The sequence below is a fragment of the Ovis aries genome, chromosome 3 (assembly GCF_016772045.2).
Source record: "Ovis aries strain OAR_USU_Benz2616 breed Rambouillet chromosome 3, ARS-UI_Ramb_v3.0, whole genome shotgun sequence".
Lineage (NCBI taxonomy): Eukaryota > Metazoa > Chordata > Mammalia > Artiodactyla > Bovidae > Ovis > Ovis aries.
The window spans coordinates 134,106,424-134,175,434 of record NC_056056.1 but is presented as its reverse complement, the minus strand read 5'-3'; the positions used below and the strand labels follow the sequence as shown (position 1 = coordinate 134,175,434).

At 48.4% G+C, this 69,011-nt stretch overlaps 4 protein-coding genes and 1 long non-coding RNA gene across 8 annotated transcripts; 3 read left to right on the top strand and 2 right to left on the bottom strand.

The window, feature by feature from the left end:
* The first annotated feature begins 17,681 nt into the window (after positions 1–17,681).
* On the top strand, positions 17,682–21,342 carry LOC132659518 (uncharacterized). Its single transcript, XR_009600056.1, has 3 exons — positions 17,682–17,972; positions 19,860–20,194; positions 20,444–21,342. It is a non-coding gene; the product is annotated as an uncharacterized LOC132659518 (long non-coding RNA).
* A 1,933-nt stretch (positions 21,343–23,275) lies between these two features.
* LOC101112716 (keratin, type II cytoskeletal 7) lies at positions 23,276–36,884 on the top strand. 4 transcript variants are annotated; one of them, XR_006059304.2, is made up of 10 exons: positions 23,276–23,656; positions 25,006–25,217; positions 27,560–27,620; positions 28,811–28,906; positions 30,274–30,438; positions 31,541–31,666; positions 34,535–34,755; positions 35,128–35,195; positions 36,155–36,189; positions 36,559–36,576. XR_006059304.2 is itself a non-coding variant. In XM_004006333.5 (9 exons), exons 1-9 carry the CDS (start codon positions 23,330–23,332, stop codon positions 36,714–36,716), a joined length of 1,401 nt encoding a protein of 466 aa, XP_004006382.2. In that variant the 5' UTR covers positions 23,276–23,329; the 3' UTR covers positions 36,717–36,884. The 4 variants fall into 4 exon arrangements, 3 of the variants coding, with proteins under 3 accessions (XP_004006382.2, XP_027823087.1, XP_060270038.1); XM_004006333.5 differs by lacking the exon at positions 35,128–35,195 and having other exon boundaries at positions 36,559–36,884; XM_027967286.2 differs by lacking the exons at positions 35,128–35,195; positions 36,155–36,189 and having other exon boundaries at positions 36,559–36,884.
* Positions 36,885–38,609: 1,725 nt separating this feature from the next.
* Positions 38,610–43,753, bottom strand: LOC101113055 (keratin, type II cuticular Hb3-like). The gene is made up of 10 exons (XM_042247319.1): positions 43,748–43,753; positions 43,288–43,495; positions 43,020–43,044; positions 42,629–42,686; positions 41,759–41,854; positions 41,084–41,248; positions 40,720–40,873; positions 39,522–39,840; positions 39,322–39,353; positions 38,610–38,785 (listed from the first exon to the last, which is right to left on the bottom strand). The coding sequence occupies exons 1-10, from the start codon at positions 43,751–43,753 to the stop codon at positions 38,610–38,612; spliced, it is 1,239 nt and encodes a 412-aa protein (XP_042103253.1).
* A 3,614-nt stretch (positions 43,754–47,367) lies between these two features.
* LOC121819174 (keratin, type II cuticular Hb3-like) lies at positions 47,368–47,814 on the bottom strand. Its single transcript, XM_042247318.1, has one exon. The coding sequence runs from the start codon at positions 47,812–47,814 to the stop codon at positions 47,368–47,370; it is 447 nt and encodes a 148-aa protein (XP_042103252.1).
* LOC101112469 (keratin, type II cuticular Hb1) lies at positions 47,698–59,565 on the top strand. The gene is made up of 9 exons (XM_027967285.3): positions 47,698–54,349; positions 55,097–55,305; positions 55,910–55,970; positions 56,350–56,445; positions 56,673–56,837; positions 57,106–57,231; positions 57,484–57,704; positions 58,517–58,548; positions 59,075–59,565. The coding sequence occupies exons 1-9, from the start codon at positions 53,930–53,932 to the stop codon at positions 59,185–59,187; spliced, it is 1,443 nt and encodes a 480-aa protein (XP_027823086.2). The 5' UTR covers positions 47,698–53,929; the 3' UTR covers positions 59,188–59,565.
* Positions 59,566–69,011: the final 9,446 nt, after the last annotated feature.

The window sequence follows — 69,011 nt, the reverse complement described above, 5'->3', positions numbered from 1 at the left end:
CTGGAAGGCCTTGCTTTCATAGCTGTTGCTGCTGCTGGGGGTGGGGCCTCTGTCTCTGTGGCTGAGGACTGCCTCATTTCTATCAGAGCTCCTGAATCCAGCTTGCAACACCCAGAGACCTATCTTGATTCCTCAAGAACCTCTCTTCTTCATCTAGATTTTAGCAGTCTCCAATGAAGACCCAGATGAACTTTCTCTAGGCTTTGGTGAACATTGGAGATGTGAAAATGCCTACTTTGAACTCTCTCCTACACCTGTGACTGGGCAGGAGGTTCTGTCTTTTCCTGTCTCTGCAAACTGTGACCATTCAGCACAATGTACAGCGCCCATGTATTGGGTGGGCTTAGGTGGGGATGAGTGTCTCTTGCAACATTTAGTATTTTCACTACACTATGTAGATCCCCTGGGCTTCCCAGGTGGCGCTAGTGGTAAAGAATCCACCAACTAGTGCAGGAGATCTAAGAGACCCAGATTCGATCCCTGGGACGAGAAGATCCCCTGGAGCAGAAAATAGCAACCCACTCCAGTATTCTTGCCTGGAGAATCCCATGGACAGAGGAGCCTAGTGGGCTACAGTCCACGGGGTCACAAAGAGTCGGACACGACTGAGCGACTGCACTTTCAGTTTCTTTCAAGGACAGCAAATTATGGCTTACCCATTCTCAGTAGCTAAACACACCACTCCAGACATCCACATACAACATGTGATTTGCATTGAGATGGCTCAGAGAGCCTTTGCACATGGAAAAATAGGGGGAAGTTGTGGTGATGGGACTTATCTCTGCCGCTCAGACATGAAAAAAAAAGTCCATTGAATCACATACATGCACACACACACACACATGCACACAGAAACAGAGCATTCACTGAGCACTGCCTGTGGCCCAGCCCTTATTAGAGACTGGGAAAGAGTGGATAAAGCAATGCCACTTGAGGCTGACTTTGCACAGCTTTCACCTACAGCAGCTCATAGTCACTTGGAGGAGATGTTCAATCGCTAAGTCGTGTCTGGTCTGATTCTTTGTGACTCCATGGATTGTCACACACCAGAATCCTCTGTCCTCCACTATCTCCCAGAGTTTGCTCAAATTCATGTCCATTGAGTCGGTGATACTATCTAACCATCTCATCATCTGTCGCCCACTTTTGCCTTAAATCTTCCCCAGCATCCGGGGCTTTACCAATGAGTCAGCTCTTTGCATCAGGTGGCCAAAGTATTGGAGCTTCAGCTTCAAAATCAGTCCTACCAATGAACACCCAAGACCAATCTCCTTTACGATGGACTGGTTGGATCTCCTTGCAGTCCAAGGGACTCTCAAGAGTCTTCTCCAACATCACAGTTCAAAAGCATCAATTCTTTGGTGCTCAGCTTTCTTTATAGTCCAACTCTCACATCCATACATGACCACTGGAAAAACCATAGCTTTGACTAAATGGACCTTTGTTGGCATAGCAATGTCTCTGCTTTTTAAAATGCTGTCTAGGTTGGTCATAACTTTTCTTCCAAGGAGCAAGCGTCTTTTAATTTCATGGCTGCAATCACCATCTGCAGTGATTTTGGAGCCCAGACAAATAAAGTCAGCCACTGTTTCCACTGTTTCCCCATCTATTTGCCATGAAGTGATAGGACTGGATACCATGAAATGGCACGTTTTCTGCTCCAGGGGATCTTCTCGTCCCAGGGATCGAATCTGGGTCTCTTAGATCTCCTGCACTAGTCGGTGGATTCTTTACCACTAGCGCCACCTGGGAAGCCCAGGGGATCTACATAGTGTAGTGAAAATACTAAATGTTGCAAGAGACACTCATCCCCACCTAAGCCCACCCAATACATGGGCGCTGTACATTGTGCTGAATGGTCACAGTTTGCAGAGACAGGAATATTCAGGGTTGGTTTCCTTTAGGATTGACTGGTTTGATCTCTTTGTAGTCCAAGGGACTCTCAAGAGCCTTCTCCAGCACCACAATTTGAAAGCATCAATTCTTTGGTGTTCAGCCTTCTTTGTGGTCCAACTCACATCTGTACATGACTATTGGAAAAACCATAACTTTGATTATATGGACCTTTGTGAGCAAAGCACTGTCTCTACTTTTTCATACGTTGTCTAGGTTTGTCATAGCTTTTCTTCCAAGAAGCAAGCATTTTTTAATTTCATGGGTGCAGTCCCTGTCCTCAGTGATTTTGGAGCCCAACAAAATAAAACCTGTCACTGATTCCACTTTTCCCCGTTCTATTTGCCATGAAGTGATGGGATGCAATTTGTTTTTCGAATGTTGAGTTTTAAGCCATCTCTTCCCTCTTCTCTTTCACCCTCATTAAGAAACTCTTTTAGTTCTCTTCACTTTCTGCCATTAGAGTGATATCATCTGCATATCTGAGGTTGTTGATATTTCTCCCAGCAATCTTGATTCCAGCTTGTGATTCATCCAGTCTGGCATTTCGCTTGATGTACTCTGCATAGAAGTTTAATAAGCAAGGTGACAAGATACAGCCTTGATGAACTCTTTTTCCCAATTTTGAACCAATCCATTGTTCCATGTCTGGTTCTAACTGTTGTTTCTTGATTCACATACAAGTTTCTCAGGAGATAGGTAAAATGGTCTGGTACTCCCATTTCTTTAAGAATTTTCCACAGTTTGTTGTGATCCATACAGTCAAAGGATTTAGTGTAGTCAATGAAGCAGAAGTAGATGTTTTTCTGAAATTCCTGTTCTTTCTCTATGATCCAGTGAATGTTAGTAATTTGATCTCTGATTCCTCTTCCTTTTTCTAAACCTCTGCCTTTCGTATATCTGGAAGCTCTCAGTTCATGTACTGCTGAAGCCTAACTTGAAGGATTTTGAGCATAACCTTCCTTGTTAGCATGTGGAATGAGTGTAATTGTATGGTAGTTTGAATATTCTTTGGTATTGCCCTTCTTTGGGATTGGAAAGAAAACTGACCTTTTCCAGTCCTGTGGCCACTGCTGAGATATGTATTGACAAACGTGTATTTCTTTTCCATTCTTGAAATTTGCAGAATTAGTTCAGGGAAAACATTGAACCTACTAAAATAGGCAAAAAATGAAGCAGCAACTTTGCTGAGTAGCCGAAAACCCCCAAACCTCACAATCCCTCAGTGACTAACTACTGGGACGCCTGCTCCCAAAACAGCCCTGACCCAGGCTAGGCTACTGCGTCAGCAGGGTCCTGCCCACTGGTGCTGGGGACACAAGGCTGGGGAAAAGGCATAGAGGTCCAAGGACAACAGAGTTTGGTGACTTTATGGACTAAATACATATTTATTGTATCAACAATGTGACAGTACCAGAAATTCAAGGTCATTCTCTTCTCTCTCCTTCTCCCTCTCCTCTTCTTTTCTCCAAGCTCTGCCTTCTCTCGTCCTTTAGGGACTGATGGGAGGGGGCTTGGTGCTAGCTAGGTGTGGAAAGTATCCTGGTTTGCTCCTCCTCTTATGCTGAGTCCCAGAGATCATAAGCTTCTGAGCTCTTCCTAAGTGCCCCACGCTGAGGTTCCTCACATAAGGCATGGCTGAAGCTGCCGCCCCAGCCCTCCCAGCCTCTGGTCTGATCCCTTGAGCTGTTTGCCCAATCCATGCCTGGCAGTCTGTCCCCAACCATCAAGACAAACAGGTTTGGCTGACCGAACTGGCTGCAGCCTTTGCTTTTAGTAAGATAAAGAGGCAGGGCTTTTGGCCACAGCTGAAATAAACTTTTTGAACTTAATTTTCCTCTGAATCATCTCTAACTTAGGGAAAAGTGGCAAGGATAGTACAAAGAACTTTTTTTTCTGAACCATATGAGAGTGAGTTGCTGACCTGATGCTCCTTTACCACTCAAATATTTAATGTGTATTTCTTACAAAGACGTTCTCTCTCACTCAACCACAATAGAGCCATCACAACCAGGAGATTAGTATTGATACATTCCTGCCACCTAATCATCAGACCCCAATCTGAGGGGATTCCAGACTTTACCAGTTGTCTCAGTAATATCCTCTGTAGGGAAAGCATCCAGCGTTAACTACATTTGGTCATCACATCTTCTTAATCCCTTTTAATCTGGAACAGTTTCTCAGTCTTGATTTTCATGACCTTGACACTTTTGAGGATTATAATAAACCAGTTATCTTGTAGAATGACCCATAAGTTGGGTTTGTCTGGTGTTTCCTCGTGAGTATGCGTTATGGGCAGGAGTACCACAGAAGGGATGTTGTGTGTATCCTGTAAGGCAGTGTACAATTTCAACTTGTCCCATTATTGATGATGCTAACTTTGATAATAGTTGGCCAGGTTTCTCCACTCTAAAGTACCTTTTTTTCTCTTTGTAAATATAATGTACCTTGTGGAGAGATACTTTGGGACGATTTAAGTATCCTGATCCTTACCAAATTTCCTCCCACTAGGACTGCTGCTGTTTCTTGGCTTCTTACTATACTGATTGCCAAATTCAGGATTACTTCTACATTTATTAGTTGGCATCATCTGTATGGGAAATAAACCTTCTCTTCTTCATATTTATTCATCCAACCATTCATTTATTTATGTTAGAGTAGACTCAGCGATTCCTATTTTATTAATTCTTTATTTTGAGGCTCAGATTATCTCAGCATTGGCTGGTGGGAACCCCTTCAAGGTGGCTTCTGTGTCCTTTTGATATAGTCTCTCCATTCTTTAAGCACTTCCCAAATTTCTGGTACCAGGTAGTCCTGACTCATCTTGTGATTTATCTGTCTCAGCCCTGGAACTTGTCATTTCTCCAAGGAACTTAGCTTCCTTTGGTGGAGAGTGGTGTAGAAACCAAGATCTTGGCGCTGGGTATGCTCATAGCTTTTGAAATGTTTCCAGTGATTTTCCAGCTCTTTAGCCAGGAACAGAATGTTACCTTCAAGCTTTAATCTTCTGGACTGGGTGACTATGAAACCTGTTCAGGTGGTGAACAGCATGGACATAATGAAACTTTTCATGGAAATATATGGGATTTCCCTGGTGGTCGAGGGGTTCAGACTTCGCTTTCCAGTGCATGTGGCAGGGATTCAATCCCTGGTCAGGGAGCTAAGGTCACATAAGCCTCATGGTCAAAAAACCAAAGCATAAAACAGAAGCAATATTGCAACTAATTCAATTAAGACTCCCACTACACACAATTAAAATTTAAAAACAAACATATATTTATTGAATAAACAACAGTTTATTGAATCTAAGGCATCTGTGTGTGTGTGTGTGTGTACGCTTCAATACTTTGGCCATTGGCCATCTGATGCGAAAAGCTGACTCATTGGAAAAGACCCTGATGCTGGGAAACACTGAAGGCAGAAAGAGAAGAGGGTGACAGAGGATGAGATGGTTGGATGGCATCACCAATTCAATGAACATGAACTTGGGCAAACTCCGGGAGATGGTGAGGGTCACGGAGCTGCAGTCCATGGGGTCGCAAAGAGTTGGACATGACTGGGCGACTGAGCAACAGCAACATTCATTTGAATGCAACTTAAATCTATGTTTTTTAATTTATCTGACTAATTTGAAGGCCATGAGTCCATCTTTATACCTTGAATATCAATCCCAACACACCACACGGGTCATTTTAGTTTTCACACTTCCATCATCTCTTATAGCCACTGCCCCCAGCAAGGATGCTCTCTTCTGTGTAGAGACAAGCACCCACCACCCCCCGTCCCCTGCCCATCCCTACTGCTCTCTGGCTTGTATGCCTTCTTCCTTTGGGCCCATCTTACAGCACTGGGATTGAATTATACAGGCAAGTAAGCAACATTTTGGACTTTTCACTGACCAATGAATCATTACATTTCCCGATCTTTGGGAGATTTTTCTCAAAACTTGCCCTTCAAAATGATTCTTGTTTTGCCATTGTAAATGTTCCAGACTGCATGGTTAATATTTGGAAAAAAGTCATCCATAATTTTACCACTCAAATACAGCCATTGTGTGGTATGTTAGTGCATTTCCTTTCAGTTTCTCCCCTGCATGCACCTGTTTTCCCTTAAATATAATTACAGCTTTAATGTTGCTACACCTTTCAGCCTGCATGTTTACCTTAGGCAATAATAAAAACACTTACTACTTATGAAATATGTAGTGTGTGCCAGGCTCTGTATGTGTTGTTTCCTCTTTAATCCTTACTGTATCTGCAAAGTAGATATTTTCCTGATGTTAGAGATAAACTGAGGCTCAGGGAGACTGTTAAAAGTTACACTTCTAGTAAGTGATTGAGCTAGGACTGGAAACCAGATAGCTCTGACTTCAGTCTTGTTTGCTACCAACCTCCCTGAAGATAAATAAATATATATATATATATATATATTTTACATAGTACAACACTAGTTCCATAACTCTGATGTTAAATGCAGGCATGTACTAATGAGAAATTCTTTCATAACTTACACAACTGCTCCCATCTTGTAGGATATGTGAGCTGCTGGCTGGCTCTCCCCATCTCCTCCCTTCTCGTCCATAATGAACATCTTCATGGATATTTTTTTCACTAATTATTTTCTAAAGGTTTGACCTAATTTGAATGCCACACTGAAATGACAATGACATATTATCTAAAAAGAGAGCCTATAATTTAATAGACAAAAAAAACCCTTACTTGATTTAATTAGTGTATATTTGAATACAAGTTTGTTTTTATTCAAGGAGCATTTAAGGTGTATCTGCTGTTTACCAGGACTGATGGCAGGAATGGAAACAACAAAGATATTTTTATTGCACAACTCAGTGAGAAAGCCAACAGGAAGGCACCTCAATTCATTCAACCCATGGCTAAGTTGATTGTTTTAGGGACTTGGTCATTGTGCCTAAGACCGAGGGGGTGATTTGTGGGCAAATGCCAAAATGATGAGTTGGTTTAGTCAGCTCAGAAAAATGTGGTGTGGGCTAAATGGGATTCCCAGTTGATGGGTATAATCTGTTCAGTTCAGTTGTTCAGTTGTGTCTGACTCTGCGACCCTATGGACTGCAGCATGCCAGGCTTCCCTGTCCATCACCAACTCGCAGAGCCTACTCAAACTCATGTTGATCGAATCAGTGATGCCATCCAACCATCTCATCCTCTGTTGTCCCCTTCTCCTCCTGCCTTTAATCTTTCCCAGCATCAGGGTCTTTTCCAATGAGTCGGTTCTTTGCATCAGGTGGCCAAAGTATTGGAGTTTCAGCTTCAACATCAGTCCTTCCAATGAATATCAGGACTGATTTCCTTTAGGACTGACTGGTTGGAACTCCCTTCAGTACAGGGGACTCTCAAGAGTGTTCTCCAACACCACAGTTCAAAAGCATCAATTCTTCGGTGCTCAGCTTTCTTTGTGGTCCAACTCTCACATCCATACATGACTACTGGAAAAACCATAGCTTTGACTAGATGGATCTTTGTTGGCAAAGTAATGTCTCTGTTTTTTAATATGCTGTCTAGGTTGGTCATAGCTTTTCTTCCAAGGAGTAAGCATCTTTTAGTTTCATAGCTGCAGTCACCATCTGCAGTGATTTTGAAGCCCAAGAAAATAAAGTCTGTCACTATTTCCATTGTTTCCCCATTTATTTGCCATGAAGTGATGGGATCGGATGCCATGATCTTAGTTTTCTGAATGTTGAGTTTTAAGTCAACTTTTTCACTCTCTTTTTTACTATCATCAAGAGGCTCTTTAGTTCCTCTTCACTTTCTGCCATAAGGGTGGTGTCATCTGCATATCTGAAGTTGTTGATATTTCCCCGGCAATCTTGATTCCAGCCTGTGTTTCTTCCAGCCCAGCATTTCTCATGATGTACTCTGCATATAAGTTAAATAAGCAGGGTGACAATATACAGCCTTGACGTACTCCATTTCCTATTTGGAACCAGTCTGTTGTTCTGTGTCCAGTTCTAATTGTTGCTTCCTGACCTACATACAGATTTTTTCAAGAGGCAGGTCAGGTGGTCTGATATTCCTATGTTTTTCAGAATTTTTCACATTTTATTGTGATTCACACAGTCAAAGGCTTTGTCATAGTCAACAAAGCAAAAGTAGATGTTTTTCTGGAACTCTCTTGCTTTTTCAATGATCCAATGGATGTTGGCAATTTGATCTCTGGTTCCTCTGCCTTTTCTAAATCCAGCTTGAACATCTGGAAGTTCACGGTTCATGTACTGTTGAAGCCTGGCTTAGAGAATTTTGAACATTACTTTACTAGTGTGTGAGATGAAGGCAGTTGTGTGGTAGTTTGAGCATTCTTTGGCATTGCCTTTCTTTGGGATTGGGATGAAAACTGACCTTTTCCAGTCCTGTGGTCACTGCTGAGTTTTCCAGATTTGCTGGCATAGTGAGTGCAGCACTTTCACAGCATCATCTTTTAGGATTTGAAATAGCTCAACTGGAATTCCATCACCTCCACTAGCTTTGTTCGTAGTGATGCTTTCTAAGGCCCACTTGACTTCACATTCCAGGATGTTTGGGTGAGTGATCACATCATTGTGGTTATCCGGGTCGTGAAGATCTTTTTTGCATAGTTCTTCTGTGTATTCTTGCCACCTCTTCTTAACATCTTCTGCTTCTGTTAGGTCCATACCATTTCTATCCTTTATTGAGCCTATCTCTAATTTTCTTGAAGAGATCTCTAGTCTTTCCCATTCTATTGTTTTCCTCTATTTCTTTGCATCCATCGCTGAGGAAGGCTTTCTTATCTCTCCTTAATATTCTTTGGAACTCCGCATTCAAATGGGTATATCTTTCCTTTTCGCCTTTGCCTTTAGCTTCTCTTTTCTCATCTATTTGTGCCTTAGCTCCAATGTGCCATTAAGACCTGGGTTTTCAAGCTCGCTCTGTTAGGAGCTGCCAGTAGGGGGCGCCAGAGGGAGCCTGCACGGTGCATTCTGTGGGTTTCCGGTCCGCACGCAATGCCCCAGTAATGTGCCTTCACGCTGACAGCAGCTCTGTCCTCTGTAGTCGTAGCTGAATCTAGTTGGCAGTTTTCCCAACACTTGAAGAATCAATAAGCTTCACTGTGCCTCCTACTAGAGGCAGCAGTGCCAGCCAAGCGGCGCCTCCTCCCCAGAGTTCTTTGTTCCAGGGGCCCCTCTTCTAGGGTTCTGAGTATTAACACCGCTAACCTCATTCCCTTGTTCCTTCAACCCTAGTTACACCTTCTACGTCTGTCAGTGCCAGTTCCGCGATATCTTAGGGCACGCTTTCAATCTCCCAGTTAACAACTCTACATTTAGTTAACAGTTCTTTACATTAAATTCTTTCTGTATAGGTTTTCAGATTTCTTTCAGAATTCTTTCTATTCAAAAAACTAGTGTGACCCTTTTCTCCCTATTGGAACCTGACTGACAAACGGCAGGTCTTGAGCTCCTGAAGTTCAGAGGCCCTTGTTGTGCCTACGTGATTTCTTTTAAAGTCTGTGTACACAGAGGTATGAGGAAGAGAGAGTTCTCTGGCCAGTGGGACTGTGGGAGCTATAGTGTTGGCTGAAAGAAAGTGGCCCCTTCTGGAACATTCTTGCTTTCTCTTGACAAGTTTCAAATAAGAAGTGTCTAGCTGCATTGAGGAATTGGTGGCTGGAGAAATTCCAGTTAGAATGTTTGGCTGCTGTATGTTCCATGGAGTTAAGGCATTTCTTGGAGATGAGAATCTATTTTAAATTGTCTTCATAAATTCACACAAATATTTCATCTGTTTGATGTATTAAATGGCCAAAGAACAACTTTCATTTGAACTCTATTCAACTAACATTAGTGAGCACCTATTGAGGGTTGGGGGCCTTCGCTGGTGGCTCAGTGGTAAAGAATCCACCTGCCTGTGGAGGAGGTACAAGAGACACAGGCTTGATCCCTGGGTTTGGAAGATCCCTTGGAGAAGGAAGTGGCAACCCACTCCAGTACTTTTGCCTGGGAAGTCCCATGGAGAGAGGAGCATGGCTGGCTACAGTCCATGGGGTCGCAAAACACTGAGCAACTCAAGCACAGCAGTGAGAGTCAGATCCTGGGCTAGAGATTGGGAAAATGGATACAGAGTTACTAGTCCTTACCCTGGCAGGTCCGCTGTCCACCTGGGAAGTCATCATGTAAAGAAACAAATATGGCAGATTGAACACATGTCTTTACCTCTGTTTCCCTCTGAAACCCACAAAAACTGCAGTGAAATTTGTTTCTTTGAATACAAACACAGTTGGTTGTTTTGAAAATGTATGTATATATATAGGTCTCTGCCCTTAACCTCCCATTCCCAGCACAGAGCTCCTAAAACCCTTGTAATTCCCTAAGTGATAGGAGCCTAGGGAGCATCTTTTGTTGTAAAGTCTGGTCTTTGGCTCTGTCTCTGACCCAGGGCTCCTAAAGCCCTTGTAAATTCCCAAGTGATAAGAGCAGCAGAAGCATCTTTTGTTCTTTTGAGGAGACTCTGGGTGAGCTCCTGAATGTCAAGCCATGATTAGAAGCTTGCCATTTTTGTTTCCACCCCTCATTTTCCAGAAAGGGAAGAAGGGCTGGAAATGGAGTTAATAATTGATCCTGCCTGTGTGAAGTCCAATACTTTGGCCACCTGATGCAAAGAACCGACTCATTAGAAAAGACCGTGATGCTGGGAAAGATTGAGGCAGGAGGAGAAGGGGACGACAGAAGATGAGATGGTTGGATGGCATCACCAACTTGATGGACATGAGTTTGAGCAAGCTCTGGGAGTTGGTGATGGACGAGGGAGGCCTGGTGTGCTGCGGTCCATAGGGTCACAAAGAGTTGGACATGCCTGAGTGACTGAACTGGACTGAATTGATGTGAAGAAGTCTGCATAAGATCCCAAGAGAAGGGTGTTTGGGAAGCTTCCAAACTGCAGAAAACATCCATGAATGGGGCTGGGGAAGGTGACGCAATCTAACTTCATGGGGACAGAAGTTTCTGCTCTTGGGACCTACCCACACCTCACCCCAAGTGTTTCTTCATCTGGCTGTCTACTTTTTTGAAAAAAAAAAAAAAAAAATCACATCCTTTACTAAACAGGTTAGTATAAATAAGTGTTTCCCTGGTTCTGTGTGTCACTCTAGTAAACTGATGGAACCTGAGGATAGAGTTGTGGGAACCTCAGATTTATAGCCAATCGATCAGAAGCATACCTGACAACCTGGACTGAAAGGAGGGGGCAATTTTTTAAGACCTGATCCTGTCTCTAGGTAGATTAAGTTTCAGAGCTGAGTTAGACTGAAGGACCTGGACGGTGTTGCAGAACTACTTGGCGTGGGGAAAACTTCCCACACATTTGGCCACCAGGATGATCAATAATGAAGTGTCTGTGTGAGTAGTAAAGGAGACACACAGCAGGGGAACTCTAGGTTTTTCAAATACACTATCTTAGACCCAAGAAAGTTGACTGTTGAGGCAGCTGGGAGAAAGCAGAAGGGATCTACAGAGAGAGAGCCTCAGAAATCTGTGGGAATTCTCCTTGAGTACATGGTTGAGTAACCAGTCTTGTATGTGTAGAGTGATGATCATGAGATTAGGCAAAGAATGACTGGGGAGTTGTAAGCTGAACAATTTTCAGAACCCATTCAAGTTAGAACCAGTCAGAGAGGAGAATCCTTAATAAGCACCCTGGGTACTCAGTGGAGACCCCAGGAGCATCACACACTACTGGAAAGCATAAGCTAGTCGGTCTACAGTAAAGACTACCCTAAACTTACCCTGAATACTGAGCTTAATACTGGGGGACTTGTGCTACCAAATTCCAAGACTTAATATAAAGCCGCGGTAATTATGACAGTATGATATTGACAAAAGGATAGACACACAGACCAATGAAATGGAACAGAATCTAAAAACAGGCCCATACATGTATGGTCGATTGATATTTGACAAAGACAAGAAGGCGTTTCATTGGAGAAAGGATAGTCTTTTCAACAAATGGTCCTAAAAGAACTGGGTATCTGTTAGAGAAAAAGGAGCTCAATGCATTACACAAGAATGAAGTATAAATGGATCATAAACATTATCATAAAAGCTAAACTATGTACTTCTAAAGAAAACATAAGAGAAAATCTTTACAGTCTTGGAGTAGAGCGAGAGAATTCTTTGATAATACACAAGAAGCGTGAATCATAAAGGAAAACATTTGATAAATTAGACTTCCTAAAAATAAAACTTTCTGTTTTTCAAAAGATGCATTAAGAAAATTAAAAGTCAGGTCATCCTTGCAAATATAAACTATTCATAATCCACGTATTTGACAGTGGGCTTGAATGTAAAATACAGAAAGAAGAGTTATTAGTACAATTCAATAAGACGACACACGTGTGTGTGTGCTTAGTTGCTCAGTCGTGTCCTACTCTTTGCGACCCCATGGACTGTAGCCCTCTAGGCACCTCTGTCCATGGGATTTCCCAGGCAAGACTATTGGAGTGGGTTGCCATTTCCTCCTCCAGGGAGTCTTCTCAACCCAGGGATTGAAACTGTGTCTCCAGTGTTTCTCGCATTGCAAGCAGATTCTTTACCTGCTGAAAACAAGTAGCTCAACTTAAGAATGGGTAAAATATTTGATCATACACATCACAGAATAAGCTGCATGAATGGCCAATAAGCATATGAAAATATGTTTTGTGTTATCAATTATTAGGGAAATCAAGTTAAAACCACCGTTAGACCCACCAAACTGCAGTATCACTAGAATTAGTGATACTATCAAGTATTAGCAAATATGTGGAGCAACTAGAATGTTCATGTGTTCCTGGTAGAAAAGTAAAATTGCTTTGGAAAACCACATTGCAGTTTCTTATAAAGTTAAACATCAATTTACTTATGATCCAGTAATTCGACTTCTAGGTATTTATTCTGGAGAAGGCAATGGCACCCCACTCCAGTACTCTTGCCTGGAAAATCCCATGGACAGAGAAGCCTGGTGGGCTGCAGTCCATGGGGTCGCCAAGAGTCGGACACGACTGAGTGACTTCACTTTGACTTTTCACTTTCATGCCTTGGAGAAGGAAATGGCATCCCACTCCAGTGTTCTTGCCTGGAGAATCCCAGGGATGGCGGAGCCTGGTGGGCTGCTGTCTCTCAGGTCGCATAGAGTAGGACATGACTGAAGTGACTCAGCAGCAGCAGCAGCAGCAGCAGCAGCAGGTGTTTATTCACCCGACAGAAATGAAAATGTATGTCCATAAAAATGTATATACAAGTGTTCATATCAGGTATTCAAAATAGCCCCAAATTGGGAAGAACTCATATGTCCATGAAAATTATAGAGTGTGCTATATTCATATGATATAATGCTGTATGTGCGCATGCTTAGTCGTGTCAGACTCTGCGACCCTATGGACTGTAGCCCACCGGGCTTCTCTGTCCATGGGATTTTCCAGGCAAGAATACTGGAGTGGGTTGCCATTTCTTCCACCAGGGGATCTTCCCGACCCAGGGATCAAACCTGTGTCTCCTGTATCTCCTGCATCGGCAAGTGGATTCCTCACTGCTGTGCCATGATATCATGCTACTCAGCAATAAAAAGAAATGAAAATTTATCCATGCAACAGCATGGACGAATCTCAAAATATTTATGTTGAGCAAAAGGGCTAGGTACTGAAAAGTACCCACTGCGGGATTCCATTTATATGAAATCTAGAAGAGACACATCTATTCTCTAGTGACAGGAAAGAGATAAGTGTTTGCTCAGGGCCTAGGGTTGTGGGGGTTGATTATAAAGCGATATAAGGAAATTCTTTGTGGGTCATGGGTATGTTCTTTATTTTGGTGGTGGTTACACAAGTAACTTTTATCAAAACAGATCCAACTTATACTTAAAGTGGATGCATTTTATTTTACTTCAATAAAATCGATTTGAAAAATCTGGAAGATTGGTCGAAATCTATTCCATGAGCCACTGGACTTTGGAATCCCCTCTTCTGCTCAGAATGGCCAGACACTGTTCCTCCCCACCTCCACGGAGGGCTTGAGGTTTATTCTCCGAAGGGTTAAACAGAGGGTCTCTGTAACAAGGCACAGGAGGGCACAGACGCCTTACTGAAAAAATGGTGAATGGTGAATGGGGATCTAAGATCCCCAGCCCTCTTTTCTCATTTGGTTTCCAGAATGCTAGAAGTCAGGCTTGTGGACTCTTAGGGAATCTGGAAGATTGTTCTAACTAACTGCAAAGGAAAGACCCAAAACACCGATATTAGAATCTCTCCATGTGAATAGCTTAACCAACACTGTACAGAGAGCCTACCATTGACATGCTTCATCCACACTCGTGGAGTTGCTGGTGCTGCCCCTGGAAATGTGAGTTGTCAGCCATGGAGCAGTCAGTCATTTGAGAAGAGCCTCCACATAAAAACTGGAGCTCAGATAGCAAACATGAAAGGAAACTGTGGAGGAAGCAGAGACTAGGGAGATCAAAATATTAACATTGATTTTATCAGTATTTTCAAAGAGAAAGAGAAGATACTTTATTCCTGAAACAAGAACAGGATACAATAAAAAATGCATATTCAGAAAAGAAGTCAGCTCTTGGAAATAAAAACTATGATAACAGAAATGAAAACTTGAATAAATAATTTTGAAGAGAATATGAAGGAAATATAGAAAGTAGAGAAAAAGGATAAAAATACGAGAAATAGGAGATCAAAGATAAGAAAATTAGAGGACCAATTCAAGAGGTCCAGTGTTTAAATAAGAAGAGTCCCAGAGAGAGAACAGGGAAAGTGTAAGGGGAGACAAAAGAAGAAATATTCCCAGAAAAACTTCCAGAACTGAAGGATGTGAGTTTGCAGGTTGAAATGGACCACGAAATCTCCAACAGATATCAAGGTGGGGACAGAACAGACTCTACAAACTTATAGAGTGGAGAAAAAACTTTCATATAAAGAGTCTAAAATCAGAATGACTTCAAACCTGTCAGCAGTACTATTAGCAGCTAGAAGACAATTAAAACCTTCAAATTTTGAGGGAAAACATTTTCCAACTCAGAATTCTATAGCTTTACAAACCACGAGTTACTCTTGAGCACAGGGAATATGCAGACATGCATTCCTATCAACACATTTACCTCACCTTTCTCAGAAAGCTGCTGGAGGATATGCTCTATCGAAAATAAGGGGTAGGACTGTATAGCACTGGAAGCTACATTCAATATCCTGTGACAAACCAAAATGGAAAAGAATATGAAAAAGAAAACATATATGTATAACTGAGTCATTTTGCTGTACAGCAGTAATTAACACAGCATTGTAAATCAACTATATTTGAATACTTAAAAAAAAAAAAAACAAAACGAAAAAAGAGAGAAAACTAAGGGGCAGGGGACTTCCCTGGTGGTCCAGTGGCTAAGAGTCCCTGCTCCCAACGCAGGGGGCCCAGATTCCATCCCTGCTCACGGAGCTAGATCCCACGTGCCGCAACTAACAATTCTCATGCCACAATTAAAGATCCCGCATACTGCCACAAAGACCAAAGATCCCATGTGGCAAAGCTAAAAATTGGCACAGCCAAATACATAAATAATACATAAATAGTTTAAAAAGGAATAAAGAGGTAAACGTAAGAGGAAGAGACAGAATGCAGGAAACAGGGATTCAAGTGCAAGCGAGAAAATAAGAGATCCATTCATTCTTGAATTTATCTATACCTGGGGCCTACTGGGAAACCAGTGGCTGGAGAAGGGTGATTTTCTTTTTCCCGTTGTCCTTCTGGGAGACTCAACAAAGAGGATAAAAAGTGGATCACCTAATGAGAGTGGTTGGGGGAAGTTTGGTTTCTTGTTGGATCCCAGAGGAGATAACGTCAGAAGATTTGAATTCTCTGAGTTGTTAGAACCCTAGACCCTACTGAAATTTCAGAACTTAAAAAAAAGAATGAAAATCCTGAAACTCTCCAGACATAAAAACAATCCAACAATTCACAACAAAAACAGGTAATCTGCAAAGCCAAGAGAATTGTACTGGCACTGAAGTTATCACCTGCAACTCGGCAAGCCCCAGGGCCTTGGAAAAGTCTCCCAGCTTCCAGGGGAAAGGAATCTTAGCCAAAATGGTGTTTAAGTGTGAGAACAGAAGGCAGATATTTTCATATCTGCAAGATCCATGATCCATTTCTCAGGAACCTAATCAAGAAGGTAGTTAAGACAAAAGAAAGTTAAATTTGAATGAAAACAGAGATATCTCAAGAGAAGACAAACAGCATGTCAAGCAGCGGAGAGTAACGAATCTAGTAAAATCTATAGCAAATAAATGGATGATGGTAAACTGACTTTTAACTATGTTATAAACCAGAAAAGATCTTTGAAGTAGAAGACAGAAGGAAAATCCTTCCTAGTAGGTTGAAATTAAAATGTCAGATTATTTTTAACCAAGCCCAGGATATGGGATGGAGAGACTGATGGAGTTGAGAGGAAAGAGGGGATGAAGACGAGGAGATAGAAAGCACAACAGTGTGCACTGAGCGGAGGGTATCATATAACGATATAATTTCGGTACGTTGATAGGGAAGCATGGGTTCAAATGTAGATTGAAACCTTGGACTTCCCTGGTGGTCCAATGGTTGGCGGTCCGCCTGCCAATGTGGGGGAGGTGGGTTGGATCCCTGGTCCAGGAAGATTCCACATGCCATGGGGCATCTAAGCCCCTATGCCACAACTACTGAGCCTGTGCTCTAGAGACCATGAGCCACAAATACTGAAGCCTGTGTGCCCTAGGGCCCGTGCTCTGCAAGAAGAGAAGCCACCTCAATTAGAAGCCTGCAGACTGCACCTAAAGAAAGCCTACATGCAGCGACGAAGACTCAGTGCAGCCAAAAACAAATGCAATCAATTAATTAATTTAAAAATAAAGAGATACTAAAATATAAATTGAAATCTAATTACGAATAAACTTGAGATACATGGGAAAAAATTCCAAACACCAGGGAGGAGAAAAATGAATTTAAAAAAGAAAAACATTGGAAGGACAGCCACGACTGTAGTGACCTACACGGACAGGTCAGGGAGTGAGATTCAGGGACGTGAAGAGAGGACGTTCATCTTTCTCTCTATGTGCTTCTTGAGTTGTTGAGTTGTTTTTAACAAGTAGGATGTATTGATTAACAGACTTTATAATTAAAGACAATGAAGTGAGAAACTCTGAAAAGTTAACAGTGATCAAAGGTGCCAGCAGATACCATCTGCAATGTTTTTGGAGAAAACTGTTCTGTCCTGATTCACCGTTTTTTAATACTGATTTTTATTTATTACTAATTAATTAATTAGGCTGTGCCAGGTCTTAGTTGTGGCACACTTCATCATGGCATGCAGGCCCCTGCACTGGGAGCTCAGAATCTTAGCCACTGGACCACTGGGGAAGTCCCCTTGATTCGCCGTTTCTTTCTCAGCATAACTGTTCATTTTCTACAAATGACTAAGGAATTCTGCTCAAGGAAAGGGCTAGGGAATGGTATGTAGATAGCTCTTGAGGCCCCAGGGTGAAAAGTGCAGACTATATGCTATAAATGTAGGTGGCTACCTGTGTGCTTACATGTTCTCGCTTGTTGCAGAAGGAGATGGCCTGGTAGCCCTCTGAGGGATTCAGTGTTCTCAAGGTTGGAAAATCGGACTCTGATGAGACTTAGGTGACCCCAGATCGGAAGCTGCTAGAGGAGTGGCTTGCTAGGGAGATCTCTAGCCCAGATCTTCTTAACCTAGAAGTTAGGGTGCCTGGATTTTTGTTGCAGCTCTGCCATTTTTGTGAGCCATCTATCTTTGTGTGAGTCACTTTACCCTCTCTGAGACTCATTTCTCACCCCGTAAATATTGTATTGCCACACAGAGTCAACATTCTCTAAATGTCTATATCAGCAAATAAAGGAATGAGAGAAGTGGCTTGCCCAAGGCCCATGGGAGCCGTGCCTAAAGCCCACAGGTGTCTGTGCAGTCCCATGCTCTACAGGCCGTGCACACAGTGAAGATGATCTCTCCTGTTACTGAAAGTGGGGGTCCAGCTTCTCACCACTCAAAAGCCAATAAAGAAGTCAGGTGGGTGGAAACAAAAGTTTGCTTTATTTTGGATGCCCGCAACCTGGGGTTGGGGAGGGCAGATGCCTATCTGAAGGCTGACTTCCCCTCGCTCTCCCACAATTATGGGGCAAGAGCTTTTATTGACAGAGTGAGGGGGTTACATGCAGAGACAGTACAGACAGCTCAGACAGCCACCTTGGAATTGGTCACCGGTGGTTTGACAGCATTACCTACCAAGATGATTCTGCTTTATCATTCTGCTCCATCTTGTCTTGGCTCTCAACACTTGCAGTCCCATTTTGGGAACTGGGGAAAGCTTTGCAAAGAAGAAGAGCTGCCAGCCAGGGAGAGGTGGGCACACATCCAAGGTACAGACTGACCCAGAGATGGAGAAAGTGACAGTGTTAGTGGCTAAGTCGTGTCCGACTCTTTTCAACCCCATGGACTATAGCCCACCAGGCTCCTCCGTCCATGGAATTCTCCAGGCAAGAGTACTGGAGTGGGTAGCCATTCCCTTTCTCCAGGGGATCTTTCTGACCCAGGGACGGAACCTGGGTCTTCCACATTGCAGGCAGATTCAGTACCATCTGAGCCACCAGGGAAGCCCCTAACGGAGGCTGGTGCTGCTGCTGCTAAGTCGCTTCAGTTGCGTCCGACTCTGTGTGACCCCAGAGACGGCAGCCCACCAGGCTCCCCCGTCCCTGGGATTCTCCAGGCAAGAACACTGGAGTGGGTTGCCATTTCCCTTTCCAATTCATGAAAGTGAAAAGTGAAAGTGAAGTCGCTCAATCGTGTCCGACTCTTAGCGACCCCATGGACTGCAGCCCACCAGGCTCCTCCATCCATGGGATTTTCCAGGCAAGAGTACTGGAGTGGGGTGCCACTGCCTTCTCCACTGAAGGAGGTTAGAGGGAGAAAATGGAATAATTGGATTCAGGACTGGAAGTGGTGCTGTGGCTGAAGAGCCTGCCTGCTGACAGTGGCAGAGTTCTGAAGGGCCCTGTGTGTGAGGTCAGAGTGTGAGGTTTCAGAGACGGAGCAGTCTGGGGTCTTGAGAGCGGACACAGGCAGAGACAAGAGAAAAAGGATGGACACAGAAGGCACTGGAACTGGGGAGCCTGGATCAGGCTAAGATGCTGAGTGGGTCATATGCCTGGAGATGAGGTTTGGGGCGGGAAGGGGAGAGGAGCACCCAGAACCAGGATCCAGAGTCGCTGGTGCATGTGAGGGAGTGGCCAGGGGATCAGGAAGTGACTGTGGGGCCTGCTGGGACCAGCCACAGGGTAGAGGGTAGATGTGGTATAGCTGATGGTATGCGCTTTTTTAAAAAAAATCACAGTGATTTGTACGATCAATATATAAAGGTAAAATTTCAATCAGTGTACAAAGGCTTTTATTCTTTTCAATAGATAGCGTTTCTCTGAATGTGTGCAGGTCAATGCATTGAATCAGATCCAACTGATGGGCATTTATATTGTTCCCTGTGTCTCGCTGATATAAAATAATGGAAACAGAGACCGTGTGTGTGTGTGTGTGTGTGTGTGTGTGTGTGTGTATGCACTTTTGGTGAGAACATCTATAGGGTAAGTTCCTGGCAGTGAATGTGCTTGGCCAAGGACAAGCATATGCATTTCATTAGTTTTGGTTATGGAGGTAAAGGAAATGCCTTTAATTTTGATAGCTATCGCCAACTTACCCTCTAAAGAGGATGCACCAATAAAGGACAAAACTTTGTTATCCACACACTCCCTAACACTGTTAGCAAATGATTTAGTCATTTGATAACCCGACAGGTACAAATGGCTTTTTATTGCTATTCTAGTTGTGTTTCCTTAATTTGATTGAAGTTGAACTTTTTTTTCATGTTTAGTATTTGATTTTGTTTCTTTCTCTTCTTTTTTTTAGAAGCAATCCAGCAGTTCAAACTGCCAAGGTTCAAATCCTGGCTTTTCTGCATACTAGCTGTGTGACCATGGGCCATTTATTCAAATTCATTAGCTTTACCTCTCTTAAAATGAGGTAATAATGTACACTATGCAATGTACACTGTGCTTATTGGAGAAGGAAATGGCAACCCACTCCAGTGTTCTTGCCTGGAGAATCCCAGGGACAGGGGAGCCTGGTGGGCTGCCGTCTCTGAGGTCGCACAGAGTCGGACATGACTGAAGCGACTTAGCAACAGCAGCAGCAGCATGCAAAGTGCTTAGAACAGAGTTGGGCGCAGATAAAGTAAGTACGAGGTAAGCACTGGCTGATGCGATACGTGTTCGTTGCCCGCTTTTCTTTTCCTTATGGATTTGTCTCTTTTGGAAAGTTGGCTGCTATATATGTGTTTTGTCAATTGACTTTATTTAAAAAAATTGTTTTGGCTTTATTTTTAAAGTATTACATTGCATGTGGAAATGTTAAATGGCTTTTGTTATAATTGCAATAATTGGAATTCCAAGATAATGAAAACAAATTATACCTTAAACATTTGTTTTCTTTAGGAATCTAAGGAGGTATTTGGAGGGGATGGACAATGAGTAATGGAGCCAGAAAGAATGTCTACTCCACTTCTCACAGAGATCCAGTCTGTTCCAGCTTTGAGGGCTGTGGGACTGTGGTTTCTGGGCAGGTTTGGTGAAGCCAAGCAGGACTGTGGACCTGGGGCAGCTTGCTTGTTCACAGCTGGGTCCAGAGGTGCAGGGGAGGTCAGGTGGGCAGCGGGAGGACAAGTGATGTGCATGGTGTGTGCCCGTGTGTGTGTGTGAGTGTGTGTGTGTGAGTGTGTGTGTGTGTGAGTGTGTGTGTGACAGAACACTACAGAGATGAAGCGAGCCTCTGGGGTGGGGAGGAACAACTGGTAAAGGTTTTGGAAATTTATTCAGCTCAAGATTCTACCCAGAATCTCCCAAGGGGGTCTCTGTGAGGCCAGCAGAGGCATCGGCTGATGGGAAACCGGATCGGCTGGTGGGAACCCCTGGATGGGGCACTCTTGTGGGGCAGGAATTTGACCCTTGGCCTCTCGGTGTTGATAGCTCTGTGTGAAGCCCTCCAGAAGGTGTCTGTGTGGGCAGCCGGGCACCCAGTGGGCTCATGGTGCTGGCCTGGGAATGGAGGGACAGGAGGAGGCTGGGGAGGGCTGGAGCAGCCAGAACTGCATGAGGGAGGAGACGGGGAGCTGAGGGGCGGGTCCAGGGCAGGTCTGGAATGGGGAAATGTGGCCAGAAGCCAGGCTGCGTCCTGGGCCTGGAAAGCCCACAGGCCTTTTCTCCTTTGTTGTGTCCTCCCAGCTCCTTCTCCCCATTAACCTGCAGGTTTCACCTCTGGTGAAGACGCTGTGGCCCAGGGCAGGGCAGTGACTTGTTTAGGGTCACCAGCATTGCCCAGCCAGAGATTTCCCAGGCCAGGAAAGAAGTGGGGGTGTGGGGTATAGGGGGAGGAATTCCTGGCATGGGTGGGGCGTAGACTCCAGAGGGCAGATCCTGGGAGGGGGGAGCTGCGTCTGGGGGAGTGGAGGGGACAGCTGTGGAACTTGGGTGGGTTTAGGAGGTGGAGGGCTAGGGGGCTGGGGTGGGAGGTAGTGGGGAAAAGAGTTGAGGATGAACACTGAGGGATACGGACTTTAGAGTGTGTGTGTGTGAGTGTGTGATGTGCATGTGCTCATGTGAGTGATATGGTATGTGTGTGTATGTGTGTCTGTGACATGGTGTGCATGTAGGTGAAGGTTTGTATGAATGTGTATGCGCGTGTATGTATATATGCATATATGTATGTGAGTGTGTATGTGTGTGAGTGTGTCTCTTTCTCTCTCACACACACATACACCCTGAAGCAGACACACTGAAGGTCTCCTTGGGAATCCCTTGGCCTGAGCTGTCCCAACACCACTATGGAGGAGAAGGAGGGGAAGGGGCCTGGGTCTCCACTGAGATCACCGAGAAAGGGTTGCTGCTGATTAATCCTCGTTGTCTAATTGAAATGAAAACCAGGAAAGGCATTCCATGCCCACCCTCCTCCACCCAGAATGCCCCCAAGCGCTTGGTCTGAAGTGACAACTTGGCCTGTGAGGCTAGAAGTGGCCTAAAGCTGACAACAGCCCTGTCAGTTGTCTTTTCGAAAAGCTTCTCTGGCTGCCTCTCTAGCAGAGCCACGCAGAGCGTGTGGCACGCGTGGCTGGAGACTAGGAAGTGAGGCCAGCGCTTAGCTCCTTGGTCCAGCGTTCCTTGGTCCAGCACATTTATCCCCATCTTCATCCTGGGTTTGAAACTGCTGGGGATTGTTTGGTGGTGGCTTCAGCTGTGGGACCTTTAAACAGGAAAGTGGCAGGGGTGGGGAATAGGCAGGAGTGTCTGAGTGCAAATATAAGCATATTGCACAGACGTGCTTACAAAAGTGTGCAAGTGTGTATCCACAGACGCACCTATCCACCTGCTCCCCCCAAATAGACTCCCATTTGTATAAGTTCATTCCCAATCATGCAAACACATATGTAAACACAAATGCCTAGAATGTGTATACAGCCAAGCCCAGGAACCTGCAGGCATGTACGCACAAAACACTAGCGCCAAGTGTCTCAAATACACACAGGTGTCCCCTTCTTCTCCTGAGACAAATGAAGTAAGTGGACAGGAATGTGATTTGGGAGTTGGGGGAAGGGCAGGCCCAGGGTAACTATTTTCAGGGGCCTCTGGGCTTCAGATGTCTCCTGGGTGGGGAGGGGAGGGGCAAGAACTGGGGTCCCGCTCCACTTGGCCTAGTCTCTGTATAGAAATGAGGTGTGGGGGCCTGTGGCCAGGGAAACCAGCTCTGGGGGGCCCACCTTGGGGTTAGCTGACTCAAGAACTGAGCTGCTTCATCTCTCAAGTTAGAGATGAACTTGGGTGGGAATGATTTTCTGGTTTCAGTATCCTGGGGAAGGGACCGGAGGGGGGAGGCTGATTCCTGCCCTAGAACGTTTTGTTCACCTCTTAGCTCAATCTTTGGTCGCTTGATCTTTCTGCTGTCAGAAATCTGGATATTCTTCTCCTCTTCCCTGTGCCTCCTCCAGGAAGCCTCCCCTCACTCTCAGATGGATCGGGCGGGCCCGCTGTCTTCCACCGCTTTTTGCATTCGCCTGCATCAAGGGGTCTGGGGGTCTACAGCCCTCCTCCCCAGTCTGGACTGGCCCTGGCTGGGACCGAAAGCCTCGGCCAGGTGGACCGCGCGGAGGGCGGAAGCGCGGTCCCGGGAGGGGCCAGCGGGCAGAGAAAGGTGGCTCGCAGCCAGCCCCGCCCCTACCTGTGTAAGCCGATCCACTCGCGCGTAGCGGATAAAAGCGGCCAGGTTGCCCGGAGGTCAGCGAGTTCAGCCCCCTGTCTCTAGCCGCTCGTTCTATCCAGACCCAGCTCAGCATGTCTCTCCACTTCGGCTCCCAGGTCTTCAGCTCGCGCTCCGCCGCCTTCCCGGGCCGTGGCGCTCCGGTGCGCCTGAGCTCGGTGCGCCCGGGCGGCTTCGGCAGCAGCAGCAGTCTCTATGGCTTGGGCGCCTCTCGGCCTCGAGTGGCCGCGCGCTCATCCTACGGGGCCCCTGTGGGCACCGGCATCAGCGCGGTTACCATCAATCAGAGCCTGCTGACCCCGCTTCAGGTGGACATCGACCCCTCCATCCAGCAGGTGCGCCAGGAGGAGCGCGAGCAGATCAAGACCCTCAACAACAAGTTTGCCTCCTTCATCGACAAGGTGAGCTCCCTCACTGCCAGGAGCCAGACTCCAGGCCCCAGCAGCCTCCCCGCGGTGCCACACGTGAGCCGGGCGCTGGCAGGGCTGGTACCGGCTCTCTTTCCTCCGATATCGGGGACTGAACCCTCCCCATGAATCCTGTTTTGCCAACCTCAGCCTCTCTCTTCCGGCAAGCTACCCAAATCAACCTGCTTTTTCCTCCCAGAACGTGTGTCCGGGGCTGTCCTGTGACCTGGAGTTCTTGGGCCGCTTTTAGCGGCCAGTTTTCGAGCTCCAACTCTGGGGTCCTGGACTTCTTTCCCTGGGCCCTTTTCTCCGAGAGGGGGCTGTGTGGAGTCAGAGATGGGGTAGGTTGAGAACACTTCCACCTGTCCTCTCCAGCAGTTGCTGGAAAGAAAGGGCTGGAGAGAGGGAGGCTCCCAGCCCTGGCTGCCCCACCTACCTGGTCTTCCAACCCTCTGTTTGGTGGTGGGAAGAGGCTCTTCCTGCCCTTGGAGAGGGCCCATTGGGGGCACTGAGTGCCCCCGGAAACGGCCATTTAGGAGGTGTTTTTCTCGGTTGTTCAGGTCCCAAAGAGTGGGGGATGGAGATGGGGGTGCAGACTTGTGGGGCTGGACCCAGGAACTAAGGGCTAGTTCCCTGGAGCAGGACCAGGGCCTCCTTCCTTGTGTAACTCTCTGCTTCTCTGTTCCCCCATCTCCTCTCCTTCACCCTTCAGACCATACACATCCTTCAGGTTCTGGGGCAGCCTCCACAGGAAGCCCCAGGCCCAGGCTTCCTCCCCCTGCTACTTAGCTGCAGCCCCCGGGTCCTGCTGCCTGAGTGGCTGGTCTTGAGGAGGCTGGCTTCCCACCACCAGCCATACTGGTGCTTCTTAGGGCTCCTTTACACTGGCTTGATTCTAGCATCGTGTCCTGAGGCCTTGTTGGACAAAGAGGGAAGAGGGGAAGGGAGGGTATTGAGAGAGGAAGAGATAAGGTCCCAGCCTGAAGGAAGGGGACCCCAGTCAGGCTCAGGATGAAGATAGGCGGGAGGCAGCCCTTCCGAGAGGGCAGTGGAGACCATCACCTGTGGTGTGATGGGGAGCAGAGGAAGGAGGAGACCCTAAAGCGTAAGCACTGGGACATGTCAGTGATCTGAGCCCTGGACACACTGGAGACAGAGAGTCCTGGAGGAGAGGCTAGTTCAGGGTGGGCTTCCTGGAGAAGAGGGCCAAGGGCTAGGGGCCCAGCTTGGGGGAAGAGCCAGTGGGGATGCGGCTTCTGCCAGGTGCACATTGGGAGACCCTCCTGGCTGCGCTGAGTGGCACAGTCTGCCCTCCGTGAGTTCCCTCCTCCTGCTCCTTCTAGGTTCGGTTTCTGGAGCAGCAGAACAAGCTGCTGGAGACCAAGTGGACGCTGCTGCAGGAGCAGAAGTCTGCCAAGAGCAACCGCCTCCCGGGCATCTTTGAGGCCCAGATTGCTGGCCTGCGGAAGCAGCTAGAGGCCCTGCAGCTGGATGGGGGTCGTCTGGAGGTGGAGCTTCGGAACATGCAGGATGTTGTGGAAGACTTCAAGAATAAGTACGGTCCCCCAGTGCAACCTGTGGGGATTCGTGCCCTGGGCTAATGTGCCCCTGTCAGCTCACCCCCTCATAATCCTTCTGGGGTCAGAGGTCAGGGGGTGCTGCTGCTCAGTACAATAACTCCCTCAAGGGAAGGAAGGTCTTGATTCACAGATTCCCTGCCTCTCCTCCCCTTTCTTCTCTTTGTCTCTGGGGGCCATTTCCAAGTCGTTCTGGTCCTTTCTCCCGACTCATTCCCAAAGAACTCTCTCAACGCTTTCCTGATCCGCACCGTTCCCTTTGGGAGCCTGACCAGGGCCCAGGAGACAGCAGGGCAGGAAGCATCCTGCGACAGATGTGCACCAGAACTTGTATGACCCTCAGATTATTCCAGAACAACTCCATTTTGTTCCTGTGAGGATTAGAGTCCAGCTAGTTGCAGGGGCTTGACTGAGATTGCAGAGTAGATCATTGGGAATGCTGGATCTTGCTTTGGGGCCCCTGACTCCATACATGGAGCCAACTTGAGGAGGAAAGAAGCAGAGAGGGCGATCACTGTGAGCGATGGGCGAGGTTGCAGAGGCTGGGGTGGGGGTGGGGATGGGGGTTTCTGGCCAGAGCAGGAACCAGAAAGGAGGCTCTGAGGAGGGGCAGGGAGTGTGGAGGCTGGTTTTGAGGGCAGGCCTTTGAGGTGCCCTCTGTTCTCACTGAATAGAAACCAAAGCCAGAGGCTGAGTGGGCATCCCTGGCCTGTGGGCACGGGGTGGGGGTGGGTAATGAGTGAGTTCTGTGCTCTGCCTGGGGGTGTATGACTAAGCCAGAGCAGGGCCACTTCCTCTGACTGGAGGTAGAACAAACAAAGGCCTCTGAAGGGAGCGCCCTTCCCCCCTCCCCCAACTTCCCTAGGGCAACAGGATTAATCCCACAGCAGGTGGAACCAGACAGGTGCAGGGCCGGGGAGGCCTGGGACAGCCTATGAGCCCCTGTTGTCCAGGCCTCCCCGGCCCTGCAGGTGTGCACACATGCTCCCCCCAGCCAAAGCTCCAGAGCGCTTTCCTGGGGCCCCAGGCTGAGCTCCGGACCAGGCTGAAGGAGGAGCTGGAAGGGGATGTCGGGAGGGGTCCTGATGCGGCTGCCCCCGGAGCCCTCATCTGTGTGCCCTCTGGGCCCAGCGGCACAGCAGGAATGGGCAGACAGCCTTGTAGATATTTTTCTAACTTTTCTAGAGGATGGGGTGGGGGAGTGGACTTTGGGGGTCTGGGCTCCTGGAGGGCCTCTGCCTGCCCGAGCATCCTGCTCCCCACTGAAGCTGCCCCACATTGCTCCTGTTGTTCTCAGTTTCCGACACCTATTTTGAATCCTCCAGTAAACACTGGGCCAGGCCCAGCTGCCTTCTTGCTCTGTGCCTGGCTTTGCTGGTGTCCTTCTATGGACAAGGGGCTGGCTCCTTGAGAGAAAGAAGGATGGGAGGGGGGCTGTGAGAGTAGGGATGGGGGCTCCCCACCTACTTGGGACCTGGTTCTTCTTCCCGAGTCCACAAGGTGCCTCCTCTTCAGGCCCCTTCTTCACCCTCAGCCAATGGGATTAAGCAGGTTAAGCTCAAGCCTCAGATGACCAGGCTTCAAGTCTGGGCTTTGCACTTAGCAGCTTAATGACTGCACAGAGTACTTTGCCTCTCAGCGCCTCTGTTCCTCTTCCTGTGAGTCACAGCAATTGTTAACAGGATTGTTGTGGACATTAAATTAGCGAATGTGCAGGAAGCATGTAACGGGGCAGGGCCATATGAAGCGGTCCATAAGCATGGCTGTTCTCTGCCTTCTCACTCCCTGGATATGCAGCCTCTGTCCTTTAATTCACATATGTTCCCTGCTCCCCCACCCCCACCCCCTGCCAAGACTCAAAGTCCTAGGAATAGCCATATGGATGAGTCAGGGACATTTTGCATCATAAGTGAAAGTGAAAGTCGCTCAGTTGTGTCCAACTCTTTGCCACCCCATGGACTATACAGTCCATGGAATTCTCCAGGCCAGAACACTGGATTGGGTAGCCGTTTCCCTCTCCAGGGGATCTTCCCAACCCAGGGATTGAACCCAGGTCTCCCACATTGCAGGTGGATTCGTTACCAGCTGAGCCACCAGGGAAGCCCAAGAATACGGGAGTGGGTAGTCTGCCCCTTCTCCACTGGATCTTCCTGACCCAGGAATCGAACCAGGGTCTCCTGCATTGTGGAGACTCTTTACCAACTGAGCTACCATGTCATTAAGGAGGGAGTGAAGGTGATGCACGGCAGACCTTCACACTTGGATATGAGGGGATAGAGGCAGAGTTGCACCAACACCATGCTTCCTTTCTTTGCTGCAGGTATGAAGATGAAATTAACCGTCGCACAGCTGCTGAGAATGAGTTTGTGGTGTTGAAGAAGGTGAGGGGGGCATACAGGGAGGGTAGGGGACACTGTAGAAACAGGGGCCCGGGGACCACATGCCTCTCACCAAAGCAACCAATAGGGACCTGTGGTCAGAGTCTGGTGGGTCTATAAGAGGGAAATGATGGGCTTGGAGAAGGAAAGATTTGAAAGCCAGGCCCTTTATAAGGCTATAACGTGTACATGTATGTGTGTGTGCGTGTGGTGTGTGTGTGTGCGTGTGGTGTGTGTTTGTGCATGTGTGTGTGTGTGGCAAGTCAGTAGACTTGTTTCTGGGCTTGGAAAGATTAGAATTAAGACGACAAGTTGGAGGTTGGAGAGGGCAATTGCAACCCCACAATAAGTAAGTGTTCTATCAGTTAGAACATTCAGTTACGGATGAGGGTGGCACATGGCCAGCCTGAAATAGTGAATGAATGGGCTGCCTTGAGGCAGAGTGAGCCTTCCTATACCTGGAGGTGTGCAAGTTGAGTTTGGAAGACCTTAGGAATAAGGGCTTGACTTAAGACTATGCTTTAAAGTACACTTACTCAGTGTCCCAGGCCCATCCACAGAAATGTAACCTGCCCTGGAGTGCTGTGCCCTTGGAGATTCAGGGATGAGTGGAAGTGAGCGCTCCCCACCGGAGGAACCCACAGCAGAGGATGGTGCCCAGACATCATCTGGACTTGTGGTGTTATCTGTGGCCTGCCTGCTTCAGCATCACCCAAGTTGCCAGTTACACATTTGGGCTGGAGATTTCTCATCTCTGGGTGTGGTATCCTGGAGTCTGCATGATTTCATGCTCTCCCATTTGACTAATGAAAAGCTGAGGCTCATGAAGTTATAATGATTTGTTCAAGGTGACATAGCCACTAGGGGGCAGAGCCGGCGGTGTGTCTAAACCACTGAAGCCTTTAGGAACTGGTGAAGCGCTCGGTTTGGGGCTTCAGAATGCTCTGGGCTGTCAGTGCTGAGAAGGCACCTCCAGTCCTGGGGCTGAGTGGAGATAATGTCCATCTCAAAGCCTGGGCGGGTCCACTGGAGGGAACTTCCTGCTGTGGATATGTCAGGCAGCATGGAGCTGCTGCATGTTTCTTGGTAGGGCAGTGGGGTTTGGTCCTGGGATTGGAGAGTACTGGCTGCCAAATGTTTCATGTACTGAGAACACGCTATCCATCTACCCCTTCTGCCACCACCCCTCCCAGGACGTGGATGTTGCCTACATGAACAAGGTGGAGTTGGAGGCCAAGGTGGATGGCCTGAATGACGAGATCAACTTCCTCAGGACCCTCTATGAGCAGGTGGAGACCTCAGGGGTGGGAAATATGCCACACCCTGCCTGTCCTAGCCAGGGGGCCATCTGGTCCGCCCTCTGCCTCTGGGTCAGTCTGGGTGTGTGTTGAGTGCATGTAGCGGAGATGACCCTGCTCTTTTCTAGATTCAGGAATTGGTGGTGGGCGAGGAGCTCAGGAAGAGCTGAGGCAGTGTAGCAGGGGGGTGAGAATGGGGGGTGGGGTGTGTGTCAGTCAAAATTGGCCTTCTAGAGACAGGGGATGACCATTTGTAAGGAAGGGGGATTGGGAGGGGCTGGAAGAAACCAGGAGGATGTTGAGGGATCTGGGCTGTGAAGGGGTTCATGGGTGCGCTGGGTGGGCTGGCAGGGGAACCAGGTCAGGAGAGGCTGGAGTGCCTGAGGATGTACGCCCACCACCCAGCCTCTCTCTCTGCCTGCCCCTCCCATCTCCTTTCCTGCCCTGCCCTGAGCTTCCAGATCCTTTCCCTGAAGGGGGTCAAAAACCACTTCATCCCATTAGAGTGAGGCTCTGGCCTTAGGCAGAAGACAGTATGGTTGATCGTCAGGCTGGTCTGGGACATAGTTACACCAGAGGCGAACTACAGACTAGTTCTTACTCCTCTTCAGTCTCGCTTTTACCTGAACATCCAGCTTCCATTTGCATCTCTGAGAGAATTTCCACGTGTGTTAATTTCGGGGGCTGGATCCTTGAAGCTGATTTTGGGCCCTCCTAGTCTCATTGTGGGTCTTTGTATGTCTATCACATGTTATATGTGTGTGTGTGTGTGTGTGTGTATACACGTATATGTAATTATTTTCCTCTCGTTATGAAGTACATACTCATTGCAAAAAATCTAGAAAATTAAGTAAAGGATAAAATTGAAAAAAAGCTTCCTATGCCATCTCTTATCATCTTGATAGCTACCTTTTCAGGCTCTTTCTGTATGTATATCTATACATAAAGATACAGAAGTATATATATTTAATAGAATAGAATCATGCCTTTTTTACACAACTGTATATCATGGATGTAGTTCCCTGTCCGTAAATATGGCTGTATCCTCATAGAGCTCAACCCGCAGAGCAACTCACAGCCAGGACTACCGCAGTTCAGCACACTCTGTCTCTTGTTTTTTCCTCTGTGATCCCACCAGACTCTTTGATTTGATGAGCTGCTGATGGGCTCCTCTGGGAGCCAGGACTGGCAGAGCCGTTTAGTAGGTGCAGGGTCTGTTGTGCCCTCTGGCTGCCTGGTTACTCGCTCTCACTCTGGCCTCTTCTTCCTTTATCTTTGCCTAGTGCGAGGGATCCCAGGATGGGCGTGGGGACAGGAATGTATCACCCAAGCCCTGATGCTCCATCTGGTCCCTACAGGAGCTGAAAGAGCTGCAGTCTGAGGTCTCAGACATGTCCGTGGTCCTGTCCATGGACAACAACCGCTCCCTGGACTTGGAGAGCATCATTGCTGAGGTCAAGGCCCAGTACGAGGAGATCGCCAACCGCAGCCGGGCTGAGGCCGAGGCCTGTTACCAGACCAAGGTGTGTGGTCACTGGAGGCGTATTTTCTCTTCCTGGCAGGGTCCTGGGTGGTAGCTTCCCTTATTTCTCACCCTGTCTGGAGCCTTTGGGGCCTGGGTCTCACTGTGCTGATAGGCGCCAGGGATTAAGTCTATGGGGGTCTCCAGTGCCCCGGGAAGAAGAGGAAGAGAAGGCCAGGCACCTGCCCAGGGAGAGATTCCAGCCTGATGTAAGGGGCAAGGCAGAGGAAATGGACATGGAGTAATAATTATTATAGCTGAACTTTGGTGAGTAAGCACAGTGCTAGGCAACATTTCAAATGTTTTACCTGTATTGACTCATATAACCCACAGAACAGCCTGTTAGGTATGCAATATTATCCGTTTTTCACAGGTGGGGAAACTGAAGCATGGAGAAGTTAAGTGATTTTTCTAGCTCCACACAGGTAGTGAATGGAAGAGTAGAGACCAGATTCTGGATCCAAGGGCTCCAGATTATGTTTAATCATTATATGCACTGGGCGAGGGCAGGGCAGCTGACAGGGCAGGTGCTGAGGGAATGTATGGGGCTGGGGTGGGGTGGGGGGTGCTGGGGTAACTGAGCGAGGGAGCCTGAGGGTTTAAAAGTGGCGTAGAGTGCTGTCTCTGCAGATATAGAGGGTCATCCATGGTGCACATGAGAACACAGGTATGTCAGAAAGGACTTGCTATGTGACTCTCGGGCAGTCCCTTCCACTCTCTGGGACTCATGCTCTTCATCTGTGAGATGGATGATGCTGATGAAGGGGTTAACAGGTGAGGATCTCAGACTTCCTGTGGTTCTCCAGCGTTAGGACATGATGGAAATGGGAAGAGCACTGGTATCAGTGGGGACGGGTCCAGGGAGCCATCGTTGTCCTCCCTGCCCTGGCTGGGAGGAAGCTGAACCCTGCCCCACCCCACTGTCCAGGAGTCTGGCCTCTGGCATCGGGCAAAGTCTGCTGGGAGTCAGACTGTCCCTCCCCGGCACGATAAGCTGGGAGGCCTTGTCACTCAGAACCTGGGGCCTTCTTTGGGTGAGAAGAAGACGAGCCCCCTGTAATCATAGCCCGCCCCTGTCATACCCTTCTGTGTGGTCCCTCCAGTTTGAGACCCTCCAGGCCCAGGCTGGGAAGCACGGGGACGACCTCCGGAATACCCGGAATGAGATTGCGGACATGAACCGGGCTATCCAGAGGCTGCAGGCTGAGATCGACAACATCAAGAACCAGGTGGGCACCAGTGCTTGTCCTTGGGGCAGGTGAAGGGCAGCCAGCTGGGATCATGCTCAGGACGAGAAGCAGGAGGCAGGGGCATCAGTCCTGCCCCTGCTGCCCTGGGGACGAGGCTGGGGCAGCTCTAGCCTCTCAGACCCACCTGTGGGCTCTCCAGGATGAAATATGCTTGGCCAGGTGCTGGTCTGGCCAAGGGAGAACAGGAGTCCTAGCAGGGCATAGCGCTTGTGGAGGGAGCCTCAGGCTGCCGGCCAGACGAGAACCACCATTCATTACCACCGTGGTCCTGAGCCCTCTTCTTGCACCTAGCTCTGGGTGCAATGTATACCTGCGAATGGGGGCCATGGGGTCTGGGGCCAACTCGCTGTGACTCCCGAGACCCCACCACATCCGCTGACCTCACTCCCCACCACTCCCTCTCTGGCCATGCTCTTGCCGCTTGCTGGAGATGATGCTTGCCAAGCATCTTCATGCTTCAGGGCCTTTGCGCTCGGTGTTCACTCCACCTGGAATGTGCTTCTCCCAGCTCTGTACATCGTGCCCCTTTCTCATCGTCTTTTGTTGAGGACAAAAGATCTCTTCTCAGAGATGGCTTCCTCAGCCACCTAGCCACTCTCTCAGCAGTCTGTGGGAAGATCCCTGAAACACTTAACACGCTCTGAAATGTCCTGTCTTATACTGGAGTGGGTAGCCATTCTCTTCTTCAGCAGATCTTCCTGACCCAGGAATCAAACCCAGGTCTCCCACATTGCAGGCAGATTCTTTCTGTCTAAGCCACCAGGGAAGTCCATTGACTTACTAGGTAAGTCTTATTAATTAAGTGTAAGTAAATATTGTCCCTCACCTCCCCTGGGATATTAAAAAATGCTGTAAGAGCTGGGCCCCCCCGTCCATCTGGTTTGCTGCTCCTCCCTTGCCCCCACCTGACACATAGTAGGGCACAGGTGTCAGAAGACAGACTGATAGGAGGAGATCCTGTGAAGCTGGGGCAGGGAGCACTGATGAGAAAGGGTCCCCTAAGATCTGATGAAGGCATGGAAGTGGAGGAGGCAGCTAAGCTTCAGCAGGCATCTGCAGTGGGAAGGGAAAGAAGCTGATGGATGACAGCTGGGGGATGGGATGTGAGGGTGATCTACCCAGAAATGTCCTCCCCTTGGAGCCCTGCAGGCCTGTTTACAGGTGGGTGAGAATGGAAGCTTCCTCCTGGCACAGATTTGGAGCCATGAGTCACTGGTGCAGTGAGCCAGCATCCAGGCCAGGAGGGGAGGCACAGAGCAACGAATGGCAGTTTCCTGAACCCCACAGCTTCTCCCACGTCTGGTTCTCTTCTCACACAGCAGGGCAGGCTCAGGTCCTGAAGCTGTGGCTCAGAGGCAGTGGAATGACCCTGCCAAGGGGGCACCAGTGTGACAGGGGAGGATGCTGACCGGTGGATGGGGGCAAGGGCGTCAGCCAGCCTCCAGGGCAGGACTGGGAGGATCGGGCAGAGAGGCAGAGTGCATGCACTGAGGGGAGAGGATCTGAGGGCAGAAGGTGGTTGTGAGAATGAAGGAGGAGGAGCCCTGGGCTAGGGGATGGGATGGTGGCCCTTGGAAATGAATAAGGGGCGGCTCAGGCTTCTCAGGTGGTGCAACAGTAAAGGGTCCACCTGTCAATGCAGGAGAGGCAGGTTCCATCCCTGGGTCGGGAAGATCCCCTTGAGAAGGAAATGGCAACCCACTCCAGTATTCTTGCCTGGAGAATCCCATGGACAGAGGAGCCTGGCAGGCTACAGTCCATGGGGTCGCAAAGAGTCAGACACATACTGAGCTGAGCACACATACACACACACACCCCCCACTATATAGGCTCCTCTAGTAGGGGATGGGGCACAAGAGAGGGAACACTAAGGCCAGGCAGGAAGTGAGAGCTGTTGCTCAGGTCCCTCTGAATCACATCACCCCTACCTGCACCTGGCGGGCTGTTGACTTGGAATCTAGGGGTTCCAGGAAGCATTTCTGTGCTCCGAGTCTCCCCGTTCTGGGCCTGTTGCAAAATGGCTCCTGTTTTCAAGGTACCTGAAAGGTGCCTGGTCAGCTGCCTGAAATTTGAGTACTACACTAGAATCCCACGGCCTTGGAGCTCCTCCAACTAGGGGTCGGGTATGTGAGCATTTATAAATCATAATCGCATTTACTCATAATAGCTTTTATTAAGTACTTACTGAATACTAGACACTGTGCCAAGGACTTGTGTATCATTTCATTTCATTACTTGAGCTATTCCCATCTATAGTTATATACCGTGATTAGTTATTTTAGAAAAGAGGAGACTTTTGGCTTAGAAGGGTTGATTCATCAAGATCACATGGCTCGTAACAGGCAGAGCCAGAACTGAAAGCTAGGCATTGGGTATCCAAGCCCATGTTTTTTAAAATTAATTAATTACTGGCTGCACTGGGTCTTAGTTGCTGCACGCAAGCTTTCTCTAGTTGCAACAAGCAAGGGCTACTCTCGAGTGGTGAGGTGCAGGCTTCTCATTGCGTGGCTTCTCTTGTTCTAGAGCACAGGCTGTAGGGCGCACGGGTTCAGTAGCTGTGGCACACTGGCTTAGTTACCCCTTGGTGTGTGGGACCGTCCCAGACCAGGGAGGGAGCCTGTGTCCTCTGCACTGGCAGGTGGATTCTTAATCACTGGACCACCTGGGAAGTCCCTCAAAGCCCATGTTTTAAACCCTTGGGATTCCCTGGTGCTTGGGGAAGGAGGCTGGTGCCAGTGAAGCCACAGTAAGCACGTTGCCCAGGTGCTCACTGCAGGATGGGGAGGCAGGGAGGCAGTGACTGATGAGGACTGCGACCCTGGTTCAGAGCCCCGCTACTCCCCACAGCGTGCCAAGTTGGAAGCCGCCATTGCCGATGCTGAACAACGTGGGGAACTGGCTGTCAAGGATGCACGGGCCAAGCAGGAGGATCTGGAGGCCGCCCTGCAGAAGGCCAAGCAGGATATGACCCGGCAGCTCCGGGAGTACCAGGAGCTCATGAACATCAAGCTGGCTCTGGACATCGAGATTGCCACCTACCGCAAGCTGCTGGAGGGCGAGGAGAGCCGGTAAGGACATACAGGCTGGTCGGTGGGGCTTGCTGCTTGACACCCATCCGCCTGCGAGCATTTCCTGTATCCCTCCTTCTGCAGGGCACTGAGGATGGGAAGTGCAGGGAGGGTACAGATAATGCTTGCTTCTTTGCCCTTGATGGCTTTCTGGAGGGAAAGACCTTGTGGTATAAGCGCAGTGGGAAAGTTGATAACAGCATTTTTGTGTGTTAACAAGGTCATCTTATTTGATTCTCAGAACACATCGGGTAAGCAAGACAGGTATTATTGACTTCTGAGTGTACAGAGGGTAAACTGGTTAGTTTTATTAACTGAGGGGACAGAGCCAGTATGAGCTCTGCTGATTCCTGGTTCAACCATCTTCCTTAGCAACAGTCTGCTTCTCACGACATAATTGAAGGCTAAGTCATGTGGTGTTGACTGAGCATGGTGAGGAGGTAAATTCCCCCTGTCCCCAGAGATATTTGCATGCTTACCTGCAGCCTGTGATGAAGCTGGGCTGGGTTAGTCTTACAGGAAATTCTTCACAAAAGACTCAAAACCTATGTCCGTAAAGTTGGGTCTTCATTCATACCTTGATGGCTTGATTGACTCATTTTGTCAACAGATAAGGGGCCTGGAAGCTTCCTAGTGTCTACCTCTCTTACCCCTGCCCTTTGCTCTATCCCCTTCCAGGACTTGGGGTTGCTGAGGTCAGCTGGGCTTCCTTTGCTTGCTCCACTAAATTGAGGCCTTCCCTCCTCCCTGCAGCATAAATTCATCCTCACGGCCAAGGGCTTGGTGGCAATGGGGCTATGAGTCACAGAACAAACATACCTGTCTCGGATAGATTTTTAAGTTCCAGTACAAGACCTGTTTCAGCTCCCCAGGCTGCTTAAAGCCACCGCTGCCTCCTCCTTCCCCTTGCAGTTCCCAAAGCTGAATTCACTCAGTCAACACTTAACATTTCATTAACAATTTCAACCCATATTAAGTAATTAGCATGTGCCAGACCTCATGCTGGTGACTGGTGATGCAGGAATCAATAAGCCACAGCCGCCTTTGAGGATTTTATGATCTGGTTAAGGGAGGCAGCCATCTACATAAACAATAAGAGCAGCTACCATTTATAGAATCCTGTGTGCCCAGGGCTTTAGGTAAGTTATGAGTTTAACCCTCACAAACAACCCTGTGAGTTTGGGACAGGCTAAGACCGCATTTACAAGTGAGGAAACGGGGGCTCTGAGACATTCCCAAGATTGTTTTAGCCAGAAGTGAAAGGCTGCAGGAAGGCTGGATGTGTGGGGACACAGGAATGAACATGAGTCCTGCTTGCGGCCTGGATGGAGGGGTGCAGGAGTGCCTCCTCCAGGGCAGAGGAGAGACCTGTGAGGGCTGCTCTCTCCTCTGCCCCCAGGTTGACCGGAGATGGAGTAGGAGCCGTGAACATCTGTAAGTCCTTGGCTGCGGCCCATCACCTGTGCTGTCCAGACGAGGCTGGGTCTATTAGATGGCACATTGGCCTGAAGACCTGGCCTCATGGAGGCCCGGAGCCTCCTTCCCTTAAACAGCTTTCAGCAGGTGCCTGGAGATTCCATCCAGACAGGCTCAACAGCCCAGCAAAGCCATGCATGAGGGCAGGGTGGGGCAGGGGGCAGTGTGGAGCAGCCCTCACCTCTGAGGCTACTTCTGGGTTGGCCCCTGGCTGTTGGTAGGGGAAGGGTGGTGCGTAGAGGGAGGGAAACAGGCAGCTATGGCAGGAGGCTGGGGGCTCAGGTAGTGGGCCTCACACTGATGGAGACCTCTTCTCTTCTCTCTCAGCTGTGGTCAGTTCCACGGGCGGCTCTGGTAGCCGGCTGACTTTTGGGGGAACCATGGGCAACAATGCCCTGAGATTCTCCAGCGGTGGAGGGCCTGGGACCCTCAAGGCCTACTCCATGAGGACCACATCCGCCACCAGCAGGAGCCCCCGCAATTGAGCCCTGGATGTGGGGATACATACCCCCTCCTCCCATAGTCACAAGGAGACCCCCAACCCTGGTCCTACCCCTCATCCCAAGAACTGCAAGACAGTTTGGAAAAAGATATCAGAATAGCTTCCAATAAAGCAGCTGCTTTCTAAGGCCTGGATGAGCCCCTGCCTGGCACCTGGTATCCTGGCTTCATTAGGCCCAGAGGGGAAGGTGTGGCGAGGAAAGGCTCTAGAGAGCACTGGGAGAGCACTCTGGTGACATGGGGGCGCTGCTCACGGGAAACTGGCTCTTACCTAGAGTGAGGCCGTGGCCCCTCTCAAGGCTGGGGCTGATTCCAGCTCCTCTCCTGAACAAGCCAGAAAGCCCTGCAAGTTCTGGTTCTGCCAGGAAGTGGGCACTGGACTCCTCCTACTGAGGGAGTGGGAGGGCTGTTTGCACACCCCCTCCCCCTGCCAATGCCCTGTGTTGTCAGAGAACATTCCTTAGTGGTGAGAAGACCACAAACATTTAGCTGCCCCAGGCCTGGGTTTCGGGTGGACCAGCCAACTGGCAATTCAGCTCTTCCTGGTGCTGAGTTGGCCAGGCCCTGGGCCCTGGATGGTGCGTGTCTGAGGTCCTGGAGGGGTTCTGGGATTCTGCGGGAGTGATGGCAGTGGGAGGAAGCTGTGTGCGTGTGGGAGGACTTTAGGGTGAGGGGGTCCCAGAGCCTGGATCCCTGGTAGGGGGCTGTCTCACCCCCCTCACCCAGGGACGGGCTGTGGATCTGGGTCCCTGATGGGGTGGGGAGTGGGGAGGACATCGGGATGTTAAGGCTCTGCTTGACGGACGTCTGTATGTGTCAGGGTCTCTGACGTGGTGTGTGTGTCTGTGAGTGTGTGGGGTGTTTGGGGGTCTGTGCTTGGGGGTATCCATCTCTGATGGACAGCAGCTCATAGCTTGGGTACTGGAGGGGAGGTAGGAGGTCTCTGACTGGGATTCCCGGGAGGTGATGGTGGTGGTGGGTGTGGGGGCAGGGTTGGAGGGGATCGTCTAGGGAGTGTTGGTTTGTGGGAAGAGGGAAGGCTGTGATCCCATGCTGGGAATTTTCATACACTGAGGTGGGAGTGGAGCGACGAGTAGAGGGCGTGGAGCACTGGTGTTTCAGCGGCCACACGTGATGAGACCCTTCCCCTGCTGGCTGCCACCCCTCCCTGCAGCCGCTCTCACTTCCCTCCCAGCTCCCCCTTATGCCTCCGTATGGCTGGGTTCTGGGGGCTGCAGGACACCCCCAGGCACCCTTCAGGATGTACAGTGTGATCCTAGGGGCAGGGTACCTTAGAGACAGCCCTCTCTCCCTCTTTGCTTAGAACAGTTCCTCTGTTCCCTTGGAAGAGGGCAGAAACGGAGCTGGCAGTCCACATGTGTAGGGAGATTCTCAGAGAGCGTTGTATTTGAGTCATGAGCTTAACGGGAAACTTGGAGGCCAAGCACCAGGGAGAGAGTGGGAGGGAGGCGGGGGCATAAAGTTGTTCCCCCCACCCCGGGGACGCAAACTCAGGCACCGTGGGAGGGTTTAGGAAGCGCCGGAGGCGCCCTGGGGCCAGTCTGTCCCTTAGAAGCCGCGGGAGTCCAAGCTCCCAGATCAGCCCGAGTCACGATGGGCTCTTTGCCCAGGGCTGGAGGAAACCGGTCATTCGGGCTGTGGGGGGTAGGGGCAAGTAGCCCGGCAGAGTTCTGCGGGCGATTAGCCCGCCCCTCTCTCTGAGAGAAATGAAGAGACAAGCCGGAGGAGAGACGCAGGAGGAGAAAGCAGCCGTTGGGGCAGGTCAAACCGGCTAGTTCCAGAAGCTCCAAGACCCGCCGCCGCCCGAGGCAGGTACGATTGGCTTGCGGAGCGGTGAATTTACAAAGCGGAAGGCGCTATGCAAAGCGCACCAGGCGGCCGTTGCCACTGCTCTGACCGCAGGGCGCGCACAGGCCGGTGCTCACCGCCAGGTTCCCGCTGCAGGGGGCGCTGCAGACGCTGCCCGTCACCGGCCCGGAGCCAGACAGGCAGAGGTCCCCGCAGACGACCCCGCCGCGGGAGCTGCTGTCACCTGCGGGGCGAAAAGAATGTGGCTCAGTCCTCGTGCAAGGCTGTCGTCAGCGGCTCCCGCCTGCTAGCCAGAGTCACCCCCCGCCCCCCCGCCATTCTTCTCTTGCTCAGAACCCCTTCCCTCCATTCTGTTCCTCTTCCCCCTCATACACCATCATACCTGGACACTCCTTCCTGTAGGCCAACCTCAAGCATCCTAGAAAAACTGTTAGACCAGGCCCTCCCAATAGGCAGGAACAGCTATTTAAGTAAATACAATCATTCACTGTCACATCCCCCTCCTTCCTTTCAGGGTCTTAAGCTGTAGCCCCTTGAGGGCCTCCTGTCTTTGTAAATAAAGCTTTATTGAAACCTAATCACATCTGTTAAGTATTGCTATGGCTGTGGCTGCTTTCACATTACAACAAACAGAGCAGTTGAGCAGAGACCGCGTGACCCACCAAGTCTGAAATATTTACTATTTGGCCATTTGGCAAAAAGTTTGCCCACGAGGAACCCCAGGCTCTTATTTCAGGACCCACAGTACAGATTACTTACAGACATTCAGAGCACGGATGCCTTCACACAACCTTGTGGGGAGAAGAAAGAGACAAAAATTAGTTGAAGAGAGCAGAACCAGCAAATTTCCTCCTCCAAATAATCGATGCAAATTAGATGTAAATAAGATGCAGACACGTTCCTGGCTGAACACAGGTTGGAGGGTGAAGAGACATCCTCTGCACACATGTGGGCCTCACCTCTGCTCCTCGCCCTCCAGCAGGCGCCTGTAGGAGGCGATCTTGATGTCCAGGCCCAGCTTGGAGTTCATCACCTCCTGGTACTCCTTGAGCAGGCAGGCCATGTTCTGCTTGGCCTTCTGCAGGGCCTCCTCCAGCCCTGCTAGCTTGCAGCTGGCATCGTTAAGGGCTGCCTCACCCTGCTGCTCAGCCTGGGTCACTGCAGCCTCCAGCTTGGAGTTCTGGGGGGGGGGGAGGGTAAGGTTATTAAGTCTCCCTCTTTTGGACTTAGGGTCAGAGACCAGGTATCCATTGACTGTCAGGGGAAGAAGAGGCCTTACTGGTTTGTTAGCTCAGGGGTTGCAAATTAGTGCTCTTGGGGAATGTCGGCACAGTGTCCTTAACTTTTTGAAATTTAATGTATAAACCCACGTTCCTGGCCTCTCTTGAAAAGTCAGAGGCTCTGGCCACACTGGGCCTGCTTTTCCATGGGGCCTGTCGCAGTTTGATCTGGAGAGCTCTGCCCATTGTGCTTTCCAGTTTACCAAACCCTAGTGCCTTTGGTCGGAGAAGGCAATGGCACCCCACTCCAGTACTCTTGCCTGGAAAATCCCATGGATGGAGGAGCCTGGTGGGCTGCAGTCCATGGGGTTGCGAAGAGTCGGACACGACTGAGCGACTTCACTTTCACTCTTCACTTTCATGCATTGGAGAAGGAAATGGCAACCCACTCCAGTGTTCTTGCCTTGAGAATCCCAAGAACAGGGGAGCCTGGTGGACTGCCATCTATGGGGTTGCACAGAGTCGGACACGACTGAAGCGACTTAGCAGCAGTAGCAGCAGCAGTGCCTTTGGTACAGCCTGCTTCGCTCATTCACTAATCTCTGGGGACATCTCAGTGTGTGATCACTGACCTAATTCAATGGGCCAGAGAGCTGAAATGGGCCCCTCAAATCACATGATGAGCTAGTGGCAGGGCTGGTTAGAAAGCATAGGTTTCTGGCCCCTCAGACTGTGCTATTTCCCTGCCTCATTTTGGCTCAGAGACCATGAAAGACCAGGTCATTCCATTCTCCTCCATAGCCCTCCCCCCACAACCCACATTCAGGGGGAATGAAGAATATTGTCTATGGAGGGGGACCTGCCTGAAGTTTCAAGTTGCTCCTTTCCCCACACTTTGGCAAGGTGTCTGACTTCAATCTCCCAGCCTCAGGCCAACCCTGTTCTCTTTCTACACCGGAGGGTGGGCCAGGACCCTGTACCTGGCACTTGGCATTCTCGACCTCGGCCGTCAGCCTCTGGATCATGCAGTTCAGCTCATTGATCTCCTCCTTGGTGCGGCGCAGGATCTCCCCATGCTGGATCTCCTCACACTGGGGGGAAGCACAGATGCTCAAGAAACACAGGATATGCCATCCGACTGAACTCCACAGCTTGCACATCTGCACCCCATCCCGAGAGCTGCCTGCCCTTCCTTTGCCCACCCAGACAAAGGTCAACGCTTTTTCAGCATCCCTCCCCACCCCGCTAATGCTTTCAGATTTAGCATCCCTGTTCTGGGAAGGGAGTGCTGGACCACTCACCTTGCTGTGGTACCAGGACTCAGCCTCGGCCCGGCTGCGACCGGCAGTGTCGTCATACTGAGCCTGGATCTCAGCCACAATGCTGTGCATGTTCAGCTTCCGGCTGTTGTCCATCTTGACGATGACCAAGGTGTCTGAGATGTGGGTGTGGAGAACTTGGAGCTCCTGAGGGGAAGTGGGGGAGTGTTAAGAGCCCCTTGGACCATAGCTCCCCTCCAGGCAGCCCACTTTCTCACCTCCTTTCTTGTGCCCTGCCCCTGCTTCTTCCACAGCCTCACTGTCTGAAACCCCAAATCAAAAGTGACATCTCCCCTTCAACCCTGGAAGCTCTCAGTGCTCCTCAGGACCAGAGTCCTGAGGCTGAGAGGAGTCCAGCTCTGAGGCCTGCTTACCTGACTTCAGTCAGGGCCTCCTGTCTTGATCCTTTGGATCTAGGACTAGAGCTTGAGATTTGTGATAATTGTCACTACACTAACTGGGAGCACCAGCTTGTCTGGGCTTGGCAGATAAGACACGAAGCTATGCCTTTCACCTTCTGACAGTAAACCTGCCTTGGGTCCCTTAACTCTGCCCTGTGTCCCCAAACCAAGAGTTTCAGGAGCCAAATGTTGGCAAGTACTTTCCAGTGTCTAACTGCCATGTTCCTTGGTGCCCAGCTGCTTTGTGGCCCCACACCTCCTCATACATCTGCCGTAGGAAGTCAGTCTCCTGGGTCAGGGCTTCCACGTTGGCCTCCAGCTCTGACTTATGGAGGTAGGCGCCATCCTCATCCTATGGGAGAGGGAGGAGCAAGAGTCTCAGTGGGGAGATAGCACAGAGCTCTCCCCAGCAGGGAGAGCGCACTCCCTGGACCCTCCTTAGCTGCTCCTTCCGGTGCCTGGTGTCATGGTGTTAGTGAAGTCCTTTACTCATTTTGAGGGGTCAAGAGCAGGTCTGGGTGTCCCGGTGTTTCCAGGCATTCCCCTTGGTACTAGGATGGTCCCTCTAGAAGGCACTATCATGAAATGTAGGATCTGATGTAAAATAGCTCAGTTCTAATGCTGATCCACCTCTCCCCGCTCTGGAATGTTATGGAAAGAAATCTAGAGATGTGTGGTTAGAAGTCATCCCAGGGATCAACTCTGCTCCCAAACCAATGTGACTCACCGCCCTCGGTGTTGCTGAGTCAAGTCCTAAGAGGTGAGAAGCAACAGCTCTGTTCATGCCGGCATTTCCCAACTGTTGCTGGCCAAGGATGGAGCTGTCCCCAAGCATTCAGGTGCTCTTCTGTTCACAAAAATCTATGCAGTGCCCGTTTTCTGCCAGGCTCAGAGCAGGAGGAGGTGGGAGGCCATTGGGCAGATGGGAGTTAGCTTGGCTGGTGGAAGACTGCGCTGTCTGAAGCACTGCGCTCTGATGGCCAGAGCCACTCAGGGAGCACTGGGACATTTGGAGAAAGAAATAGGGGAGAGGTGGGCTGTGTGATTCTGGGGAAGTCACAGAGTGTCCCCCTCCACCTCTGTCCACGGTTCTGAGTTGTGGGATGTGTATTCTGGGGCCACTCACCTTCAGGGCCAAAAATTCATTCTCAGCAGTGGCCCTTAAGGCCACCTCCTCTTCATACCTGGGGACAAAAAGGGCACAAGTTTCAGTGGCTAGAGTTTCAATAGGCTGGGATTTGAAGAGAAGCAAAGAGAAGGAAGGCTCAGACAAACACATTCCAGGAACTGGATCTTTTGGACGTGGTCATGGAATCAAAAAGTGTCCATCCCTCTCCTGTGGGCGCCAAACCAGCCATGTCACCCACTGTTCTTCCTGTTTTAGAGGTAGGGTGGGTGCCATGCGCATTTTTGTAGGCCTCCTTTCTGTCCCTGAAGCTAATTCCCTGGTGGTGGTGGCGGCACCCTGATCTAGCTCAGGTGCCCCCTTTCCTGTCCTCTTGACTTCTTATCCTTACCCCTCTTCAGGGCCCAACACAGCACCTGGAACATAGACAAATGCTTGATAAATCAAAATAAAATAAACACAGAATGATGAGGTGGCTGGAGAAGCACAGACTTGCCAATGTTTCCTCTCCCATCTCAGAAAAGAAAAAAATTTCCCCACAGGCTTTCTGTCACTCTCTACTTCCTATGGAAAGTTCTTCTAGGGGTCTAACCCAAATCTATCCTGCGTCGATCTCACCCCATTTCCTTTCTCAGCAGCCTCCTCCCCGATGCACTTACTTCTTCTTGTACCCTCCAGTGCCTCCTGTATGTGGTTGGACTGTGAGGCCAGCCTCCTGCCGTCAGCCTCCACATGCTCAGCCTCCCGCTTCAGCATTTGGATGTAGCCCTTGTAAAGGGCCTCCAGGTTGCTCTCGCAGCACTCGCGGTCCTGATGGAACTGCAGCTTGGTCTCCAGCAGCTTGTTCTGCTGCTCCAGGAAGCGAACCTGTGTGGGGAGGTGGGAGAAACAGTGAGAGGAGCCAATAAGCCCAGCCCTCCTGCAAGAGCAGGCAGAGCTCCAGAGAACTGGAGTTCACAGCAAGGTGTAGAGAGGCAGAGGGTGGGTGGATGGCATCGTCCTTGCTGTGCTCTCCTGGCCTTAGGAGGCAGCTGGAGACTCCTTGTCTCCTGATTGGTTGCTCAAATCTGAGTGAGGGTCTGTCCAGTTGGGCCTGGCTGGGATAAGTGAGACACTGACTGGCATATGGGTTGTGCTGTGTTGGGTTGGGGTGGAGAGAGATAGGGGTTGACAGTAGTGGCAATCAGGGAAGGTTTCCTGGAGGAAAGGAGTGTAGAGGAGGGTTGAGAGGGTTAGAGTAGAGGAAAGCCTTTTAGTGTGACCCTCACCAGTGCAGCGGAGCTCTGTCCTCAGTGGCCAGCCTGGGGCTTGAATGGATGGGCAGCCTGGGCAGGGCTTCCTAGCTGGGGAGGGAGGTTGGAGAGGGCAGTTTCTCACCAAGTAGGATGGCTGGGGTCTGAAGAGGCCTGGTGGAGGATGACACACACTCCTGTGTGAGGAGACACACACTCTTGTGTGTCTGGAAGCCAGGCAGGTAATGTGAAGGGGGGATGATTTTCAAAAATAGGGAGGGTGGGGCCTTAGGGAAGTAAAGCATGCAAACCTCTGCTGGAAATCATTCAAACTGGAAAGATGTGACGGCAGCAATCACTGTGCTGCCAGAAAGGAATCAGCAAACAAGACCAGGCCCCCTGGTCTCCAGTTTTCCCCTTCTCAGATTTTTTTTAGCTGGATTTGGGACATTGTCTTGCCTTTCATAGGCCTGGTATCCTTTCATCCAACCTGAGGAATGCAGCTAGGCAATCCCTGTGGAACTCCCAGAAATGGAGAAAGGGGACTGCTGATATTACGTGGGATCATTTTAGGGGGTCTTAGCTGGCAGGCCTCGAGCCATGGTGGTGAGTTGCTTGCCTGTCCTGATCCCTACGTTTCCTTTCAGAGTTGTGGCCAGCACACACACTGCACCTAGCGCAGCTTTGGGGCTGAGAGGGGAAGCCACCGGCCAGCATCACACAGAGAATCAGTGGAGAAACTGGACACAGAGCCCATGCTGCCTGCTCCTGGGCCAGGACCCTTTCTGCTCCACTCCGTGGCCACCTTTCCCGAGTGTGAGCTCCAGCACACTCAGGATAGAGTGCCTGCTGAAGTGGGCCAGCTCTCGCTCGAGAGGAGTGGGGGAGCTGGGCCCCCAAGCTTTGAACCCTCTGGCCTCAGGGACCTGGAGAGCCTGGAAGAGCCAGGCTTGGACTCCTGCTCTGCCACCCGCTCTCAGGGATTGTGGGTGGGGGCTGGGGCTGGTCCTGCCGTGACTCTCCATCTCCTTTCTCCTCTATGAGCACTCAGAGGGCTACTCTGGTGGCAGTGAGTCTCAAACATGAGCCCTTCACAGGCCAACTTCAGGATTTTGCCTGTTTTACTCATGATTTATCTACAAATGGATTTGTTTAGCATTTCACTAAACACATAAATGGGGCTTAAAGGCGTAACTTTATATTCGCATCATAACTATAAAACCAGTATCACTAGGCATACATAAGAGGAAAACAGAAAGCATGAAATTCTAGCTGAAACTGTTGCCCCAGACAGCTTTGAAGCTGAGGCTTGCTCTCTTTCATTAAAAGCATGAGAGTAGCAAGTATTAGAGGGATATTAAAGACATATTAATACCTAAATGAGATTTCCTCCATTTGATTTTAAGGATCAAATTAAATAAATTAAATTAATAAACTAAAGAGATGAAATTTCTCATCAGGTGTTTCAATGTTATTTAATGATTCAATGGAACATCTGAAACTATCACATAAAATATCAACAGTCCTCATTCCCCATTTCCAGGAGAGTTCAGTTCAATCACTCAGTCATGTCTGACTCTTTGCAACCCCATGGACTGCAGCACCAGGCCTCCCTGTCCATCACCAACTCCCAGAGCTTGCTTAAACTCATGTCCATTGAGTTGGTGATGCTATCCAACCATCTATCTCATCCTCTGTTGTCCCCTTCTCCTCCTGCCTTCAATCTTTCCCAGCAGGGTCTTTTCCAGTGAGTTAGTTCTTCACATCAGGTGGCCAAAGTATTGGAGCTTCAGTTTCAGCATCAGTCCTTCCAATGAATATTCAGGACTGATTTGCTTTAGGATGGACTGGTTGGATCTCCTTGCAGTCCAAGGGACTCTCAAGAGTCTTCTCCAACACCGCAGTTCAAAAGCATCCGTTCTTCAGTGCTCAACTTTATAGTCCAACTCTCACATCCATACTTGACTACTGGAAAAACCATAGTTTTGACTAGATGGACCTTTGTTGGCAAAGTAATGTCTCTGCTTTTTAATATGCCGTCTAGGTTGGTCATAGCTTTTCTTCCAAGGAGCAAGTATCTTTTAATTTCATGGCCGCAGTCATCATCTGCAGTGATTTTGGAGCCCCCCAAAATAAAGTCTGTCACTGTTTCCAAAAAGATGTTTCCCCATCTTTTTGCCATGAAGTGATGGGACCGGGTTCCAAGATCTTTGTTTTCTGAATGTTGAGTTTTAAGCAAACTTTTTCACTCTCCTCTTTCATTTTCATCAAGAGGCTCTTCAGTTCTTTGCTTTCTGCCATAAGGGTGGTGTCATCTGCATATCTCAGGTTATTGATTTTTCTCCCAGCAATCTTGATTCCAGCTTGTGCTTCATCCAGCCTGGCATTATGCATGATGTACTTTGCATATAAGTTAAATAAGCATGTGACAGTATACAGCCTTGACACAATCCTTTCCCAATTTGGAACCAGTCTGTTGTTCCATGTCCAGTTCTAACTGTTGCTTCTTGATCTGCATACAAGTTTTTCAGAAGACAGGCAAAGTAGTCCGAGACTCCCATCTCTTGAAGAATTTTCCACAGTTTGTTGTGATCCACACAGTCAAAGGCTTTGATGTAGTCAATAAAGCAGAAGTAGATGTTTTTCTGGAATTCTCTTGCTTTTTCAATGATCCAAAAGATTTGGCAATTTGATCTCTGGTTCCTCTGCCTTTTCTAAATCCAGCTTGAACATCTGGAAGTTCTCGTTTCAAGTACTGTTGAAACCTCACTTGGAGAATTTTGAGCATTACTTCACTAGTGTGTGAGATGAGTGCAATTGTATGGTAGTTTGAAGATTCTTTGGCATTGCCTTTCTTCTGGATTGGAATGAAAACTGAACTCTTCCAGTCCTGTGGCCACTGCTGAGTTTTCCAAATTTGTTGGCATATTGCATGCATGACTTTCACAGCATCATCTTTTAGGGTTTGAAATAGCTCAACTGGAATTCTATCACCTCCACTAGCTTTGTTCTTAGTGATGCTTCCTAAGGCCCACTTGACTTCAGACTCCACAGTATCTGGCTCTAGGTGAGTGATCACACCATTGTGGTTATCTGGGTCATTAAGATATATTTTGTATAGTTCTTCTGTGTATTCTTGATACCCAAGCAAGAATACTGGAGTGGGTTGCCATTTCCTACTCCAGGGGATCTTGCCCACCCAGGGATTGAACCAGGGTCTTCTGCATTGCAGACAAATTCTTCACCACTGAGCCACCAGGAATGAACTTCCAGGGGAGACTAGCCTGTAAATTCTCAGGTCCTGCCAGGATGTCCAGGCTCAGGAAGGGTGGAATCTTGTCTATGGGGACCCTGCCTGTCTGGACAGAGGTTGTATATAGTAACAGTGCTCTAATCAGGAGCCCCTGCTCTAGACTCATCTCTCTGGTCTGTCTGTGCCCTGGATGTGTGTCCATCTCCTCCATCAGCCTGGGGGCTCACTTGGACCACATATTTCCTGCACCCTGACTAACCCTTGAGTGCCCACCCAGGAAGGGAAGGCTCAGGAAGGGTGTGATCAAGGAGACTCACCTTGTCGATGAAGGCAGCGAACCTGTTGTTGAGACACTTGATCTGCTCCTTCTCCTCTTGCTTCACGCACTGCGCATTGGGGTCGATCTCCAGGTTGAGGGGCGTGAGGAGGCTCTCATTGACTGACACGGTGGTGATGCAGGGAGGGCTGAGGCCGCCCACGCCGCCAGAGCGGTACCCGAAGCTGCGGCCGCAGGAGCCGGCACGGAAGGCCCCGCAGACGCTGCGGCTGCCGAAGCCCCCGGTGAGGCCGCGGTAGCAGGAGATGCCGCGGTAGGGGGCGGCCGTGATGCAGCAGCGGCCGGGCCGGGGTCCGCAGGCGGAGACGCAGCTGAAGGCTCGGACCCCGCGGGGGATGCAAACGCGCGATGAGAGGCAGGACATGGTGCGTTGGCGGTGAGCGGCGGTGGCAGAGGGCAGCTGGACCCAGAAGCCCACCATGTGCCTTATATCGCGGCCCGCGGGCCGGAAGGGGGAGCGCGCGGCCCACTCGTTTATGAGCTTGGAGGTCGGGCTGCGAGCCTCTGCGAGCCGGAATTAAAGTGAACCGGGCCTCCCGGCTGCCTCCATAAAACGGCGTTCGCCTCCCGCCCCCGCGCGGTTTATGGGACCGGGTAGCGCTGGCTCAGCTTCGCCGGCGGTGCGCTGCGGGCTTGGGGCCGGCCGCCCGCGGCCCTAGGCCGGGACTGGGCCGGGAAGCGCAGGGGCATTGGTTCTAGTCCCAAACTGGGCAGCTAGGCACCCCCGGCCCCACCAGCCTGGGCCACCGCCCTGCGGGCTGGGCAGCTTTGGTCTTAGCTGCCTGTATGGCTCTGCGAGGTCTGTGTGTGTGTGTGTGTGTGTGGTGTGTGTGTGTGTGTGTGTTGAAGGGGAGGCATCTTAGAGGTCAGTTCTGGAAATCCTTGTCACGATCTGGGACAGGTGAACAACCTGTTTCCTCATGTGCAAAATAGGGATCCTAACAGCACCTGCGGGGGCGCAATGGACCGGGTAACATTTAGGGTCCTCAGTTCAGTTCAGTTCAGTCGCTCAGTCGTGTCCGACTCTTTGCGATCCCATGAATCGCAGCATGCTAGGCCTCCCTGTCCATCGTCACCTCCCAGAGTTCACTCAGACTCACGTCCATCGAGTCCGTGATGCCATCCAGCCATCTCATCCTCTGTCATCCCCTTCTCCTCCTGCCCGCAATTCCTCCCAGCATCAGAGTCTTTTCCAATGAGTCAACTCTTCGCATGAGGTGGCCAAAGTACTGGAGTTTCAGCTTTAGCATCATTCCTTCCAAAGAAATCCCAGGGCTGATCTCCTTCAGAATGGACTGGTTGGATCTCCTTGCAGTCCAAGGGACTCCCAAGAGTCTTCTCCAACACCACAGTTCAAAAGCATCAATTCTTCAGGGCTCAGCCTTCTTCACAGTCCAACTGTCACATCCATACATGACCACAGTAAAAACCATAGCCTTGACTAGACGGACCTTAGTCGGCAAAGTAATGTCTCTGCTTTTGAATATGCTGTCTAGGTTGGTCATGACTTTTCTTCCAAGGAGTAAGTGTCTTTTAATTTCATGGCTGCAGTCACCATCTGCAGTGATTTTGGAGCCCCCCAAAATAAAGTCTGACACTGTTTCCACTGTTTCCCCATCTATTTCCCATGAAGTGATGGGACCAGATGCCATGATCTTCGTTTTCTGAATGTTGAGCTTTAAGCAAACTTTGTCACTCTCCTCTTTCACTTTCATCAAGAGGCTTTTTAGTTCCTCTTCACTTTCTGCCATAAGGGTGGTATCATCTGCATATCTGAGGTCATTGATATTTCTCCCGACAATCTTGATTCCAGCTTGTGTTTCTTCCAGCCCAGCGTTTCTCATGATGTACTCTGCATAGAAGTTAAATAAGCAGGGTGACAATATACGGCGTTGACGTACTCCTTTTCCTATTTGGAACCATTCTGTTGTTCCATGTCCAGTTCTAACTGTTGCTTCCTGACCTACATACAGATTTCTTAAGAGGCAGGTCAGGTGGTCTGGTATTCCCATCTCTCTCAGAATTTTCCACATTTTGTTGTGATCCACACAGTCAAAGGCTTTGGCATAGTTAATAAAGCAGAAATAGATGTTTTTCTGGAGCTCTCTTGCTTTTTCCATTTAGGGCCGTACTTAGCTTTTAACAAGAGCTCCATAAATGTTAGTTTGTTCTGTTTATTCTATTATTGATTTGCCATTCACCCTGTTTCCCCGGGACAAAAACTCTCTCTCCTCTCTTTGTCAGAACTCAGCTCATAGCTCCTCACCCAGTAAGGTCGGATCCTCCACCCCTACCCCTCATACCTCTCTCCACTCTACTGGCGAGGAGAAAGGGAATTTACATTTATGGAGTACCTACAATGTGTGGGCTTCCTGGGTGGCTCAGACAGTAAAGCGGCTGTCTATGATGCGGGAGACCTGGGTTCGATCCCTGGGTTGGGAAGATCTCTTGGAGGAGGGCATGGCAACCCACTCCAGTGTTCTTGCTTGGAGAATCCCATGAACAGAGGAGCCTGGTAGGGTACAGTCCGTGAGGTCGGAAAGAGCAGGAGAGGACTGAAGCGACTGTGTACACACACACTCACATACAATGTGTGAGGAATTTACCTGCATTATTTCATCTAACCCCCAGGGCATTCTTCTGAGGTCAGAATTACTGTGCCCATTTACTTGATTAGGAAGGTGAACTCAGAGTGAACCAGTGGCTTTTACAATCAAGCACGGGGGCTTCCCCAGTGGCTCAGTGGTAAAGAATCCGCCTGCCAACGCAGGAGACACGGGCTTGATCTCTGGTCTGGGAAGATCCCACATGCTGTGAGGCAACTAAGCCTGCGCGCCACAACTGTTGAATCTGTGCTCTAGAGCCTGAGAGCCACAACTACTGAGCTTACTTGCTGCAGCTAGAGAGTAGCCCCCGCCCTCCACAACTAGAGAAAGGCCCTCATGGCAACAAGGACCCAGCATAGTCAGAAACAAATAAATAAAAATAATGATTAAAAAAAAAATAAGGTAAAGCACAGAAGGGTCCATCAAGGGGCAAAGTCAGAATCTGGAAGGAGGCTCCCAGCCCTCTGCCAAGAATCAAAGGTCTGAGTCTTCAGGACTGAAGCAGGAGCCCAGACTGCTAGGCTTTGGGGTCTTAGAGAAATCAGATCCAAAGTCCGATCCAAAGCCTTCTCCTCAACTGATGCTTGCTCATGGCCACCAACCCTAGAAGGCTGCAAGCCGTCATAATGGTAGTTAATTATGTGTCCAATTATGGACAGAGGAAACCAGAGTGTGAACTCAGCAGCTTGCATTAAAGAGAAATACGCAAATCATCTTTGGCTTCCTTTGCCTTTAAATATGGCCTGTTATTATGCAAGGGGGTAATTAAATCCTGGAACAGCAGAGGTCACCCTGGCCAGCCATGCCTGGCGTCCCATTTCTAGGGAGTGCCTCGCTGCCCTCTTTGCTGTCTTTCCCAGTTCTCTTGTGGGCCTGAATCCCTTTGGTCCAGCTTTGATTTTGCAGGGATTTCAGTGTAACCTTAGTGCCATCCTCTGTAGAAGACGGAGCCCACCTCCAGCGTCTGCGCTTCTGCTTCCAGCTCCAGCTGTGTGACTAATGGCTTCAGGATTATGAATTTCTACTCCAGTTTTCTTCTTTAAAAAGTTATTTATTTTGGGCTCTGCTGGCTCTTCGTCACTGTGCGAATTCTTGTCTAGTTGTGGAGAGAGGGGCTACTCTTTAGTTGCAGCAAGTGGGCTCAGTAGTTTGTGGCACACGGGCTTAGTTGCCCTGCATGTGGGATCTTTCCGGACCAGGGACTGAACCTGTGTCTCCTGCATTGGCAGGTCGGTTCTTTACCACTGAGCCACCTGAGAAGCCCTCTACTCCAATTTTCTTTAGGGAATAAATTGGTATTGAAGAAGTCTTCCCTTGGTATCTCCCTCACAAGAGGAAATGGACTTACCCCAAAGTATTTAATTTCCTTAATTTAAAGATTTAAATTAGACTTACAGAAGCACTTTCATGATGCTTGCTTGGATCTCCTTCTGCATTTTGGTGGATGGATGGAGCAGATTTTCCATGCTATCACAATCAATGAGGAGGTTAATAATCAGCTTTTTTTTTTTACACTGATAATTAAGAGCATTTAAAGTCCCAAGAGACCAGAGGGCTGCAGGCTGAGTTGTGCTCTCTAACATGACTAGAAGGATGGAAATGACAGGTTTGACAACTAAAGCACAGTGGTCCCCCAGGTGTCAGTACCAATCCCTGACCCAGCTCCAATTTCTGATACATTCAAGGACAGACTTCCCCATAAAGACAGTTGGCGGTCACAGCGATGGGGAAGAGGGGGACTGCTCCATTTTCAGCCAGATCTTCTAGAAATTCATCCCTTGCCCCCTTTATCTCCAACCCACCAGTCAACTGATGGAAAGCTAACTCTCTGTCTTGGTGTTGTGTCTCTTCTTTACCCCCACCATAGGCCCCTGGAGCTGATACAAGGGGGGAGCAAATAGATACCCAACGGGAGCCAGGCTCAGAGTTGGAAGGAGTCTGCAGTCCCCACGGAGGGCAGGCACACACAAAGGACTTTAATACAAGGCTGCAGGGGGTCTGACTTTAATGCCAGGGTACTCACTGGGAGAGTCAGCCTCCAGCGCCTTGGGGCCAGAGGTCAGGGCATGGTCTTACAGGAAATGACAGCTTGGTTGGGGATGAAGAACACTGAGAAGAGCTGGATGTACAGAGAAGAGAGAGGAGAGGCTGGTTCAGGCAGAGGGAACCGTGTAAGCAAAGACACAAAGCGAGGGAGGCCAGAGGATGTGGGAGGAAGAGCTGGCAGCGAGTCCACTTTGGTTGGAAAACGGGGGATGGATGAGGTTAGGGGGAAAGGAGGCAGGGGGATGGTGAATATGGTGGGTGGATAAGGTGGGCTTAGACTGTCAAGCTGAGTGTGAGAGGTAGTTGACCGGGAGAAGGCCATATTCACCGTGTGTGAGCAAATGGGATGTGGGGATAGTACATGGAGGGTGTGTGTGTGTGTGTCTACTTTTGGCAACCCAAAGCATCCTTATGAAACATCTTGAGCATCAGCATGCCCATTTCAAAGACACACTTCTTTTTTCTCCATGGAATAATGGTCAAAGTGACTCTGGAATCAGACATACCTGGGTTCAAGCCTGGGCTCTGCACCTTGCAATCTGGATGAAAATTCCATAACCTCCCTGAGCCTCAGTTTCCTTTGTATCTAGAATGAAGATAATAAAACTTATCTGGGGATGTGATATGGATAAAGTGAGTGTATATGTAAAGCATTAATACAATGCCTGGTCCATAGTAAGTGGTCAATAAATATCAGCTGTTATCATTACTGTTGTTATTTTTTTTCCCCTCTATGGCCCACTGGTTGCCCCAGGTACCTTCCCTTCCAACCATCCCGGCCTCCCCACTCTCCTCACCCCCACCCTGGGCCTGCCTTGTCTTCTAGGTCTGGGAGCTGGAGCTGGGGCCTCCTGCCCATTGAAGTTTCTTGGAATGGATCCCAGGTCCCACCACTCAGTCCAGGCTCAGAGCTTATTGGAGAAGCTCTTCTGAAAATGCCCCAGAAAACAGGGAGGCCTTTGAAAGAGACTGTCTGGGGAGTGTGGCCTTGCACTTAAGGTCTAGTTGAGGGAGACATTCTGTGTTAGATGTGGGTGAGGAATCTTGAAGGCACACAAAGAGGGATGGAGTTGGGTGGACAGAATGGGTTTTAGGGATTCAGATACTGAACTCTCACACCACACTGCTCACACATACCTACCCACTTCATGGATTCCCCAGCATGAAGTGGCTGAACAAATACTTTTTTGGTTGTGTGACTGGCTTTTCTATGTCTTGGTGGGAGTAAACACAATTTCCTTCTGGGCATGCCAAGGGTCAAGTGTCATAGGTTGCCCTGAAGAGTTGGCCCCCAAGACCCTACCTGTGAAGCCCCTGGAAGGCTCTTGCTCTCAAAGCTGTCAGGGTCCACCCCCACCTTCCCACCCTAGGCTGGCCCACCCTGTGTCCCTGGTCTTAGTTAATCTTGTGGCCCAAACTAAAAGTCAGAGGTTATGAGTCCAGCTGACCTGAAAACCATCATCCCAACCTGGCTTCCCTTTCTCTCCTCAATTTTCTTGCAAAATGCAGAGTCCCCAGACTTTGGTTGACCTAGGCTCCTTGGCACCCTCAGGCCCTGAACTATGGAAAAAATTCTGCCAAGGCTTCAGAGTTGCCTGAGTGTAGGATTTTCCAAAGCCAATATAATATCATCTTGATGATATTATCCCAGGAGAGGAGAAATGACTGAGAAATTCCCCAAGCCCATAAAGGTGACAAGAAAGTTGCTCCATGTGGTGACATAGACAGCGCCGGGTGTCTGGCTTTATAAAAGGCACGGACAGCGAGGGAGAGCTCAGAGCCCTTCTCTTCTTCCTCTGGCTTCATCTCCTCCAGCCTTGACTCACTATGACCTGTGGATCGGCTTGCTTTAGCTCCCGCAGTGGAGTCCGCAATTCCAGCTCCTCTGTGACCACTCAAAGGTACTGTCCTGGTCGCACCTTCAGCTGCGGCTCGGCCGGCGGATCCAGGCCCAGCCGCTGCTGCGTCACCGCTGCTCCTTACCGCGGTGTCTCCTGCTACCGCGGCCTCACTGGGGGCTTCAGCAGTCGCAGTGTCTGCGGGGGCTCCCGTGCTGGTTCCAGTAGCCGCAGCTTTGGGTACCGCTCTGGCAGCCCCAGCCCTCCCTGCATCACCTCCGTGTCAGTCAACCAGAGCCTCCTCAAGCCCCTCAACCTGGAGATCGACCACAATGCACAGCGCGTAAAGAACCAGGAGAAGGAGCAGATCAAGAGCCTCAACAGCAAGTTTGCTGCCTTCATTGACAAGGTGGGTGTCCTTGATCACACTCTTCCTGAACCTTCTTTCCTGGGTAGGCACTGAAGGGTTAGTCAGGGGGCAGGAGAGATGTGGATTGATGGAGGAGATGGACACATTTCCAGGGCACAGACAGACTAAAGAGAAGTGAGCATAGAGCAGGGGCTCCTGGTATGATAGCACTGTTACAGTGTACAAGAGAGACAAGAACAGGCTTGGAACTGCATGTCAGAGGGAGGCGGACACAGACCCCTGTCCCCCATGGGACACATATGAAATTTACATCAGAAATAGAAGCAGAAGAAAAAAAGAAATAGAAATAGGACTATAGGGTCATCCTTGCGGATGCCTGGAATGCTTAGTTGTCCCCTGCCAATTTCTCTCTCTGCACCCCCGCCCCACACTCACTCACTCACACTCTCACACTGAACTCTAGGGCCAGCTGAGGCTTCCCCAGCAATGTTCACTTCAGACAGGAGTGGGCCAGCAGGAGACCTAACTGGGGAAGGTTTCTCAGGGGAAGGCTTGGTCATTTGGGAGGGGATTCTGATCCTTGGCACAGTGAAGCCAGGAATGAAAAAGGACTTTCCCGCTTGATCATGGATACTTGGACTCAGATCTGCAGCCATCTCAGTGACAGAGATCCTCATGTGTGTGTTGTGGTGGGATGGGGAAAGGAATGGGTGGAAGTTTTGGGGGATGGATCCTGCAGGATGGTGGAATTACGGCTGTCTGGGTGACTGTTCCTCTGGGTGGCAGGTGCGCTTCCTGGAGCAGCAGAACAAGCTGCTGGAGACCAAGTGGCAATTGTACCAGAACCAGCGCAGCTGCGAGAGCAACCTGGGGCCCCTGTTCAATGGCTACATCGAGACACTGAGGCGGGAGGCTGAGCGTGTGGAGGCCGACACCGGGAGGCTGGCCTCAGAGCTCAACCACGTGCAGGAGGTGCTGGAGGGCTACAAGAAGAAGTGAGTGCATTTGGGAAGGTCCACTTCTCTCAGAAGGGCTGACATGATACAACAATCGGGGAGCCACTGAGCACACTGGCCTTAGAAACTTCTTTCTTCATTAACCCGCTTTTTGCTTTTGTCAGCTTTAAAGGCAGTGACAGGAAGACACATGAAAAGAAGACAAGCTGAAATGTCAGCAAAGAATCTTTTTCTATCACGTTATGAACTTCTTAGGATAGGGACCATATCCCTCTTCATCCATCCATCCATCCATCCATCCACTGACCCATCCCATAAACCTGTTCTGAACACTTACTCTTTGGCCTTACTGTGCTAGGTACTGGAGGTGTAAAGAAATGTCACTATGTCTTCTCCACTGCTCACAGTCACTGGTTCCAGTTACTAGTTCCATCCACCTTTCCAGGCAGTTTATTATACTTGAGTAATAACAAAACCAATATCTTTAAAGTGAATCATGTCTAAGTTAGAGAAATGTGTAATTAGGGATATGGGTGAGAGGGATGTTTCAGATATCCTTGGGGGTGGATGTGATGGGTCAGGTTGGGCCCTCCTTTCCATTACTAGCTAAATCTCTTGTTTCAAATTACCTTCCCTTGTGGAGGTATGAAGAGGAGATCGCCCTGAAGACCACGGCAGAGAATGAGTTTGTCAAAATCAAGCAGGTGAGTCGGTCTGCTTGTGGGATAGTTGCCTGGGAGTCTGGTAGTCCTCAGGGCATCGGTTTGCCCTTGTTCAGTTAATAAACTTATATTTTATTCCAACCGATAGAAGGGCATTTCCCTTCTCACACTCTGGGAGATCTACAGGGCAGGAATTCTCTGGCTCTTCCTTTATAGGGTGGCCCAGAGAGATGGAAGGACTTTCTAAAGTCACACAGGACATTTTGCTAGAGTTGGTGGGAGACCTTAGTTCCCTTATTCTTGACTTACTGATCTATGCCTAAGACTTGCTTTGCAGGGCTGGGGATGGGGTTGGGGGAAGTGGAGCCCCCCTGGAAAGCCTCTGCAATGACCAGGGACTGCTGTGTGTTTGTATCTCCAGGAGGTTAACCATGTCTATGTGAGCAAGGGAGATCTGGAGGCCAACGCACACAGCCTGGTAGAGGAGGTGGGCTTCCTGAAGACCCTGTATGAAGAGGTGAGCACCAGCAGAGAGGACATTACTCAGCCCTCCTGATTCCCAGGCTGGCCTGTGTACAGAGGAAATAGATGGGAGTGCCTGTAGGCGTGAGGGTTTTGGAAATTGTGGGCTTGTGTGTGTGTGTGTGTGTGTGTGTGTGTGTGTGTGTGTAAAGGTGGAATGTGAACTCTGTTCTACTTGGCTCTGGATGATGTATGTAATGTGAATGACTCTTGGCCCTTCAGGAGTTGAGAGTCATTCAAGCCCACATCTCAGACACCTCGGTCATCGTCAAGATGGACAATAGCAGGTACCTGAACATGGACAGCATTGTCGCCGAGATCAAGGCTCACTATGATGAAATCGCCAGCCGCAGCCGGGCCGAGGCTGAAAGCTGGTACCGCAGCAAGGTGAGTGGTCCAGGACACCTGCCTCCTAGATGTGGCGCTGGGAGGGATTCAAGGCATTTATTAAAAAAGGCTACTTTTGTCTGGGGATTCTGATCCTTAGGGACGGTAGATAAAGTATTGACATCTCTCAGGTTGGGATAGAAAGGCAGGGCTGCCATGTGTGGTTGCACAGGCTGAGCCCTGGACAACCTGAAAATCATCTATGTTGTCCTGAATGTGTGGGAGGTCCCATCCTGAGTTTCATGAGCCTCTCTGCTTCCTCTCCCAGTATGAAGAGATCAAGGCCACAGTGAATCGGCATGGGGAGACTCTGCGCCGCACCAAGGAGGAGATCAATGAGCTCAACCGCCTGATCCAGAGGCTGACAGCTGAGATTGAAAATGCTAAGAGCCAGGTAGGATTTTTTTGAGGCCCACCCAGCGTCCCACTGGCAGTGTGTGTGCCCAGTTGGATCTCACCATTCACTCTCCAACCCATTTGTTTGACTTGAGTCCTAGGTTATGGCCCTTCTGGGAACCCCAGTTGATGAAGGGGAGAGGTCTGCTTCTGGGGTGATCTCATCTGGGTAGAGAGACTAGACACATCCAGGAAATGGACACAGAGACTCAGAGGCCATAACCCACCTTGTTCTCTCCTGGGCCCTTAGAACTCCAAGCTGGAGGCCGCAGTGACCCAGGCGGAGCAGCAGGGCGAGGCGGCCCTTAATGATGCCCGGGGCAAGCTGGCGGGGCTGGAGAAAGCCCTGCAGAAGGCCAAGCAGGACATGGCCAGCCTGGTCAAGCAGTACCAGGAGGTGATGAGCTCCAAGCTGGGCCTGGACATCGAGATCGCCACCTACAGGCGCCTGCTGGAGGGCGAGGAGCAGAGGTGGGTACAGTCTGCACAGCTGGGGCCTCAATTGCAGAGACCTGGCCCATTTTTTTTTTCCTCTACTACTTCCCCATTCCTTCTTCTGCTCACATCTTGGAACCCTTTCTGGCTCCCTCTCTGCTCCGAGGAGAGGCTGAGAACAGTCTCAGTTGAGCCCACTGTCTGATTTCCAATGGGCTCCTACATCATTTGGTTGGGGACAATAGTTTACTGGTTCTCTGAGGGAATAAAAAGTCTATGATGTATAACATTTGCATATTTTAGTGGTATAAATACTTCTACCATGGCTGGGCTCAAGCTACCACTGTGAATTCATGCAGAGTTGGCTAGAAATGTACAGAACAGTATCTGTGAACTAACTGGTAGGAGCTGGTGCCAGAACACCCTTGCTTAAGGGACAGGATAAAAATGGCCTCAAACTGAAAGGGCAAATAGAAAAATACATTTCGATTAGAGAGATGAAAAGCTTGTGGCCCAGGGAGACTGGATTGTTCAGGATGGTAGAGCCAGTCAGTAGGAGTGGGGTAGGCAGTCAGAAGCTAGAGTCCTGAGGGCAGTCCCACTGCATTTGAGTAGGACCCTCTTCCTAGAGGGACCTGAGAGATCCTGCCCCTTGTGTTCTCTTGAAACAGAGCTGGGGATATGCTGAGCCTCAAGGGGTGCTGGACCCCAGACCTTCTCTGACCTTCCGGGGAGGGACTTGGGTGGCTCCTTAGGTGACTGGGTTCAGAGTGGGTGACCATGTGACTTCTGGGATCGCTGTCAGAAACTAATACCCAGTCCTTATGCTCTTTTCTCTCCCACATCAGGCTGTGTGAAGGCATCAGTGCTGTGAATGTCAGTGAGTAATTCGGGCCCTGAAGGGGAGACACTGAAGTGAGACAGTGGGAGTCTTAGCTCTGAGGGTGAAAAGACCCAGGGAGAAGAGTTCCATTCATTCCAACCACACAGTTACAAAGGGGGAGCTGGTTGACAGGTTACGAGTGGAATAATACTTCACCCCACGCCTGTTAGAGTGCCAGTCTTATTTTCCCCATCACAGGAAGCTCTGACTTTTTCCTTGTCCAAATACTTGTCCATATTCCAGTTGTCTTGTTCCGGATCAAGACAGGTATTTTATCTGCGTGGTTGTCCCATGGAGGTCTTCCTGGAATCAGCTACAGAAGAATAGATTAAGAAAGACTGAGGTCATTCTCGTCCAGTGAGGATGGGAGTCCTGAGACCACATGGGAGTTCAGATTGTCTTTCTCCCTGGAGATGTGGATGATCCAGAGACATCCTACTGGGTGTTAGGCAGGGAGTTGTGCTTGGGGCCAGCTCCCCACCACCCCTGAAGGTTCTGACTCACTGTTATTGTCTCTGTGCAGGTGTGAGCAGCTCCCGGGGTGGAGTTGTATGTGGTGATCTCTCAGGCACCCGTACCTGCGGCATCAGTTCCTATGGGGTGGGAGCCTGTGGCAGCAGCTATAAGAAGTGTTGAGTTGGCAAGACTTGAGGAGGCACCCAAGCCCCAGCCCATCTCACCCTCTCCGAGCCTCCCAGCTGGCCTGTCTGCCCAGCCCTACCATGTGCAACCCATCATTCTGACGCACCTTCTCTACTGTCCACCTTTCAATTCTTGTGTGGGAATCCCTTCCTCCCCTTCTTGTCTCCTGCTTGCCTCTGGCTGAGAAAGGCTGCTTGGAGGAGTGATCCATGGATGTAGTCTATTTGAGGATTCTGGGCACTCTGATCCCATGAAGAGGACGACACCTAAGTCCCCCTCCCACCTTTCTTTCCCTTGCATTCTTGAATGTTCATCACTCCCTTTCCCAAATCTTTCCTCCTTGCTAACTGTGCTTAGAATAAAGTAATCTAGTTGCCGTCATATGTGTGCATTTTTCTGTCCATTATTCCAGGCCTGGAACAGGTGGGTGGGATCTCCAGGAAGCGGAGGGGGTGGGGTGGGGGACGGAGAGGTGGGCCTGCTGCTGGGCCTTGCTACTGTGTGCTCAGGGCTGGGGACCTTGAGGAGGGGTGCTCTGATGGCTCAGGGCTCTCTGAAGTAATTCTCTAGTGCTACGAAGTGTCTGACACAGTGCTGGCTTATAGCAGGCACTGAGCAATGTTGAGAGAATGAATGAGTTCATCTCTGAGGTTTCTGATTGACCACGGGCACCTCCACGTGAATGTTACACTGATAATTGAAATTCAAGAAGGCTTAAAAACATCTCATCATTTTTCCCATCTACAGATGGCCCATTCATCAACTTTCCTTCTTTCTATTAGTTCTTTCTAATATCTCCAGCTTAAAACTCTTTGACACCTATTTTCCTTATCTAATGAGTCACCAAGCTTTGTGAATTGTTTTCTCTGAAGAATGCCACCAGCAACTTCTTTTCTTGCAGTAAGTCAGACTAGGAACTCTGAATAAACTTTTTGTCATTAAAATGATAGATAATATACTTCAAATATATTTTAATGCATCATGAGCTAGCAAGAACACATGAGAGATGATCAGAGTTGGATAACAATAACAGTAAGCATGGCTCCAGGGAAGTATGTGAATGATGAAGTCTGATGGCATGGAAGGGGCATCTGTTGGTCATTGGCATTCAATGGATGGAAGCCCACTATGGTTAGGGGACAGGACACAAAGCCTAGGCCCATAAAAGGGAGAATTGGATCCAAGGTCCATAATAGGCCCTGGATGACCCTCAGTGAAGAGGGAAGCAGGAAAAGAATCCGCAAAAAGAGAGGAAAGAAACACGTAAGTCTTGACCTTGGCTTCGGTAAAGAAAAGTTTTTCCTGATAATTTTAAACCACAAGTTTGCTCTCATCCAGCTCTAGGCGGAGTTCACTTTTTTTTTCTTTTGGTGGCAAATACCCACAGTACCATACATGAAAACATTGTTTAAAATGAGCCCAGGTTGGTGGTTCTCCTCTGAATCTGGCAAGAGCAAATACGAATCCTTTCTAGAAGAATGCCATTCAAACCCAGGCTTCTAGGAATTCTTCCAGAGTGTTACAACAAATGGAAGCTCACAAGTAATCAAAAATCATGAAATGTGAACCAAGATGCTATCATAAGAGGGGTGAACAGGAGCATCTCACATCAGCCTAATGCCCAGGAAGATGACTAGTGTGTGTGTTCAGATTCTTCAGTTGTGGCCAACTCTTTGTGACCCTAGGGACTGCAGCCCGCTAGGCTTCTCTGTCCATGGGATTCTCCAGGCAAGAGTACTGCAGAGAGGATTGCCATGTCCTCCTCCAGGGGATCTTAATTGACTTTGATAAATTAAGGATGCTTTTTGATTTTTCATCACGTTGCATGGCTGGTAGGATCTTGGTTCCCCGACCAGGGACTGAACCTCAGCCCCGCCGGTGGAATCAGAGTCCCAACCACTGAACCACCAGGGAAGACCCAAGGATGCACAGTCAGTTTTAGCTCTAGAGCAATCACTAAAATCAGTGTTTATTGTTTTAAAAAAAGCCAGTGCTAAAAAGCCAACAGAATAAATAATCTTGAAATATTTTAAAAATGTTTGATTAAATCAAAAGAAGGCAGGAAACAAACTTTAGAGAACAACAAAAAAAAACCCACACCAGACAAATGTGAAACAGACAACAAAATTATTGACTTAAAAGCAATCATATCAACGATTACATTACATGTAAATGTAAAGAACTCAGCTCTCAATAAGAATGAAGTGGAACAAGACCCCATAGTCCTTGCCCCCTCGTGTCCTCTGCCTGCATTTTGTCCATGGAAAAACTTTAGCCAAAGAATAAGTTTAATCAGAGAAGTCAGAAAATGCAGAAACAAAGGAAAACAATCAAAGGAGACAACATAATAATAATGTAGTCATTAAGCATAATCAGGGACATTTAGTTCCTTCTCAAGGACTGCGGATAATATGCTGAGCCATATCCTATGAACCATCTTACAGATACTGAAACCCTCACCAGGTGGAAGAAGTTAACTATATGATGACCAGACTGTAGCCATGACATGCTGCTGCTGCTAAGTCGCTTCAGTCGTGTCCGACTCTGTGCGTCCCCATAGACAGCAGCCCACCAGGCTCCCCCATCCCTGGGATTCTCCAGGCAAGAACACTGGAGTGGGTTGCCATTTTCTTCTCCAATGCATGAAAGTGAAAAGTGAAAGTGAAGTCACTCAGTTGTGTCCGACTCGTAACGACCCCATGGACTGTAGCCTACAAGGCTCCTCTGTCCATGGGATTTTCCAGGCAAGAGTACTGGAGTGGGGTGCCATTGCCTTCTCCAGTAGCCATGACATAAGCTGCTGTAATTCCAAGAATTGGCCTCAAGGAAATGAGAACAAACTGACATGGAACTGAAGGTAAACTATACCTAAAACAGTCAAGTTGACACTGGTCAGACCACTGATGACCAACCTCAAGATGACTGTCAGAGCTGACCGTGCTATTTCTGCATGTAACCCTCTCCTTCTGTCTATAAAAGCTCTTGCCCCCTGTCAATGGTGGGGGGAGTCAGCTTTTGGACAGGTGTCCACCTCCCCCACCCCCATCCTGCATCCTTGCTTGCTGGCATGCAAAATAAAGCAAAGTTTCTTTCTACCAGCCTGGCCTCTTTAATACTTTTTGAGCATTGAGTAGTTAGACTTGGATTTGGTAACAAGAAGACAAACAACTCAATCAAAATGGGTAAAAGACTTCAACTGACACCTTACAAACCTAATACAAAGAAGATGTATTAAGGTTCAGTAAGTATGTGAGAATCAAGATTGCTGGGAGAAATATCAATAACCTCAGATACACAGATGACACCACCCTTATGGCAGAAAGTGAAGAAGAACTAAAGAGCCTCTTGATGAAAATGAAAGGAGAGTGAAAGAGTTGGCTAAAACTCAACATTCAGAAAACTAAGATCATGGCATCCGGCCCCACCACTTCATGGCAAACAGATGAGGAAACAATGGAAACGGTGAGAGACTATTTTTGGGGGGTCCAAAATCACTGCAGGTAGTAACTGCAGCCATGAAATTAAAAGACACTTGCTCCTTGGAAGAAAAGCTATGACCAACCTAGACAGTGTATTAAGAAGCAGAGACATTACTTTGCTAACAAAGGTCCATCTAGTCAAAAGTATGGTTTTTCCAGTAGTCATGAATGGATGTGAGAGTTGGACTATAAAGAAAGCTGAATGCTGAAGAATTGATGTTTTTGAACTGTGGTATTGGAGAAGACTCTTGAGAGTCCCTTGGACTGCAAGGAGATCCAACCAGCCAATCCTAAAGGAAATCAGTCCTGAACATTCATTGAAAGGGCTGATGCTGAAGCTAAATGTCCAATACTTTGGCCACCTCATGCAAAGAACTGACTTATTGGAAAAGACCCTGATTATGGGAAAGATTGAAGGCGGGAGGAGAAGGGGACGACAGAGGATGAGATGGTTGGATGGCTTCACTGACACGATGAGCAGGCTCCAGGAGTTGGTAATGGACAGGGAAGGCTGGCATGCTGCAATTCATGGGGTTGCAAAGAGTTGGGCACAACTAAATGACTGAACTGAACTGAAGTATGTGAGAAGCTGTTCATCATTATTAGTCATCAGAGGAAACTAAATTAAACCACAATGAGAAAAAAACTTACCCACTAGACTAATCATTTAAAAGACTAACCATTTAAAAGACTGACCATCAAGTAGCTGGAGTAGCTGGAACTTTCATGGAGGATAAAATGATATAGTCACCTCCGAAAACAGTTTGCCAATTTCTTATAAATTTAAACATACACTTGCCAAACAGCACAGCAATTCCTCTCTTGGGTATTTATCTACAAGAAATGAAAACAGGTCCACACAGAGACTTGTACATGAATTACTTAGGAGCTTGAATCATAATAGTCCCAAAGTCGAAACAATAAAAACATTTTATTAATAGGTGAATGGATAAACAGAGATATATTCATGTGATGATTATCACTCAGCAAGAGAAAAGAATGAACTACTGATTCATGAAACAACATGGATGATTCAAAAACATTATGCCAAGTGAAAGTAATCAGAGTATATACTGTGTGCTTCTATTCATAGGAAGTTCTCCAGCTGGCAATACTAATTTCCATTGCTAAAAATTAGATCAGTAGTTGTCTCGGATGAGGTGGGAAGATTGCTGCAAGGGGGTATGAAGGAAACTACTGAGATGCTTGCTGGAATGTCGTTTATCTTCATTCAGTGATGGTTGAATGAGGGCAAACATCTATCAAAACTTGTTGAACTGTACACTTGAAATGTGTGTAGTTTACTGTATGTAAATTATCTCCCAATAAAATGGATAAACTAATGACTTTAAAACCCATAAGATACTTAGAAATAAACCTAACAAATATGTGAGGGAACTATGCCTAGAGAAATACAAACATTTTATGAAATGTTATAGGAAATGAAAGTTAAAATGCAGACCTAGCTAAATGAAGAGATATAGCATTGTTGAAAGGAGACATTAATTCTCCTTAAATTGATTTACAGTATCAGTGCCACTACAATTGAATCCCAAACAAGGGTTTACATAAAACTTAACAAGCTGTTTCTAAAACTTATGGTGAAGATAAAAGTTTGAGAAGAGTCAAGGCACTGATGTAAAAGAAAGAATGAATATTTGCCCTTTCAGAACGCTACAGAAATTCAGTGCAGTATCTATACAAGGTTAGACAAATTGACCAATGAGGCAAAATAGAGAGCCCTTAAACTGATGTGTATTGTATACATACATATATAAAACATACGTATGGCATTATTTATGCTTATGACATACTGTATAATATATTGCATCATATATGTATATATGACATATATATATAATATATATCAATTTGGGGGCTCTCTGTTTTGTTACATTGGTCAAAATTATTCTTGTGTGTATATATGATATAAATATATTAAATAAATATGACATAAATAAAATTATATATAATATATAAAGTTAAATATACCTTATATCTATATCTATATATATCTTTGATCTGCAGATCAATAACAGAGAAAGAACTATACATTGGTTATCCACATGGGAAAGAATGAAATTGGATCCCTGACTTCTGTGATACACAAAACCAATTTCAAGCAAATTAAAATTATACATGTCAAATGCAAAACTTTAAAACTCTAAGAAGAAAAAAAATGGAGAACACCTTTCTGATCTTGGTATAGAAAAGGACTTTTAAGCAAGTCACACAGAGCGCTTAATATAAAAGCAAGATAAGTTAGACTACATTAAAATTAAGAACTTTTATTGATAAAAATATGCCATAAAGAAAGTAAAAAGATGAGCTATAAATTTGAAAGTGCTATTTGTGACACATATAAGTGATAAAATAGTAATATCTAGAAATATAAAGAACACCTGTAATCCAATAGGAATAAGGCAAACAATCCAATAGAAAAAATGGTCAAAAGAAAGCAAATCCATATGGATAATAGACATTCATAGAGCTATTCAACCTTAACAGTAATCATGAAAATTCAAAGCAGGGTCAAAAATAAGATTAATTATACTATTTAATTGTTTTTTTTTTAAGATATTCATTTATGTAATTGACTGTTCTGGGTCTTAGTTGCAGCAAACGGGATCTTTAGTTGCTGCATGAAAACTCATAGTTGCAGTATGTGGGATCTAGTTCCCTGATCAGGGATTGAACTCAGTCCCCTGGCATCGGGAGCATGGAGTCTTAGTCACTGGACCACCAGGGAAGTCCCAATTAAATTGTTGAAAAGTAAGATATGTGGAGAGTGCATGAATCTTTCACACAGTGCTGTCATGCCACACCATGCCTGTTACTCAGCTGTGTCTGACTCTTTGCGACCCCATGGACTGTAGCCCACCGGGCTCCCCTGTCCATGGGATTCTCCAGGCAAGAATACTGGAGTGGGTTTCCATGTTTCACTCCAGGCGATCTTCCCAGCTCAGGGATTGAATCTGTGTCTCTTGATTCTCTTGCATCAGAAGGCAGATTCTTTACCACTAGCTCCACCTGGGAAGTCATACAGTGCTGACAAAAGTGTGAATTGTTACTACACCAACTTTGGCAGATAATTTTTGTTTTGTCATGTTGAACATTGACCATCCTAAGGTCCCCAAGTTCCACTCCTAAATCTTAGATGTGTACCAAAGAGAAATTCTCACATATGTGCATCAGGGGTCATTTAGAAAAATTGCTGTAGAACCAACTTTGTAAAATGAAAAAATAGAACAGAATAAAAACAGAATAACATAGAAGCGTAGTATATTCGCTCAATAGAATACTATGAATGCTAGGGGAGGAATCCTAGCTAAACAATGTTAAAAGACAAAAAAAAAAAAAAAAAAGAAAGCCCTGTGTAACTGATATCCTTTTTATTAAAAAACAAACAAGAAAACCTTACAGATATATTTTTAGATATATGTAATGTATGTGATAAAACTTAAGAAAAAAAAAAAGCAAGGTGACGTTGATACAAACTCAAGGAAGTGGTTACCTCCAGAGTGAGAGGGAGAGGACAGAATGGGTTCTTGTGTCAGTAAGTTAGTTCATGGATATTTCATTACATTATTTAACAAGTAATGAGATTAATATGCTATTTATAAGAAATGACAGAGAAGGCAATGGCACCCCACTCCAGTACTCTTGCCTGGAAAATCCCATGGACGGAGGAGCCTGGTCGGCTGCAGTCCATGGGGTTGCTAAGAGTCAGACATGACTGAGCGACTTCACTTTCACTTTTCATTTTCATGCATTGGAGAAGGAAACGGCAACCTACTCCAGTGTTCTTGCCTGGAGAATCCCAGGGACGGGGGAGCCTGGTGGGCTGCCGTCTATGGGGTCACGCAGAGTCGTACACGACTGCAGTGACTTAGCAGCATAAGAAATGAAACCTAAACATAAGGCTTGGTGAAAAAACTAAAACATATGAAAACCTGAACATGAGCCCTTGCTGAAAACCTAGGTCCATGAATTGAAAGTGAAGCATTAAAGTGATCGATTGGAGGATCAGAGGGCGCTTTATAGAAGAAGTAATTTTTCATAAAATTTATTTCAGTTTATGTGTTGGATACGTATATAGGTACCGATTCATGATATAAAATAGATATATTTTAAATTTATTTAACTTTGCTTATTTAACTGGCTGTGTTGGGTTTTAGTTACAGCACATGGGATCATTGCTGAGTCATGCGGGGTCTTTGGCTGTGGTGCGTGGGCTCCAGAGCCTGTGGGCTCAGTAATTGCAGCACTTGGGTTTAGTTGCTCCCGTGGCATGTGAGATCTTACCTCCCTGACTAGGGATAGAATCTGTCTTCCTTGCATTGCAACACAGATTTTTAACCACTGGACCACCAAGGAAGTCCCTAAAATGTATTTCTTATAACTTGAGCTATGGCTACAAAAAAAATTTGACAGCCAGTACCCTAAAGAAACTCTTGCCAAAGTACACTAGCAAATACAAACCCCAAAGTTCATAGCAGCATTGTTTGCTATGACCAAAAAAAAAAAAAAAAATCACACATGTGTATACCCCTAGGAGCAATAATCACACTGGGATACTCTACAGCATGGCAACACAAACTAAGCTACATGCCTCAGAATGGCTGCATCTCACAATTAGAATGTTGAGGAGGGAGAAGCAAGTCATAGAAGCCTGCGTGTAATTCCATTTATAGAAGTCTTAAAGGACGGCGAAACTAAAACAGCTGCTTAGGGATTCATACACATATGATACAACAATAAAGAAAACGCAAGGGGGTGCTCAACGCAGAAACCCGATGGTCACCTTGGAGACTGGATGGGGTCAGAGGGAGAGGATGCTGTAAGCAGGAAGGGTCCGTCCCACAACAGGCTTTGGAGGTACTGGTGGGCACACAAGGGCTTGTTTTATTATGTCACCATTTAAATCATTAAATCCATGTTATATATAGTCTTGCATGTATGAGAAATTTATCAAACAAAAGAAAAGGCTTCTCAACTTGTGGTCTCTGGTCCCTGTTACTCCTTCAGTTTGGAGTCCTGTCTTTCCCCAGATTTCCTACCTACTAGTGGAAATGGACTCCCAGGCGAAGTCTCTCTCCCTGCTATCTGTCTTCTGCATTGCTACCAGACAGGCCTTCCCACACTGCATTGTACATACACCAGGCTGCTGGCCTCTTCAAGCACCTTCTGTGGCTCCCTGTTGCCCACTCCCAAAGCCCAGACTCCCCAGCTCCAAACATTTCCCCCCACTGAAGTCCTTTTCCTTCCCCTACCCCGCTTCCTCCTCCTCCTGTTCTTTGCAGGTCCTTTCCAGCTCAGAGACTATCATGTTCCCCTCTGGGCTGACAGGACGGCCCCTTCCACTACTCCCCCAATCAGAACTCTGCAAATGCAACAAGATGAGGTCACAGAGCCCCCAGGAAGAAGAGGCTTTGTCCCTCAGAGCTGAGCATTCTAGGAGCTCTCTGGGCTAGAGCTGAGCTTCAGGGCCCACAGGAGGCTTGGAGGAGAAAACAGCTCTGCTCATCATGGTGAGACTTGTCTATACGGCTCATCAGTTCACACAGGAGGAGGAGTCTTGAACTCCACCCAGATCTGTTGGACCCAGCCAGGCACAAGCTTGCGTGCTGTGTCTTCAGCTTTTGGGGATGAGAGCGGGTGTGGGCAGTAAGAATAGGGCAGAGATTGGTGGGAGATGAAGTTTTACAGTCTCTTTCCATCCATTCCCCACACCCTATCTATCAATACCTTGGAAGGAAATTTACACTGGGCTGGAGTGGACAGTTCCTATTCTCTGTGTTGAAGGGCCTGTGTGACTTTATCTGTTCCTTGGGGAGCAGAGCAAAGTGTGTGAACTTAAGATGCAGCCAGCCTCAGTCATTGACTGGCAGGGTCTGTCATATCCCTCAGGGTCCCTACTTCTTGCACGGTGGCTGAGCATCAGCTTGCCTGAGGGAAGATAACAGAGACAGGAACATCCCCCTGGCCTACTTCACAGGTGGTCCTGAGCCCCAGGGAGATGGTGGAGGGAAAATACTGGAGAGTGTAAGGCACTGTGAAAGCATTGGTCACTGTACCCAACTGGTTAGATGTTGGCATGTACAGACGGGATGCAGGAAGGGTAAAGGCCCACTGATTTTGTCCCTTGTCGTCCCATAATGTTGTCCCAGAGTGGCCTTGGGTTTGGGGAGGTAGCTGGAAACTGGATCTTTTGTCACTGATTAATAACCTTCATCAAATTAGGAAAGTTTCTTCATATTCTTAGATTTGAAAAAGTATTTTTAAAATTCGGGAATGTCGAATTTTTTTAAACTGCCTTTTGTATTCATTTAGATGAGC

Excerpts from the sequence above, each read along its gene's own strand:
- LOC101112469 (XM_027967285.3), top strand. The coding sequence starts at position 53,930 with ATGACCTGTGGATCGGCTTGCTTTAGCTCCCGCAGTGGAGTCCGCAAT. Across the intron at positions 55,306-55,909 it reads CTGGAGGGCTACAAGAAGAA|GTATGAAGAGGAGATCGCCC; the intron begins GTGAGTGCATTT and ends TCCCTTGTGGAG. Across the intron at positions 57,232-57,483 it reads TTGAAAATGCTAAGAGCCAG|AACTCCAAGCTGGAGGCCGC; the intron begins GTAGGATTTTTT and ends CTGGGCCCTTAG.
- LOC101113055 (XM_042247319.1), bottom strand. Across the intron at positions 41,249-41,758 it reads TACGGCAGATGTATGAGGAG|GAGCTCCAAGTTCTCCACAC; the intron begins GTGTGGGGCCAC and ends ACTTCCCCTCAG. Across the intron at positions 39,841-40,719 it reads CGGTGTAGAAAGAGAACAGG|TAAGGCCTCTTCTTCCCCTG; the intron begins GTTGGCCTGAGG and ends CTAACAAACCAG.
- LOC101112716 (XM_004006333.5), top strand. The coding sequence starts at position 23,330 with ATGTCTCTCCACTTCGGCTCCCAGGTCTTCAGCTCGCGCTCCGCCGCC. Across the intron at positions 25,218-27,559 it reads GTGGAAGACTTCAAGAATAA|GTATGAAGATGAAATTAACC; the intron begins GTACGGTCCCCC and ends TCTTTGCTGCAG. Across the intron at positions 28,907-30,273 it reads TCAGGACCCTCTATGAGCAG|GAGCTGAAAGAGCTGCAGTC; the intron begins GTGGAGACCTCA and ends TGGTCCCTACAG.
- LOC121819174 (XM_042247318.1), bottom strand. The coding sequence starts at position 47,814 with ATGTCCTGCCTCTCATCGCGCGTTTGCATCCCCCGCGGGGTCCGAGCC.